The sequence below is a fragment of the Thalia democratica genome, chromosome 3, assembly GCF_965202585.1.
Source record: "Thalia democratica chromosome 3, ktThaDemo2.hap1.1, whole genome shotgun sequence".
NCBI lineage: Eukaryota > Metazoa > Chordata > Thaliacea > Salpida > Salpidae > Thalia > Thalia democratica.
Genome location: NC_139167.1, coordinates 77,010,525 through 77,082,613, shown reverse-complemented (window position 1 = coordinate 77,082,613; position 72,089 = coordinate 77,010,525). Strand labels below are relative to the sequence as shown.

The following is a 72,089-nucleotide window of genomic DNA, read 5'->3' as shown; positions in this document are numbered from 1 at the left end:
GCTGATTGCATTTCAAGACACCTATTATAATTATTTTTTTTGTCTTACTCTTATTTCATATCTAGTAAAGCCAACTATACAGCTCAGATCAACAAGGAAATAGGGAAACTTAATATACAGACATTTTATAACGCTTAAATGAACAACAAAAACCAGTATTCAAATTTTTATAGTATTTTACATGGCATAGGGTATAAAATAGGTGTAGGGAACCCGATCCGGTCAAGATCCGGTCCGCCATCTTGTAAATATTGCCTGATAAAAAAAAATAAAGCTTACACTTAGTGTGCTAAAACTAAAAAAAAAAATTAAATAAAAGTAAATTTTTGGTACAAAAAAGTAACAATAGCTACAATGAAAAAAAAAAGTCATATAGTAATATTTTTTAGTCCGAATAAATGGATAGTTGAAAAAAAATTTGTCATTTATAAAAATTAAAGTACTAAAGAACGCCAAAGACTAAAGTTTTGAACATTTAGCCGACTAACTAAAACGTTGTCATGCCAACTATATTGGGCTACATTTTTCTTGGTTATAATTTTGGTAGATAAAAACTGTCTGACTTATTTAATTAGCAACTAAAAATTCCAGGCAAATTTTTCTAAATCTAACTTAAATAACTCTTTCTTATGTAGTTCTTATCTAACTACATAACTTTTTAGTTAACTTTTTCATTTAAATTTAAAACCATTTGTATTTGTGCTTTTTAGACAATTTTTTGTTAAAATTATCAAATGTTTAACAAATTTTAATTTTTTTACCAATTTTTAAGCTTTCTTGATGCACAAACTATAAATTTGCAGGCATGTTCTTCAAAACATAAATTAAATAAACGTAATCTATTTCGGATTAAGTTGTTTTTAAAATCTTTCAATTAGATAATCACAGAAGCTTATTAACTTATAGCCTACATAAAATAAAAATCAAAGGTCGACTATTTATAAAACTTATAAAAGCTAATTGTAAAGAAGGAAACTAAAAGTTTATTTCTTGTGAATTCAAAATTATTACTTTTAAGATTACTTTAAGAGCTTAAGTTACATTTAAGTTTAACTTTAAACGTAAACAAGCTTCTACTTAAGCAAAGTATTTAGTAAATATTTAAGCTTTATTATTTTTCTTTTTTTGTACTTTTTACATAGTTAGTACAGGCTTCAGTTCAGGTAACCAGCCTGAAAATGCTCCTTTATCTCCTGAGTCCTGTCTGCAACCACAATCATTATGCATAAGTTAATTTATTATAAGTTTAATCATGTGTTTCTTGGCTTTGATACGTTTTGGATTGTCCTGGACATGACATTAAACTGTTTTGGTGTATGACTCGATAACCGAAAAGTTTTTTCGTGCACCTGGTCCTTAGATCAAACTTTTTGAGAGTTTTTTTGTCGTTTAATAAATAAAATATAAACAATAACAACAAAGCTACAACTTAAATGTAAAGTATATCTTTGAAAACATTCACAAACTTGAACCGAAAAGTTAGTGAAAACAACAAAGCTTAAATCGACAAACTAAATTAAGTGTTTAGAATTTACTGAAACTAAACGACACACAAAACAAAAAATACAACGGTTTTTGATAACCGTCTAAAAGTTGAATTCACAACCACTTGTAACAAGTTTATTTTAAACAATAAAAAAACTATTTTTTTAGTCCTTAGATACTTTATAAAAATACATTAATTTTTTTTTTACTTAAAATTCGCTTAATGTTGATGATGTTATTAAAAAAATACATGTAGTTTCCAGAGCCTTTCTAGAGTGACATTTTTATTACTTTATTTAGATTATTATTGAAATAAACAAGAACTGTTTTACATAAGTTCTAAATAATCGTTTGCACATTTATCTGTCTGTTGACAATGTTTATTTCATAATTTCTTGGACTAACTCAAAAACGGTACATAAGAAAAAGTGCAAAATATAAAAATCTAAATTAAATTTATAATTTTTAAAATTAAGAAAAATTCAAGCTATTTATTTTTTACGTAATGTCCATCGGTTATGATTAAGTGTATAGTTTTTTATTATTCTAAGAACAGCGTTTTTTAAGGTTTTTTACTTATTTTCTTTGAAAAAAAGTTTTAATACCATCAAGTATTACATAAAAAACAAAAATATTTTTTTACATAAAACATGTAAAAATCACTAGATTCTAAACAGACTAGGTAGTAAGAGAGTTATTGTAGAAGATTTTGATGGTGCTTCATCTTGTTATAATTAAAATAGCTATTTTTTTAATTATTAAACACCGGGACTAAAGATAACTTCTATGTAAACATTTGCGTTGGCTTAAACTTATCGTTTAACTGAAGTCAGAAGTTATAAGATATCATGAGTGAATACCTGCTTTATTAAGCTAGGAATAGGCTATTCCCATCAATGGCTACTAAAGCTTTTGCGTGAACTCTGTCATTCTGATAGTTAACAAAAGCTCTAACTATGGTTGAATTTAGTAAAACTAAAAACCATCTTTTATCTGCTGTACTAGTTTTCAAGTTGTTTAGAAGAATACATATATGTCCATTCTTTTGGCTTTTAAACGGGTGTAAGGTATTAGTTCTTTTCTATTTTGTGAAGAAGCAGGTTAAATTATTTTTTGCTGATCATTCTTGTCATCTAATCTAAGTCACATAAATATGTTTCTCGCAAATTTTTGAAGAATCCTTCTTTTTAGGAAAATAAATATTAGATTTAATATTTGTTGAGTTTTTATTTTAACTTCTATGGCGGTATATTGATGTATTAAGCTAGTTAATATTTTAACTGCATATTAGACAACCTTCGTAAGCTTATTTTGTCTTTCCGCGCAACAAAGTTCAAATGTTGCCACATTATTCTCATTTAACATTAAAAGAAATGTTTTTGAAGTTTTAAAAACTTATAGTTAAATACACTAAATGCTTTTTTACTTGAAATAGTATTATATTTATTAATAGTAATTAGTTTTAAACTAAAAAAAATGTCCAAAAATCTTTGCTTAAACCCATTCAACAAACAAACAAAAATAGATAATTTATGCTGTCACAACTTAATTTAATTATTCTAACTTAAAACTGATAATGTTTAAGTTATTTCAAACAGTTTGACTTTAAAATTTATCACTAAGTCAAATTAACTTTCCTAAAACTGAAATGTTGCCGCATTTAACAAGTCTATACTAAGGCTTTATATGTTTTTAAAACATGATCAATCTTAAACTAGCGTTAAAAAAGCAGCACAAAAATGATACTGCTTAAAAAGATAAAAACCAAGAAAAGTTAGTTAAAAACACGTGATAAGTTTATAAAAGAGGCGACGCTGATACTTTTGATAGGGGGTTAGGAAAGTTAATATATTTAAAAAAGTAACTTTTTGAAAACAAACTTAGTCAACAAACACATTTAAAATTATAATATTGATATGCAACAGGTTTACAAAAACAGTTTTTTTGAGTTTTCAAACTATCAGTTTTTCTACCTCTACTTGTTATGTATTTACAATAGTTAAATAGAGAGTTACAGTTTTAATCAAAAGTCCGGTCTTATTGGCAAAATATAGCCAAGCTATATTTAGTTATTTTGATGCTACTAAAAACAAACAATAAGACTTTTTCAAAATTAAATATTTATAACTAAAATTTAACTAAAAACCAAAAAAAAGACTTTGCCAAAACTCATGTAACAGTTTTGGCACAATGTTTTGGTTCAAACTCGAGAGAATTTTAAGAAACTAAAAATGATAGCTACAACAAAAATTTTTTTCAATGTTGCACTGTAGAATTAATTTAAACTTTTCTGATGGTATGTTGTTTTAACTTCTGATTCTGTTGTTTTTTCGGTTGAACCTTTTGTTAGTTGGGTCCTAAAAAAGTCGCTTGTGTCTTAATTTTGTAAAACAATTAATTTTTTTTTTAAATTAAAAAGTAGTAGATGTAAATTAAAAGTTAGAATTTAAATGTTATAAAAAAGTTAAAATAACTACAGGGTTGCATCAAATATACTGACAAACAGGGTACTCAGTGTAACAGTATAACAAACTGCTGTTGATAACTATCTAAATTTAACGGAAAGTTTTGAGCTAAAGGACTTTTCATCATCGCGTTTAAGAGAAAGCTCGCAAGGTCACGTGTTTTACTGATGAAATTTAAAGCAAAAGCTCAAAGAACGTCAAGCGAGGAATGCTATTGATATGATTCAGGGAAATTTCCGAGATGGAAACCTTCAGCAAGGGAGTAGAAATGTTGACGAAGACAAGGAGAATTGTGATCCACTGTTTAGAAGAATAGTACAGAAAGAATAAGAAAATTTCCATCAAAATGGGGAAATTCCAAGAGTTAGAACTTATATTCAGGAACACAAGTTATCATAGGGAACTAAATAATTATGCCTTTCTCTGATTGTTTTTATTTAAGCAGTGTATAAATTTCAAACCACTTAATCATGTTCTATGAAAATATTTCAATACTTCATTAATGTTTCTGTCTTAAAATAATGTTTTTTTATATCCATACATTTGCTTTACACAAATAGTAAATTACACAATGATGTCGATATTTATTTACATTAAGTCAGAGATTTGAAATCTGGCCTAAAGATTTTGTCAACTTTTTATATATATTTTAAATTTAAAGATGTTATATAGTTGTTGTCTCTTAATTACTGATATTTCCGAACTAAACACATGCCTATGTGCATTGTGAAATTCAGTTACAAAATATTTTCAACTAAAGTTAATAAAGTCAAAAATAATGTAATAAATCTTAATGTGGTTTTATCAATTATAACTTTGCCAATTTCTTACTTTTTAATTTCTAACTTCCAGCCTTTTCAACTATATTTTGTTTCTAAAATCATAATTTTTATTCTTTAAGATGTTTTCACTTCATGAATTGGTAAAATAAAAAGCGAAAAAACTTTTATTAGAAATACCAAACTAATGAATGTTGTAGAAATTCAACTACAGTAACTAGTAAATAGTTTACTTCGTTTTCTTAAAGTTTTATAACATATTGTTTTTTCTCAATTTGTTTTATGGTACCATAGTAAAAAATATTAAAATTAAAATGTAACTTTTATGTGATTAACTTTTTATGTGGTAATTTTCTCAAGTTTGAAACACAATTCTAAAAAAAAATGGTCATTTTAAGTGAAAAAATTTATGAATTTAACACAAGGAGATTTAACTGAAATAGAATAAACTTTATTAACATTTTAAATGGAAAGTTAGTAGTCAGAAGTGTAAAATTTTGATTCAATCTAAGTTATAAATTTATGTATATTATTGAGTTAATGCCAGTTAGAGCCAATCCATCAAAAGAGATTTTGCTTAAATAAAAAATTCAAAAAAATTTAATATTTAAGTCATAGAATACAGAAAGAAAATAAATTAAAAATTACCATAGGAGGTATGTTTGGTTAATTTAATGTTATTTTGAAAAAATGTTTCAAAGTTTTTATTTAATTTACAGTTTTTTTTTTTTTAAATCAGATAGTTTTTTGATATTTTTTCTTTCTCTATTCTGTGTTTTGATATATAAGTTTTACTTGCCTTATTTTAAACTTGTATCAAGTATTTTAGAGAGCTACCACTTAAAGTATGATTAACTTACGTTGTAATCTTAAATATGTTTGAATATAGTCTTAAACCAAATTAAACTTAGTATATAGAAAGATTAGCATATACATAATCACTTATCCAGACATGTTGGGAAACATTTTTCTGTAAACATGTCCGGATAAGTTCTAAAAATTTTATTATAAAATAACATATCTGCTGTTTATTATGCAATGCAGCTTCTTTTTTTCTTATTTTAAACTTTTTAAAATGGCGTACTAAATCGACGTGCCTATGCTAAACTGCTCATAATCATGAGCTAAATTGCAGAATTTATAAAATCACTTAAAGCTTTCTTACAGCATGAAAGCTTAAATATTTGTATTATACAAAATGTTTGAGTTTAATATTGTAAACTTAAAAAAAATTTCTCGACTGTAACTGTACGGATGAGTGAATAACCACTGTACTAATATTTTGAATTTTTTAAAATAAACAAGCCCCTACTCTCTTGTTCATCTTGGATTATGCCCATTGTACGTAGTAAACCCACTTCTTTAAAATTCATACTTTAGTAAACGCGTTTTTACAATTATGTAAAAAAAACTCTGATTGTTTTGTTTTAACCTTCTTTTGTTACAAAACTAACTTTTTTAAGAGAACCATTACAATATACAACACTGTAAAAACGTTCACAATTTATTTACATATATTTAAGTATGAAATAACAACAAATATTTTTGAAAACAATTTATTCGCTTTTTAATTTTACTAAACAAGGAGATTAAAAATCTTTTTTTAAATTTAACACAATTATTTTTACATAATTAGCCATACTAGACAAAGTTTGCAATTAAAACTCATTAAGCTAAATAAGAGATAAATATTACTTTAAACCTATACTTCTAAAATAAAAATCAATAAAACATAATGCACGTTAATAAGCAAAACTGTTCAAGGGAAATTAAAATTAATAAAACAAGTTATAAAACAACTTAAAAATGTCTTGTTTAAAAATCATCACTTGTAACATGTTTGTGTTTATAAAGTCTATTTCTTAAGTAACAGTATTAATTAAAAAACACAAAAAAGTGATAACTAATGAGGACATCATGGTTTACATCTAATGTATTGTAATAAATACTTCAAGTTAACTTAGATTTAGTTAAATTTCAGTTTTAACATTTTTGATTTAAAACAAAATTATAATTTTTCAGAAAGTCAAGATTATATATCAAAGCAATATTGTCATTTTTTATTTGAAAGCAATTACTTTGGTGTTTAAAAGTCTAGTTTGATTAAAATAAAATAAAAATGATAAATTTTAGGCAGATAGTTCGTAATATAAACCTAGTCTTTAAAAAAAATATTTTTAGCTTACTTTAATAATTTGTTAAGTGCTTTTTCTCATTGTTTTAGTCAGTTTACTTTTTTCATATAGATTTACCTACGACAAAACTTAGTTAGTTTTTTTACTGTCTAATATCTATTTTCGTTTCTTTTACAATATTTAAGTTTAAAATAAGTAAAAAGGCGGTTAATACTTGGTGCTTATTGTTTAATGTTTGAGCACTTTGAAACTTTTCTTACAAAAGACTCAATCTAATTTATAACCCTTTAATAGTTTGTCAAATGATGTCCGAAGTTTTGTTCGAACTTTATGAAAATATTACAATTGTTAAATTAGATATTAAACTTATTTAATACTAAGTTGTTTTAGTAGAGACATCTATTTTAGTTATTCATTTTTTATTTATTTTTAGTTTATTATACAGTTTTTAAAACTCCAATAACGGCAAAAAAGGTTTTGTTTTACATTTTTTAAGTTTTAGTTAAAAAGGTATATCTTTAACTTAAGTTGCATACTTATACTACAAGTTTATTTACAGCTTAACACTTAAGTAGAATTTTTAATACACTGATATAAGATTTATGCATAAAAAAGTTTCACAAAAAGTCTTTTAGTATAACGAATACGTAGACGAAAACATTAGCAAAAGTCTACAGAACCGAAGCCTGGACTTTCATATGCTGTGAGACAAGCTCAAACTTACAATGTTTGAACAGACCAATTAGATCATCAGACCGAAATCTTTTGGTAGACTGAGATCAATCAATATTATTTTAGGAACTTATAACTTTAATTACTTAAAAAATATAACAAAACACATTTCATTTTTTTTTAATTTATTTGAGATCTTTCGTTCTAAGTATTATCAAAAATTATATCTTACTAAATTAAACAGAATTGATTTAGGAATATACTGTAGCTTAAAGTTTTAAAATATATAATTGCGTAATGATCGAATGAAAAAACTAACTAAAGCTTATACTGTAGAACTTTCTTGTACTATTTAGACTAAAATCATAAAAAATAAACCCGGAATAAAAATAAAAATAAAACTACACTTTAAAAAACAAAATTTTACCGGAAACTAGTTACTTCAAAATTATTTTAAACAAGGATTTATAAAGTCTAGTTTGGTATACGAACTTTTTATGCTTACATAAACTGGGCCTTAAAGTTTGAATGCATAAGGCTTCCAGAATATGCAGTTGAAAAGAGTTCTCTGCTCTAACTAAGACTGAAAAGTTCTCTCTTTTTTATAAATTTTTGCACTTTCATGATTGTCTAACAAATGTTGCCCAATCGCTGAGAATATAATATTTCTATTCTGTCAAAAACCCTTGTGCAACTATTTAGTTAAAACACTTATATACTTGTTTTTTATTTAAATGCTGTACTTGCTAGCTTATTGTAAATTTTTTATTTTTTTACATTTAGTCAAGTTAATAGTGTTTATTGTTAATAATTTTTTTCGCAGTGGTTTACGAAAAACATTAACTAAATCTATTTTACTTCAAACAAATTTAATAGTTTTCATGAATGCTTGTAAACTATAAACTATAGTAAATGTTAAGTGTTTCAGTTGTTTAAATTAAATGCTTAAATTAAAAAAATTATATTTATTAAGTATTGAATCACTTCTGGTTTATTGTTTTTTAAAAATATAATTTTTCGAAAATTTCTAAAAAACAGCTAGTTAGTTTTAATTGTTAGTTGTTAAAACATTAAATGGATTACATGCAATTTAGAAAAAAATTGGCCAGCATTAAAAATTGATATATTGTTAGTTGTCTACAAATCCTGATCTAAAAACCAATTCGCAGATAAGATTGAAGAATTTTGTTAGTAATTTTTTTGGTTCATTATTTTTATTCTCTTCTTACTCCTACAAAGCGTAAAAGTTTTGGTATTAAGACTAAACACTGGTAATAACCGTAATACGTCATAATAGTATAAGATCACAAAAACTATAAGTTTGTAAAAGTGAGAAATGACAATTTCTAGATAAATGAATATATTTAAAATCGTGAAAATGTCACAAATCTATTTGTTTATCTAGAAATTTCTATTTTTCACTTTTACAAACTTTAAGTTTTTGTAAATTGTTCTTATACTATTATGACGTATTACGGTTATTGCCAGTGTGAAGTCTTAATATCGAACTTTTTACGCTTTGTAGGAGACCAGCGTGAATTTAGCTTGAATGGATTTTTTTGTTATGTATTTTTTTAACCAAATTTTAAAACCAACTATTTCCAATATCTTTAATGCAACCTTTTTATATTACTTCATATTTAGTAAACTAAAGCCGCTACAAAAAGTTGTTTAAATAATCTAACTATTTTGAACAACATAACTTTCTTAGTGTTAAGTGGGCAGTTCAAAAGTTATTGAGTAAACAAGCAAATTCTTTAAAATAGTAGTCTTCAGCTTTTAACACAAAGAACTGTTTTTAATAGATATAAAATCGAGTTTTCAAAACTTAAGTTAGCTACTTTAATTGAAATATTGTTAGCTTTTGAAAAGTTAAACTAACATAATTATCAGCTTACTATTAAACATTTATGAATGACTTTCTACAGTTTTTTAAGTAAATTGACCAGTATTTGTCAAATTTACTATAATCTTACTAGTTTTTTGGACTATTTTAAAATCTTAAAACTTTGAAAGCTTTTATATATTTATCTATATGCTTAATTAAAGTATTCTCTCAGTGAAACTTGTTTGGCGCCGTTTTGAGTTTTTTACTTTACTGTTTAAATTGTTTGACAAACATAAATATCAACTTTGTTTAAAAAAAAATTGTTTAGATTAATTTCAAACTAGTTTCAATTAGTTTGAGCAACTAATATTTTTACAGAATTTAGTAAAAAACTAAGTATAAGTTTCAGCTAATATCATAAATGTTTTTGTCAATCAGAATTACGGTTTTAAGCTAAAAAATAAGTAGAAATAGACCAAAAAACTATCTAACCAAATTGAAATAAATTCAAACTGTTGACTAAAACTTCTTAAAAAGCATATCCATACTATATAAATCTAAATTTATGTATGAATAAAACATCTGAATATATACAACAACAAACGAAAAAACACTTTTGCAAAACTATTGCTAAATTATTAGATGTAAACATAAATTAGTACGTTTTAATACTTAAAAAACAACCATATTTCAAACATTAACAAAGTTAAATTTAAGGTAGTATTTAAAAAAGGTAGTATGAATATTAGCTTTTTTAAAAGGAACGATGTTCAAACTAAATAAAATATAAGTAAGAAAAAATAACACTGTTTTGCTTTTGTGCAAGTTGAATAACAGAAAATTTTGAAATTATAAGTAATTAAGTGGTTTTAAAATTATTCATAAATGTAAAAAAACGAATTAAAATACGGAACTACTGCTTCACTTAATAAGAAATTAGACCACATAAACATTAATAATTGTTTTTACAGCATGTCTTTTAAACTCAAATTAAAAAAATCATTTAAAGTGTACCTATTAAAAAAACTACGGGTAAAATAAAAGTTTAAAACCGTAACAACAGTAACTGAAACCAATATAACTATAAACAAGTAATACAGTCCATCACTGCCTTTTTTATTTTCTTTTTTTTTTCTTCCTTCGTCGTTTCGAGTCGGTTGGTCTTTATTTGTTGCTATTTCTTCCGTTGTCACTCCTTGTAGTATTGTACCTTAATCGAGCAAAAAACGTGATGTTTAGTTTGTTTTTAATGAATGTCAGTTGCACATACGATTTTGTTATACTCAATAGTTAAGAAAAAGTATATTGCAGGTTCAGAGTTTGTGCCTTTTAGCATTTAAAAAAAAGTTTAAACTGCTACATATTAGTTTTAAAAGTTTGAAATATTAGGTATTAATTTAAGCTTACTGTGGAAATAGTGTAAAAAGTATACTTTAAATTTATTATTGATTGCATTTTCCGGATTAAAAAAGAGATTTCATTATAATAGATTTATACCCAGCTATGCACTAATAAAAAGCACTGTTATACATTCAATTGACATTATAAAGATAACAACATAGAACGAATTCTAATTGATTATTAAAAAGTTAAAAACTTGATATGCTTAAAAAAGTTAACGATAAAATGGCCTCTACTGAGGTTTATCCCAATATAACAATGAGCATAAAATAAAAAATAACTTTATATTTTAACCATACAACGTATTCACCATCTTGACTTTCGTTTTCTTTGTTGTTATTGTGGCTTTTTGGAAATGCCTTTTCGTAATAGCTCTTACTCACGCAAGTGTACATCTTTTCAAAGTGGTTTTTATTTACCATTTCGACATTAAACATGTGTTGACGGGTCTCAACACAGTAGTCTTCATGGCAACCATTTCTGTATTCCCCCATACCTTTTTCTCTGCACAATTTTTCATCTGTGTTTTTTTTTTGAATTTAGGTTTCTTGACTGCTAAGAGCTATGTATATACAAAACAAACTTTTTTGGTTACATGACAACTCAAACTCCGAAAATTCAAATTCCGACAATTCAAATTCTTAAAAAAAATGCTTAAAAGACTATATCTCAAAAAATGTAATAAATTAAAAAATAATAGATACATATCTAGATGTTATTAAAATCTACAAACATTTTTTTCTTTATTGCAAAATCTTAAATACTTTTGAGGTGTTTTAAAGTTAAGAAAAATAACTATGTTTTTTATTTTTTTTAAGCCATATCTCAATAAGTATTTATTGTTCTGCAAAAAGAAAAAAAATGACTTTTAGATATTAATAGAACCTACATATGTATTTTTTATATTTGACAACTATATATAATTCTTTAGTTGTGGCCCTTTTAAATTTTTTTAAAGAATTTAAATTGTCCGAAGTCGTGCACCCCAGTTTTTTATTAGTAGTTGTTGCACGTAATAACATACTTCGATAATACTTAAAAAAACTTTTCATATAGATTATAGAACTAAAAAACCTTTATAAGTTTCAAACTTATTTGTTTTGGTACAGTAACCTGCAAGCTAGGTACGCACATTAAACACATGGCAAAAGAGCGAACCCAACTAGCAGTGCGTACCTAAGAAATTATATTCTTCAATAACTTACATTAAGATAATACAATAACATCTTAAAAACCACTAAAGCTTACAAATGATTAAAGATAAAGTATCCTGAAGCAAAAATTTTTCACCAGTAGAGCAAAATGTATTTGTTGAAAGTATATGAAGTCTTATATACTTGTATAATGCATGTATTAAAATATAAGTGTTAATTTATGTATATTCATATTCGACTAAGAAGTTTTTTAATCTACCTGGCATCTTTTAGTACCTTTATTTTACTTATAAAGACTTATGAAAACAATAATTATGAATTTATTAATTTGTTTTATACAAAAAAGCAAGTCTAAATATAGAATTTTTTTTCTGCCAACTTATTTTCATTTTAGTCTGTTGTCATGGTAAAAAACACAGCGGTAAAGGACAAAATAATGTGGTGCTCATAGTAGACTGTGGTTTTTATGGTCAACAATGTCAGTAATAAATTTAAGAAAGAGTGGTTAAAATTTTGTATATTTTGACATTGCTTTTTGCATTAAAGTAGCAGTCATGGGATATGTAAATGTCATTTTTTTAATTTATTATTTCCGTTTATCTAAATTTTTATGAATTTTTAAGTTTTTTTCATTCCTTTATTTTAACAACAGGGTATTCAAGTTTAAATTGTACTGTTCGTTATTTAAAAAAAAAAAAAAACTGTAATTTGTTTAACTAAATATTTAGATTTGATTTTATTAGTTTATTGAACGACAAAAGTGATTGTGAATTAAGCCTAACCTAAGACCTAGTGCACGAAGAACCTTACGGTTATCGGATATACGATTTTAGTGTTCATAACTTATTTTCTGGTTGCTTTAGTTTTAACTTATTTTAATTTCATACAGTAGAATCTATTTGTTCATTACTTTTAGATTGTTTTTATTATAAAGTAGAAAAAAACTGCATTTTGAACACAGGTTTTTTAGCTAAAAAAGTGGGTGCCGTACGTACGTGGGAAAAGCATACCATAAGTGGCATAAGGTTACTGTAATTTTAGAAATTAAAACAACATAAAATATAAAAGATCAAACTTTAAAACTGTGATTACAGAAAAGTTACAAAAATCTAAAACTCACAATTATAAACGGGACAAAATGATAAACTTTATAAAACTTTTTTTTTACGATGATTTTAGTTTACAATAAATGTGCTTAAAGCAAAGAATATACTTTATTAGGTAAAGTGAAACACTCTGACTAATTTATTTTATAGTATAAAATTAATAATAATATATAAGGTAAGTCCATAAAAAGGACAATCTAAAACTATATAGCATTCATAACTTTATTAAGACTTTAATTTACATAGTTTTAAGCATAAAGAATTGTTTGTTAATAAGTCCTTTATCAAATTTGCTTAATTATTAAATAAGCTTTATAATTAAGACAGATCTGTGTTGTTCTAATATTTCATCATTCATTATTATAATTAGGTTTAGTCGAAAAATATAAAAATTACATTAAAACATATGTATTGATAACCTAAAGCGTGTTTTACTGACAAGTACAGTAGTTTTTAATATGTTCAATTTAATATCAAACAGCTATAAAAACTTGTAGCTTACAAGTTAACATTTTTCTTCTAAAAATATAAACATTGATTTTAATTGTATAATTAAGTTTCAAGTTAACAAATTTAAGCAATAAACTATCAGTTTTGCATTAGCTTTAAAAAAGGTTTTAAATGTTCTTATCAGTGGTTGGTTCAGTGATTTTATAAATAACATTTTGTTTAAACAAAAACCTTGCAGCATCTGACGAATGGTAAGATTCTGGGCCATGGTGCCTTCCGGCCAACCATAGTCTCGAACTTCCAGACAAATTTGATTTTCTTTTATTCCCTCACATTTGACTGTTTTAATTTAGTTAAAAAAGCATAAATGTTTATTAAAGTACTTATTAAATTAAGCGTTATTGTAAACACATTTAACTTAGAGCATAAAAGTTATGATCTTTTTTTTTGAACGATTAAAAAAAACGTTTAAAAAGTTTGTCCAAAGACTTGGTATACGGAAAAACCTTTTAGTTATCGAGTTGTCCACCGCAAATACAGTTTTGAGTCTCGTCGAGGACATTATGTTTATAAAGGAAAAAGTGTTTTAGCTGATTTATGTGTTGAGTAAAACGTAGTATGAGGAACGGATAACAAAACTATGAAAAAAATCCATGCATCTAATACTAAGTTAATAACAACTACTTGTAAAAAAAAACAACAACATCGGCAAAAGTCTGCAGAGCAGAACCCTGGACTTTCGTATGCCGTGAGACAAACTCAAGCTTAACATAACGGTTGATCATACCAATTCAATCGTTTTTGTTGATTGAATATTATTCAAGCGTACCAGATGTCTTACCTAGTGGAAAATGTATTAAAAGTTGCACCGAGACAATGCTGACGTCACTGATCAATACCAGTAGATTAAAGACTGCACGTTTTTAAGTTGTGACTGACTGATGACTCCTAAGAAGGACGAAACCGGTCTCAGTCTACCGAAGCTTGTGGTCTGATAATTGAATTGGTATAATCAACCCTTATGTAATACAACTACTTAATTTTCATTATTAATTTGGAAGATATACTATAATTTTCCTGAGGCTTCAACAGGTAACTTTTTTTAATGTGGAAATAAGACAAAACACAAAACCTAAAAAAATACAAATATGCTATAATTCCAATTATTAGTAATATTATTAAGTGCATATATAAAACTTCTTTTGTTTAAGATTAGTAGTTTAAAACATGTTCGAAGTATTTGAGAAAGCACAGTACAAAGTTTTACGCCTAATTAAAACGTGTTTTTTTATGTATTTTCTTTTATTTCCTATCTTTAAAAATAAAGTACTCAAGCAAGTTTGTTTAAAGTTTAGCTTAAGTTTTATTAGTTTTAAGTTTTTAAGCTCGACAGTGTGACTAACCTCTTGGTTTCTCAACTAACTGCAGGCAAACCTCCAAGGTTTTTCCATTTCTTCTAATTTCTAAGCAGTTCGCAATGTCTGGACAGCTCTCGTTCAAAGGGTCGGACTTGCAAGCCGCCACTGAAATATTAAAGATACAGGTGAGTTTAAGGTTTAGCAAAACTGTATGAAAGTAACTCACAACCGCCGTCTTCGCAGAGAACCCCTGAAAAACTGTTGCATGCTATGAGCACAAACGCTAAACTTTGATGAAGCTTCATTAGTTAAGTCTCTTTATCTATCTTTAAGAAGTTTAAATATCTTTAAGAAGTTTTAATAAATTACTACTAGCAACATTCATAACGCAAAGCATGTGGTGTTTATTATAATTTAATTTGATCTATATTGAAAATATAACGATAATTGTTAGCAAGCTTTATTTTAAATACTTTTTAACAGCTAAATCTACATAACTTCTTCGACAAGTAACTTATTATCTATCTGCAAGTAACAACACATATGTTGAATAACTAAATTTTTTTTGCAAGTAGAAAATAGGCTGTATTCATTTACTATAAAAGTTATTTAAAAAAAAAAGAAAACAAAACAAGAAAAGTTTAATTTTTATATTTGTTACTTAAAATGTAAATTTTTTAAGTTTTAAAACAATTTAACTTGACAATAAAACACTTTTTTTTAGGAGTAACAGAGAAATAACAATCTAACGTCTGAATTAAACAGTTTAGTAATTGTCTCTAAAACTTTTATGTTTTACTTTTTAATGTATTAAGTTTAACTTTTTAATATTTTTTTACTAATTAGAATTGTTAGATCTTGAAATGTCGAAAGTTTGAATTATTTTGCAACCAGTGAGGATTCCTAAGGCTTATTGTTGAAAACTTATGTTTAATAAAGTTTATTTAATTGCAAAAATCAGACTATTATTGATTATATATATTTTATTAAATATCAGGGTACTTCTTAGCACATTTTTTTTCTTTTACGATTTTTTTGTTATTCACTAAATATCTAAGCTTGATTAATATTATTATTTCATTTTTTAAACTCAGGAAGTAGTTTTAATAAGAAACTAAATTTAAATATGATTTTTAAACATAAACTCAGTTGAATGGGTGTCAACATTTAGTTTTTTTTTTCATCCAACACTTCATTAGAATATGATTACAAGTCTTGTAGCATATTAACATTAGTACAGAAGATAATTACATGTTGAAATATTAATCTTATTCACAAACATCTTTGTTTCACTTTAAAATGCATGAGAAATGATCTTAAGAAGACAAAATTAGTTCACTTTATAAAAAACAAGAAAGTAAATATATAAACGTATTAAACCACAAATTGGGATACACTGTTAAAACTATTTTATTATGTTTGTTTCAATTTGAAAACCTAAGTATTACGTAATACATAGAAACATATAAAACTAGCGTTTGATACTATATGAAAATGAAAACAAGTTTGTTTATATTCTAATAAAGTACATGAATTTTAAGTAAGTTAGTTAATAGCAAATATTAGTACTATAATAAAAGTTTGTTCATTAAATGTCATTCAGCGGACACTTTTTCACCTAAAATAATCTTCAGAGCTTTAAAAAACGTTTTATATTTATGGACAAAAAATAAACAAAAGATTAATGCGCGTCACATCGACTAAAAAAAATTATAAAAAATGGATAGTAACCTTGACCAAAAAAAAAGGCAAATTAGAACAATTATCTATCAATTTTATTTTAATCTTCAAAGTCGAAGAATTATTGTAATATACAAACTTAAATATCCAATTTAGCCAATTTTTCTTTTCTTTAAAGCTCTCACGTACAGCAGAAACAAAACAAAAAGAATTTCGCAAAAAAAAAAATTGAATACTTTTTATAAACAATTGGTAAAACTTTAAAAAAAAATTTAAATGTTTTTATGAAACTATGAAAAACTAATGTAAAAATATATTTTTTTGCTATTTTTCAAAGTTTTCAATTCTTAAAGTGAATTATTTAGTTCTAGAAACATCGTAGCTTGTTTACCGCAAAAACTCTTCACTTGGAATCGCGCTTATTTCTATATTCTTTCGGTATAGGCTTAATTTTTTGATTTTATTTAATGGTTTGGTTAAATAAGTAAAAAAAGTAGTTACTTAACTAAACAAAAACACAAATGATATATATATATATATATATATATAAATAGCAAAGTTTTTGACAGAAAGACACTAAAAAGTGTCCTGTTCCTTATGCAAAACATGAGACAACTAATAATGACACACAAATAATGGCACACCTAATGTTTACCATAAGTAGTTTGTTATAGAAATTTATGCTAACAACTTAATATTGGTTTTTGATCAAATTGGCAACAGTTGAATACTGGTTTGCTTTGGTGGCAGTGATCACATCATTAAATTGTTGATATGTTTTATTTTTGTTAAAGCGTCGTAATACTTGCAAAAGAATTTAAGTTTTAGTAATTTCCTACTTTTTGTAGCTTTGACTGTTAAGATTTTTAAATAATGTCACCATAAGTCGTTTTTGATTTAAAAACCTTTTTCAGTATAATCAAACGTTAATTGAGAAAGGGCCAGGGACAGTCACATATGACGCAACTAACTTTCGAAAAATCTTTATAGCTGTAAAAAAGAAGATTAAGACTAAGTTTTTTCTAATTTCCAAACCAATTTTCTTCACAAGCAAGTTGCTAAAAATGTTATTAAATTTAAAGAAAACTACCACTACTGTTGTTTTAAAATGTTCTTTCAGTGTCAATAAATAATCAAGTTTCGTAATTTCTAAAAAACAAAAAAAATCATTATAAAAGTTGTAATAAAATTAAAACAACTTTGTTATTTTTTACTTCTTTGAACAAAAAAAATCTATATTGAATAGATATGACAATCCAAATATATTTTTTTTACTATAAAACAAAATTAACTAAATTTATTTAATTTTAACTTTTTGTTATATAAATTATTAAAATTAATAAAAACATAATTACAAAAGTATTCCAAAAACACTTTTAGTAATATATTGTAAACTACTTAATGTGAGCCAAACTAGCTTTATTAGTTGCAGTATTTTAAAAGTTTTGTGCTTATGTTAAATGAAAAGCTAAATATATAGAAATATACGAAAAATATGTTTTATATATTTAGCTTCGTTAAATCTTTAATATTGTTTTTCACATTAAAAACAAAACTTCGTTATAGTATAACCAAAAGTGGAAATAATTGTGAAAAGCTTCGAGTCAAGCAGAATATACCATGAGGGATAGTTTTTAACCATTACTGTATTCATTGGCATAAAATTTGTCAGAAATTATTTTGAACTAGTTTTGTATTTTTTGTTACTTATTTTAAAAAATCCTAAGCTGTAAATTTTAAAATTAAATAGAACACGCTTGTTAAAAAAGTAATAATGAATTTTCATTCAAATTGGCAAAGTTTTCTTTCATATCTTTTTATAAATGCATTATTACTAAAACAAAGTTGGATAGTAATAAATCTTAAGTTACAAGCAAGATTATTTTTAATTTTTTCGAACATTTTTTAAGTCAAAAAATGATTTTAATAAGAAGAATTAGCTTAAGATAAAGTACTTTTAATCTAGTTAACTTACTTATCCAAGGAGATAACTATTTATTTAAAACTTTTTTCTTTAGCTTATAGACAATGGTAAAGATTAAATACACCTTAACAATAAATACTTAAAATGGTTAAAGTACTAACTGTTATAACAAAGTAGTATAAAAGAAATTTAACTAAACTTATTGATTTTTAAATTTTTGTTTTATGAGTATTTATAATCAATAAAAAATATAATTACAAAAGTATTTTGAAAATACTTTTAGCAATATATTAAAAACTACTTAATGTAAGCCTAATTAGCTTTATAAGTTGCAATATTTTTAAAGTTTTGTGCTTATATTAAATTGCAACTTTTACAAAAAATACAAAAAATGTTTTTTTATATTTTCATTTTCGTTACATTATTAATATTGATTTTTATCATAATATAAAAAAAAGTTCGTTATAGTATAACCAAGTATAGAAATAATTGAGAAAAGCTTCGAGTCAAGCAGAATGTACATTCAGGGATAGTTTTTAACCATATCTATTTTCATTGGCATAAAATTTGTCAGAAATTATTTTGAACAAGTTTTGTATTTTTAGTTACTTACTTTTAAAAAATCCCAAGCTGTAAATTTTAAAATCAAATAAAACACGCTTGTTTGAACAGTAATAATGAATTTTCATTCAAATTGGCAAAGTTTTCTTTCATATCGTTTTTTAAATGCATTATTTCTAAAACAAAGTTGGATAGTAGTAAATTTTAAGTTACAAGCAAAATTATTTTTAATTTTTTCGAACAGTCTTTGAGCCAAAAAATAATTTAAGCTAATAACAAGGATTAGCTTAAGATAAAGTACTTTTAATCTGTTTCACTTAGTTATCCACAAAGATAACTATTAAATTAAAACTTATATTTTTAGCTTATGGACAATGGTAAAGATTAAATACACCTGAACAATAAGTACTTAAAATAGTTTAAATACTAACTGTTATAATAAAGTAGCAAAATTTTTGTAAATATTGTACAAATATTAAAACATTTCGGTAGTTGTTTACGTATAAATATTTAAATGCAGTTAATGATTAGAAATAAATTAACAAAAATAAACTTCATCAATTTGAATATATGATTCATAACTTAAGCATCTGCTAAAATTAAAAAAATTAACAAACATTTAGTACTCATAATTTTAAGTAACACCTTAGTTTTGATGACAATGCTGTTTCTGGCTTCGCCACATATGTTCCAGCATCATGTTTTTTTACCAAGTTTAAGTTTGTTAGACAGCTACTCGACGGTATATCGCTTATTAGTAGTGATGTACCGGACCCACAATTTCGGGTCCGGCCGGAACCGGATCCGGACTTTTTTTTCAAATTAGAATCCGGCCGGAACCGGACCCGGACTTTTTTTTCAAATTAGAATCCGGCCGGAACCGGATCCGGACTTTTTTTTTCAAATTAGAGTCCGGCCGGATCCGGATATCAGACAAAAATGGCAATATCCGGCCGGACCCGGATAGTGAGTACGGTACATCATTAGTATAAACTAGCCTAAGTCACAATGAGGTTTTTAAAAACTAAAAAAAATAACTTTAATCTAATAATAAGTAGAACAGCTAGCCACAAGGTTTACAAATTTAGGTGTTATTTACAATTAAAAATCTGAAATCAAGTTCATGAACAAAATACACTAGAAAATTACAAAATATTGAAAACTGGATCAGCTCAAACTCATTCAAAATCTAAAAGAAAACTAGCCTGAGTTTTTACAAAAAACTAAACTAGCCTGAGGCAGTCCAAGATTTTCTAAAATTCCCAAAAATTTTCAAACTAGCAGGGTTGCCACTGTTTAAGTCAATAAAAGTAGCTAGAGTGATTATAAACAAGCCTGAGTCAGAATGAGGTTTTTAAAATTACTTTTATCTAATAATCAGATAACAGCTAACAAAGGTTGACAATGTGGTAGTAAAGTTGTGGACTGATTGTGGTACACTTAACTTTTTAGTAGTACCCATCATAATTAAATCCTACCGTATATAATTAATATCTAACAAATACTAAATTCAAACTGAGACTACTTTCTATAATCAGACACGACAGTTTTGATTGATGAATCTTTTACATAAAACACAACAAGAAATACTAGCATATACAAAATTATTAATTACTTTGGTAACACTTTAAAAACTGGAAACTATTTAAATCTATTTCAAAAGACTTAAAACAATATACTAAAAATTAAATAAAACTTTTAGTAAACAAGAAACTGTAAAATTTTTCATAAACTATTAAACTATAAACCTGGCTTAAATATTTAAACAATTAAACACCAGTTGAAATATTCACTTTTAAAACAAAACACTACATACAATAAGCATTCACAAAAACGTTCAAGATATTTTGTTGCTTTAAGTTGCTCACCAAACTAACTAACTGCTTACATATAAACTGCCTGTCATGTTCTGATGTTTTGTTGCATCAGTATTTAGTTTGAGACATTTCGTCATATGATTCTCATTGGCTCGTACATTCAACCGTATTAACTCTAAATATTTTCTGAGCTCAACTTTAAACAACAAATAATGCAAGTATTCATTCCAAAGTTTTCAATTTTACAACATTTGTAAAGAGTTGCATTTCTAAAATATTTATTTCATAGTTTAAATGTAAACAAGTGTAAATTAGTCACGTGTACAAAATGAGCCAATCGGGGTAGGTGTTTAATCTTAAGTGACGAAAATGACTCTTATTAATCACAGGGTTTGTTTTAAAAAAAATATTTTTCAATATGCTCTTTTTTACTAACTAGATCCGGGTCCGGCCGGATCTCTGTTAGGATCCGGCCGGACCCGGATCCGGACTTTTTTTTCAAATTAGAATCCGGCCGGAACCGGACCCGGACTTTTTTTTCAAATTAGAATCCGGCCGGAACCGGATCCGGACTTTTTTTTCAAATTAGAGTCCGGCCGGATCCGGATATCAGACAAAAACGGCAATATCCGGCCGGACCCGGACCCGGATAGTGAGTCCGGTACATCACTACTTATTAGTGACTTATGTATTTAACGTGATGCATATTACGAGGAACGAACAACACATTGATAAAAATTCAAGCAAAAATTACTCTTTGTTTCAAACAGTTTGAAGAATTGGAAGTTATACATTAGATATAATCACAGCTGTTATGCTTCAAGCTTCTGTAAAACCAGCGGTCATAAACGGTTTAGATTTTTACATTTAGACTGCTATGAGTATGCGATTGACATTATATTTAAGTAAAAAGAAAAACAAATAAAACTAAAACAACATAATTTATAAAGAATCTACTATGAAAAAATTCATATGCGGAAATTGTTTTTAGTTTTGTTTTGTTTAATACTAAACCAACTTTTTTATTTCTTTTTTTCTTCTTTCGTTATAAATTAGTTTGTTTTATTCAAAACAAACACTCTAAGATACTTGCACGGATTTAAAAAAATGGTTATTTTTGTAGCAGAATATTTGAGATAATTAAACTAAAATTTAATTTAAAAAAAATTTAATTTGTTCTCGTTGTGAAAAGTTATACAACTCACTACTGCACACCTGTTTAGCTTAAAGTTTTTAATTATAAATTGTTAAAAAAAAACTCTAAGTCTAAATTAATATCAAATGTTATTTACAATATCTGTTATGAATTAATCTCATCAAGTAATTTTTAAACAGTTCTTTAGAAAATAAGACTATTAGGTCAATATTATTTAGTTATAACATTTATTTTGTTGTATGTAATGCAAAGTTTTAAATTATGCTTTACACCTTAAAACTAGAAAATATTTCCAGACCTTGTAGACTTTAAAATAGGTAGTACAAACTAAAACAACTGTTAAGTATTTTAAAACAAAACAAAACTGCTTGTTTTGTGGTACTTGTTTATATCAATGTGTTATAAAAATCATTCAAAGTGTTAAAATAATAATTACATGAAAAAAAAAAATTACCAAAACTTACTAAATATATAAACAGAAGTTATTTTACTCTAAAGGCTACACTACTACTAACATGCTATATTTAGTTAACTTTAAAGTAACTAAGTAATTTTAACAGAATTTAAATGCCAGCATAGTTGCTGCTATTCACAAAGCTGATTTTTTTTGCAAACTGGCTCATTTCAAAAACTGCACTGTTCATTATAAATAAACGTAAATGATATCATATTAAACCCTTATAACTACACATATTTTTTAATTTGTGATATAGTTTATTTTTATATGAAATGCCAAACTAAAAAGATCATGAGCTGTAAAAAAAAGTAAAAATGACTATAGATGAAAATAAATATGGTAAAGATTAAGTTAAGCATTATATTCAACTTAATTTAGCTTTAAAGTCAAAAATACAAATTATTATTGACGGTTTTCCAATCTTCTTTTTAACCACCTGTAATTTATTAGTTTATTAAAGGTACTAATTAGACTTTAAATAAATAATTTAAGCGTTGGTTTTGGAAAAGCAATATAAATAAAAGTTATCAAAACTAAAAAAAGTTAAGTACATAAACTTCTAATAGAAGCAAGTCAAATTCTAATTGGTGATAATTTTAAACTTTTATTATTCTAACTCGATAAAATCAAACTCAATAATATCAAACTCCATAATATTAGACTTGATCTTTTTAAACTCAATCGTATCAAATTTAGTTATTTTAAACTCAATCATGTTAAACTCAACTACATTAAAATTGATCATAACAACCCAGTTATTTAAATTAAATACTTTCAAACTTTTTAACTTTATATGGATATATAGAAACATATGTTCTTAAATAAAGAAAAATGACCTTTGTTAATTAAGTTCTTGTGCATAAAAGATAAAAATAAAGAAAAAAAAAAGTTTAAGATTTTCAAGCTAGAAATGATCAAATTGGTATGACGTGTTCAATATCCGAGTTTCATATGTTCTAGTTTATTACGGTCGAGTTTAATACATTCAATTTAAAATGATCGCGAGTTAAAATTGTTGTGTAAACCACTTGACATGTATAACAAAAAAGGTTAAGCAGCAAAGCAACTGTTGTGTTGCATTTAAATTCTTTAGTATTTTAAAATAAGTTTTTAAAAGTATACGGAAAACAACTAACAAGATAAAACAATAAAGGCCAATTATGGTAGAAACGACGCCAATCACAGAGAATGAAATTACCACCACGACCCATGGAGATATAGCTGTAAAAATTAAAATGAAATGTTTACTGTTAAGTTGCACAATTTGCATAGACAGATATAAAGTTTAGTATATTGTTCTTTTTTGCATTTAAGTAGTTTTGGTATATGCATGCATGTTTAGTTTTAATGGTTTTACTTTTATGTGTTATAAATTAAACATTAAAACACAACTTAAGTTTAAAACTTTTAGTTTAATAGAATAAAAAAAATTAAAATTAACTGTTTTATTTTGATTAATTGTTTAGTGTTTATGTTTGGAGAAGAATAGCTCGAGGTAGTGTGTACACATCTAACTTTAGTTATTTTACTTTTAGTTTCGATATGTAAGTCGTCTACAAAAAGTTATAAACTTTATAAAAATATTCATAAAACGATAAAATATACTAACAATTACTATCTTAAACATTACATAACTATGTAGTTAGTATATAAAATTAGAATGATAATATACTACACTAATATGATTTATAACATCACGCTTAACTAATTGGTAGGCATAAGGTTTTTTTTCGTGTTACAAAGTCAGCTATGTTGCAAAACCTATTTAAATTCCTTAAAACTGCTTATAAGTTTGCAAAACACAAACAAACTTTAAATTATAAAAATTTTAAAGACATTATCAAAATTAATTTCAAAGCACGCGAAACACGAACCGTCTTGGCTCGCCGTTGAAATGGTCACCTCGTCTTTCACAGCGCTGATTGGTTTCGTGGGTGACTGGGTTGTTGATAGCGCACTAGAAAGACTCTCCAAATTGTTGACCGTCATGCACCAAAACTTTCGTACGTAGGCTTTTTTGATGTCGAATATTAACAGTCCACAGGCGGCCGTGTTTGCGCACCGACCGCAGTTCAATTCTGTAATTGAAGACAGTTAATTGAAGACAGTTTAGTGGCTTTAAAAAAATCTCGTTTAGAAATTTTGCGTCGCTGTGATTTTATCAAATAAAGATTTAGTTTTTACTTTTAATAAGTTTTTTGTAATTTGGCAAACTGATAAAAAATAGCAGTTTTTAAAGTAAATATAATATAAAATTCTTTTTTGAGCGTTCAAATTTGTAAGACTAACTTTGCTGTTTATTAATTTCAGTAAGTATCACAATAATCTTACTAAAACAAATTAAAATTATGATAAACATTTCAAAAGTAGTTGTATCTACTACTAAGAAAAATCAAGCTTTTTAAAAAACGTTAGCTTTTCGTTGAGTAAAACATAGAATGAAATATTGTACTACTTTTAGTGAATGCCAAAGAACAGTTTAGTAAACAAAAGCTTAGCAACAATTTGTATAGTAACAACAGAATGATTTTCATTTAAGCAAAAATCATCAGTAAACAAGATTTATTTAAAAAATTTTTACACCTTCTTATCTGTTTGATAATCAAAAGATAATATTCAAAAGTTTATGTAAAAACTTTGCTACTTTAAATCTTTTAATTATACTTTTGTAAAAATCTAAATTTTTTTTTAAAAAGCTATGTGCGCACAAACATATAAACTCAATTAAACTTTCGCGTGCGCGAGTAGATTGTAGCTACTGATAAGTTAAAAAAAAAACTCCTTAATTTCTCACCGTCAGTTTTTGCTGCATTAATTGGCTTGGTTAACACAGCGTGATAATTACTGAAATCCAAACTCCACAGGAAGCAGTATTCGAACTCTTCCAGCTGTTCCGCGCTTGAGTTGCATCGCGACGCTGTGCAAATCAAAACAAAAGTTACACTAAGCTACTAGACGTTCGACTGAAAGAAACTAAAAAAACATAAACTTAATAGATCAATGTTAAAAAAGTATAGATTGTATTACGACAAAGTTTTGTTTAACAGTTTAAAATGTTTACCGTCGATGTTTATTTGCCCGTAAACGCAATTGTGGCTTCTATCATTTAAATCATTGCACGCATTTACCCAGCCTGTGAACATGTTTTATTTGAAACTTTATTGCACTTAAACCAACATTTTTAAACGTATCTGATTAAAAAAAACAAAAAAAAAAACTAAAATTTGTTTTAAGCCTTTAGTCGTTTGATTAAAACTTTGCTTAGTTTGGTATCATATTGACTATATTTTAATTTTTCAGCCACAATATTTTTTTCGGCTACAATTTTTAATTATTTTATAACTAACTACGTTTTGGTTTTAAGTTTTCAGCGTTAATAATTTAAACTGTGTATGGCATTGTACTAGTTATGTATTATCTACTATAAAAATAATAAATGAAATTACGTTTTGTTGATGTGCGATGGCTTTTTCCAATGCTTTGCTCTGCCGTCTGAAAAAATAGTTTATGTTGGCTTTAGTTGTAACCAAAAAAGTGTAAAACCTAAAGACTATAAACAAGCGTTTGTTATTGTACTTTGTTAAACTATGTGTTTCATATAACGCAATAGGGAAAATTTAAGTAAAAAAAAATGAAATTGATATACTTGCTTAAGCTATTATTTTGTATATTGTTGTGCAACTCTCAAAGTTGTAAACTACTTTGGATACAACTATAGTAAAGAGAAATATAGTATAACAGTTTACTACACTTAATAAAGCGTGTTAAAGCTTGTTTTCGTTCTCTCTATCAACACTAACGGCTAAAAGCGTCTTGCTATGAGAGTATCAACTAGAATATTGCAATAAAAAACTACAAAAGATTAAAAGGATCAAGTAAATGCAGGCTTTTAATTATAAAATTTAAAATAAAAAATTTAAAGGGTTTTAAGTTAATTCATATATCAAGTTCGACCTTTGGTTTTATTTTTTTATACTTTGAGTGTTTAATAAAAACAAAACTTTACTAAATTAGCTATATTGATTTACACAAAAAATAAGTTTACCTGGAATGAGACACAAGTAGCAATACAGAGACAAGCAGCCAAAACGAAGAATCTCATCTTATTTAAAAACTGCAAAAAAATGTTTTAAAAACAGCAGTCTGTAGTTTATGTTCAGGTTGTAGCAATTTCATGTAAAATTATTGATCTTAAAACACGTATAAATTATAGTAGTTCATATAGCTAATTGTTCAAAATAATCACAAAAGTTGAATAAATAAACTTATCATTTAGTGCTGAAACAAAATGTTTTGTCAAGTGTTATGTTTTTTTCATATATTTAAAATAAATTTGGGACTTTTCTTAATAACGGTTTAGACATCAACAGAATTAATATACACGTGGCATTTCCTTCAATTATTCGTATTGTATAACATTGTATTAATTAATATAAACAAAAAGCAACAACACTATTTAATTTCATTGGAAATTTCTTAATTTTAATCTTAAATTTTTTTTAAAAGTTAAGTTTTTATATTCATTTAAGAAAACGCATTATAACATATTTTCAATAAGGTATGTGTAGAAACAAAATGCTTTTAAAAATTTACAGTAGTTTAATAAATGTTTTTTTTCCCAACATTTAAAAAGTTTGAGTCTTTATAAAACTATATTAATTGATTAAAACAACAAATTTTATTTTTTAAAGGTTTTTCTTAATATTTAAAGCTATATAATAAAGGATAATATTTTATTTTGATATTTTTCGGTAAGTAACAAACAATACTTAAAACTTTCGTTGTAGTTCAAATTAATTCTAAGATTCTAGCTTTAGTAAATCAACTCAAATAAACCAAAAAAGTAAAACAACTAAAAATATAAATATACCTAAGTCATCGTTAAGAACAAAATTAAGCATTTGTTTAACAATTTATCTTGAAAGTTCGCTAAGCTTAAAAAAATCAATAACTTTGATTTCATTTTTAAACTAATACTCTTTTAAATTAAAGTTCGACAATTTCTTTGGGTCAATAATTTTTAATTAGTCGTTGTTTAGCAGTTTAGTACTTTAAAAAAGGTAATTTTAATGCCAAAAGTTATTGTTTATTTAACACTAGCAGTCATACATTTAAGTTAGTATCAATTGGATAGTTTTTCCCTTGTAACACATTTATTTAGCCATAAAATTATTGTTTAATTAAACAAATAGTTCTACGTTAAATACATTCGTGGCCAGTTGTATTTTTTAAGCAAAGATAAGGAGATAAAAATCAAGCTTTCTTGATAAAGCAAATCTTAAATTTTAAAACTTTCTAATATAGTTCAAAAAGGCTGAGCAAATAAAAATATATGTGAAATTTTGTTCTTTTTTGTTTTAAACTTCTCTAAAAGTATCAGAAATTATAAACTTAAGAAAAAAATAAAATTATTATGTATATATTTTTTACTAACGAAAATAAAAGTTTTATTTAACTGTTTACTTCTATGATAGTTGAAATGTTTTTTATAAGTGTTCTTTTAATTTACATGTACTCGTTACTTTTTAATTCACATATCAAAGTTACAAGTCGAGTTTATTTTACTTTAAAATTTATGCTAAAACATTTTTTCTTACCAGTTTAAACCTGAAATGAAACTTTCAAATTTATTAAAGAAAATAATTTAAATTAGTTTAAAGAAAACTGTTAATAAGTGAATCGCGGTAAAAAGACGGAACGTTCAGTTAAAATTGCATTTCAAAGTGATCGCAATCTAACTTTCATTATTGTTTTCATTTAAAAATAGTTTTGTGATAATTAATACTAATAATATAATAATTAGGTTTTATTATAAAATATATAAAAAAACCGCACTAGCTGTAAAACCATTTTTAAAGACTTCGTTGTTAATTTATCTGACAAAATATGTATCCTTTTTAAACTATCGGTGTTTATAATTCAGATTTATACTATTTTATTATACTGTTTATGAAAGTTAAATTGTTATTAATAGATAATTTTTTAGTCATCATTTTATAAAGATTGCGTACTAGAATAGTAAAAGCTAGGCTAAACGTATTGAAATTTTATCATACCTGATTTTTATTTTTATTTATTTAACGTTCATTACAAGTGGTGTTTTTTTTATTTAGGAGCGGGTAACTTTTGCCTTTTGCCCAAAGAGACTTTTGCACAAGGGACTCTTTTGCACGAAGCGTCACTATTTAACGAGGTTAGGGTCAGACTTTGAGATAGGAACATGGTTTACGTTAGGGTCAGTGTGAAGATTAGCGTGAGGGTTAGAGCCAACATGAATACGTGCAAGTTGATGCATAGTGCATAAATGACTGCTTATGCTCATAGTGACGACTCTTACAAAAGTGAGGCCATGCAAAAATGACCACTCGTGCAAAAACGACGCCGTACAAAAGTCACATCCAGTTTCTTATTCATTTGTAAAGTATTCGTACATTAATGTTGTGAAAAAATAATTGTGTTCGAAATTAAAAAAAAAATTGTATACAACGTTAAACAAAAAAAATTGAAACGTTTGTATTTTCACATATTAATTTATCAAACGTTGTTACTTGAATTAGTACTTGTTAGTTTTACAAGTACATTTGAAAGTAACAAATACATGTAAATCTAAAGATAACTAAAAATAAATATTAAAAAGCATTTAAATTTAGTTATATTTGTCTATTTTTTCAATCAGTTTTGAATATGGGTATGGTATAAGTAGTTTTATATTTTACTATCTAAAACTAAGATTTTTACCTGAAACTATTAATAAAGATATATAGCTGTTAACATTTTTCACTTTCAAGTAATTACCCTCATTTACCCTCAAATGAACTCGTAATTAATGTTTAAATAAAACTTAAAATCAAATAAAAGAAATTCGACACTTTAACCAATCTTTTGTATAGAATTATAAACTCATTGAACTCAAATAATAAACAATCAGTTTTAACTAAAACTTTCTAAATTAGTTACATAAAATAAAAATGCGTGACATTTACTATAGAAAGTACAATTAATAAAAACTTAAAAGATACTAAAATTATTCAAACAAATAGTTTTTTTAATCTTATAAATTTTCACGGCGTTTTATTCTTTACGTTGTGTTTGTTGTACTAATGGTATGAAAATTGAATTATGTTATAACTCAAAAATTGAAACGTTAGTGGTTCAAAATAGATTAAAAACTTTAAAACTAAATTCAAATGAACTTTTCCGTTTAGACATTTTTATTGTCGAACACTTTATAAGACTGGAATTTCCTTATATTATTATTAATAATAAAAATAGTGTATAAGCATTAATGAAATTTATTTATAAAACTTTGTCAATTTAAAAAGGCAAAAACTGAGACTTATCCAAAACAGGATCAAAAGATTTTAAATATTAAAAAAGTTATTTTTGAAAAGTTTAGTAGAGTTCTCAAAAACAGTGAAAAAAACTATCTTTTATTCATCAATAGTGGTTTTTTTTGTTGAACAAAAACATCAATGTAATTAAAGTTTCTAAGATAAAATTACGTTTTATGTAAAAAAATTATGCTTAAACATATAGTTATTTTTTTTTAATGATTTTTTAGATGAAATTTGATTTGATACTTTTAACAAAAAAAAAACACTTATAATCAAAGTGTGTTAGGTGAACATAAGCTGTAATTTTTTGTTACCATAAAACTAAACAATCTTAAAACCAATAATAAAAATATTTTCAAGCAGAAAAATAAAACTCAACTGAAATTATAAAAAAACTAAATCAATAACTATTGGTCTGTCAAAAAATTTTAGAACCACAAAAAATAAAAAAAGTTTTACTACTTATAATTGTTCATAACATTTGTAAAAATATTGCGAAAAAAGTAAAGAAACAGTAAAATGTATAAAATAATTATCTTGAGATAAGATAAACTAAAAAATGGTTTAAAAGAAAGTTATCAGCTGAATTAAACTATAAGTACGTGACCAACTTTTTATTATGGCTGTATTCAATTTTATTATTGTCTTTAATTGATAACTTCATGTTATATTACAGTATATAACTTTAAAATATATACAATAAACTTAAACGTTTTTACTCAGCAAAATTTAACCTTTTTAAATTTTAAGCATAAATACAGACTAATAGTTAATTTTGAACAATCCAAACAAACACTTTGCAGAACTAAACTCTACTTCATTATTTTTAGAATTTCATAAAGTAGTTGTGATTTAAAACTTATGTTTAAAAGTAACGGGTACTTGTAAAAAAACACCGGTGTTTCAAAAATTGTTCGAATGCAGTTGTACAAGTTTAATGCTTTAATTGTTGACGTTCTTAAAATAGTAAGTTTAGTATTAGTATTTTTCCAGATTTTTAAAACTTTTATCAACTTAAGTCTAAAATTTCCTTAAGTTTTTTTCAAGTACGTAAATAAATTCAAACAGTTTAAGAATAATTAAACGTGTAACTTTAGTTTGAAACGCGTTAAAATCTTCACAAAAAGAAAAGGAAAATTATCTCATTTTTGATGACAAATATAAATGTCAAAACAATATGATTTTATTTATTTTAGCTATAACAGTTCAATGTTCTGCAATTTAAAATTAAAACACATGAAAAACAGTGCAAAAAAGTATTCCTAAATTCCTAAAGGTTTAAATTTTTAAAGTTATAGTACGTATAATAAAAATCGTTATCTAAAGTCTTTTATAATACTTTATAAAATCTTTTTATAAAACACATATATTTTACAACGAGAAGCTTAGCTACATTTTTATAAGATCAACTAACACTGTTAACCATCTAAAATATTAGGGTTTAAAATCTAATTTATGATAATAGTACATTTTAACGATATCAATTTTATGTAAACACGTTTTATATTAAAACTGTTGAAAAAGCACCAATTTTTTAAACATCGATTTCTATTAACATCACTCTAGTCATATAATTTTCCTTAGGTTAAGACCCGGGTTTTGTTTTTATTGAAAACTTTCTGTAAAACGTATCTAAAAATAAAGTTATATTTATTAAAGTGATCTACTTTTTATACCAATGGAGTTTAAATCGAAGTTTTGCCCAGTTACTTTGCAGTTAAAGAACCATTTAAATTAAAATTAGTTTGAAAGTCTTAATTTAAAGATACGTGTTAAGTATAAAAGTAGGTTACATCTTTTTACTTTACTTATGTCCATTTTTCGCAATTGTAAGAAGTAAAATTAAAGTCAACTTCAAGAAAATTTAATAACTTAATATAAAAATTTTTTATCTATAAAAAAACTATTTATACTTTTTTAACCTATTTAATTTCACAGCTGAAAAAACAAACATTTTTAAACTAAAAATTGTGCTTAGTGCGTTTTTTATCTTACTTTAATTACTCTAACCACAACATACCAGATAAAACTTATAAAAGTGAAAACAAGCTATAAGAAATACCCATTTAGTATTTGTAAGTCACCAAACTAAAAGCCATTAATTTAAGTATTAATTTAACATATTCAAGCAGCTAAACGTTCAGCGATACAAATTTTACATAAATGTTTACAATAAAGTTAATAAACACATACTAAAAGTATTTGTTTAAGAAAATTGTATTTAGCTCCCACGATAAAATAAATAACAATATCACGTTAAACACAACGGACTTTAGCATTAAAATAAAACATTTTAAGTTGACTTAAAAAAGATTTTTTTTTAAATTTTTTTGAACATATTTATGTAGAAAAGCTTTATTCTACCGAAAACATAGATATTTATTAAAACAGCAATAGTTGTTAACATAGTAGTTGTTATTAAGTATTCAGTCCTATAACATATCTTTTAAGCAATGCTAACAAAATAGTAATAACATTTTGAATTCAAGCTATGTTTTTTTACATAGTTTATAACTTGGAAAATTAAAAGTAGTTTAAAAAAGAAGCTTTTTAGCCTAATACTTTGTAAAACTTTTATGTATCAAAGAAAATTATGACAAATAAAAATGTCTTTTGAGTTTATAGATTTCACAAACACTTATCGTCAAACTTCTACTGAAATTATTTTCTGGTTTTTAAATAGGTTCTTTCTTTCATCATTCAAGCTTAGACTGTTATAAGGTTTTCTAAATAGTTGAATAAACTTGTACCCTTGTACCTATTTTTAATATGTTCAAGGCAGATCTTTTCACGATATTTTTTTAAGTGGATTAAGTTATTCAGAGCAATTAGATAGTAAAAGCAGAATGGCTGTTCTGATATTATTACCAATAAGTAGGTGATGATTCTTATAGCTACCTTACATAATATATTCTTGGGTTTGAAATAAAAAACAAAAACAGCGTCTTAACCACAATTTACGAGAGGTATGAGACTTACACTAGACTTTAGATAGATAAATATTTTTACAAGTAAGAATGGTGGAATTCCTCATCTAAGGCTTTTAATGTGTTTTATTTCTTTTTTTTTAGACTTTAGGCTATTTTTAATTGCAGATGTTTTTTAAAAACTTATAAAAATGTTAGTTAAATGTTTTCTGTTTATAGTTGCTTAACCCAATTTTTTAATTAGTTTTGACAGTAAATTATTTGCATATTTGTTGGTTGTGTGAAAAAAATTAAAAAACGGTCTATGTTTATAACATTACTGTTATTATTATTGGTTATTATTACTATTAATATCATTATTATTACTATCATTAGTAGAATTAAAAGTTACAATAAAGAAAACTTACAATTAAAATCTTGATTTATTAATAATTTTTTAGTCTTCGCTCTTTTATTTTTTAGTTTATGTTACCACTAACCCTCGGTCGGCAACTTTAAAAAAAAAATTTTTGTCAACTAGTTTTACATTTTTTTTAGTTATTAATTGTTTTTTATTATAACTTTACTACCACTGTTACCCCTAACCCTTACCATCGGTCAGTGGCTTTTTTTTTCCTTTTTTTAATTAGTTTACTATCATTTATCTATCTTGAATAAGTTTTAAATAACAACTTTTACTAGTTTTTTTTTTTACTTTTACTGTTATCCCTAACCCTTACCCTCGGTCGTGAACTAGTTTTATTGACCGTGCAAAAATATCTTCGTGCAAAACTGTTTTCATGCAATATTGTAACTTCGTGCAAATTTATCTTTGTGCGGTTTTTGTACACTCATTCAATTTGTCCCCTCGTGCAAAGATATACTCGTTTGAATTTGGACCGTTCCCAGATTAACACTCTATTAACAATATGTACTGCTTATTTAATGATTAGTTTTTAAAGTTTAAAAATATACACTTTCTTAACTTTTTTATTCCTTATGTATTTTATAAAACAAAAATATTATTTATTATTGTTAGTTAAGAATTGTTATACTATTAGTTTACTGTTTCTTTATTGTTAATAATTTATTACTTTTTAAAAAAAAACTGTTCATTTTATAACCATTATAATAAGATAGGTTTAGCTTAAAGGTTTGTTTACAAAATATTAGTATTTGTTTTTTTAATCAAATACAGTTTTTATACTACCATGGTGCACAGACATCACTGAGCACATTTTAGATCTTTATTCTTATAATTAATAATTAAAACTGGTTCACACTATGCTTTTTGCGGACCTGCTATGTATATTTGGTATTCTAAAAATTCGTCTAACTTTAGAATATCTAAGATACGTAGTTAAAGTAAACAACTTTATCGAAGAAACTAAATGCTTAAAGGATAAAGTTCAAGCTTCTACTTTGTTTTTTCCTGCTTTATATTATGTATTATATTTTTCCAATTATTCCAGTGACTCTTCTCTTGCTACGCCCTTGGTATCTTGTAATACCAGGGGCGTAAAAATAATCAATAACTTGATCTGTCATGCGACCATTAAAAACAACACTATTAAAAGAGTACGGCAAAAATTAGTAATATTATAATAAATCATATTAAACGTAAAAAGTTTATTTTTGTTCCAACTCTGACAAATAAGTAGTCTCAGCTAGAAATCATTAAGCTTGCCTGTTTTTCATCTTAAAAATAAGACAACCTAAAGTTGTTCTTAGTTTAAAAAAACGTTCAAGCTAGCTTTAAAGTGTAGCAACACTCTTTTGATATTTAAAGCTAGTTTATAAAAAAAAACCCAAAGTTATCAATTGTAGTTTTCGTAAATATAGAAGTTATAAAAACTACGATAACTTTAAAACTATTTAGTTCATGAATTATTATAGTTTGATACTTTTAGTTTACTTGGATAAAAAGTAACAAGTAACTTAAATTTCTATAGTGTTATTACTAGTGTGCTGTGCACTTCTATACTACTTGTGAAATAGACTATTTAATTTTTTCAGTAGATTTGTTATTAATAAAATATAGAAATGAAAATAAATGGATTACTCACTGAACTTACATTAACACAGGGGTCGGCAATCTATAGTGACTCGCGGGCTGCACTGTTTAGAAAAGAGTTTTTGAGGGCCGAACTTATTTAAATTAGGTAGCTGCAAAATTGAACGAGGGCACAAAATTGCACAAAGATACTTTGGCACTAAGACACTCTTGCACGAGCAGACAATTTTGTACGGAGATATTTTTGCACGAGTTGAATTTTTTTTCTTAAAGATTTTTTTTTGTCGATCACTTTTACCCCTTACCCTTACCTTCGGTCGGTAACTTTTTTTTTTTATTAACTAAATTTTAATTCTTTTATTATTTTGTTTTTTATTTAATTTTACTACTATTGTTATCCTTTACCCTTACCCTCGGTCGGTAGATTTTTTTTTGATTAATCAATTTTTATTTAATCACTTTTTTGATATAATAGTTTCATTTATAACTTTTTTTTTTATTTTTCCTATCACTGTTACCCCTTACCCTTACCCTAGGTCAGTAACTTTTTTTTATATTTTTTTTTTATCAATTTATCATTTAGGTTTTTTTTCATTTTTTTATGTAAAGTCTACTTGTTTTTTTACTCTTTTGCAAAATTGTCTTCGTGCAATTTTGACCCGTTTCCTTTTAACATAGGTTTAATAATAACTTTAAAGCTATTTATTTAACCAAAAAAAAAGCAATAATAAAGCACTAGTAAAAAGTATTTGTTAAACTAAGAGCCTTATTCTAAATTTTAATTACAAAACCTAATCTAATCTAATGTTTTAAAAAGGTATGTTTTAGCTAAAAAGTACCTCGCAGGCCGCAGTTTGCCGACTCCCGTATCAACATATATACACAAAAAAAAAAAACAAGTTTGAAATCATTATAATACAAAATATTAAGTAAAAAAGATTTTTATTAAATTTTACTCAGTTTACCATTCTAAGCTGTGACACTTTGTTTACTTGGGTTTACTATGGAGTTATTAAAATAAATTTTAATATAATACATTTTCATTAAAATAATAAATCTGATCGAAAGTGCTAATTAGTTTAGCTAATTAATGAACAATTTAACTTATTTCTTTAATTGTTTTTTTCAAAGTTAGTTTCTACAAAACTACTAAATGATAGGTGTTTAGTCATACTATACTATTTACCAATTTAACTATCACGGTAACCAGATTACAACGTTTTTATAATTTTAAGCTAAATTATTAAAGTTATCGTGTACTTTTGTATGAGCTAGAATCATAGTAAATTTATTATTTTATTAGTTGAATAACAGTATTTTATTGTTTTGTCATTTTACTACAGCCATTCAAAAAAAAAAAAAAAAATCGACTTTTTACTTGTCTCTTTTTACCTCAACGTCACTAAATGTTATTTAAACTAGTTAATTACTTAACTACGGTAGTTATTAATAAAAATCTCTACAAAATACATTATAAGAGGTTATTTATTGTAAATATTTACGAATGTTTCACAACTTGTAAAATAATTCAAATCAACGTCTAAAACACCGCGAACACATTTTAAAACCTTCTACCGCCAATCATCCTGGCACGTTGTGGTTTTGCACGTTTCTGAGGTTTTGAAAGTTTCTGAGGTTTCTGAGGTTTTGTTTCAGGAAACATCTTGTTAGGCACTCTTGTCCATAACAGTTTCGGAAAATTGCAAATTGATCCAAGACACTTGAAAAGACATCCAAAAACACTTGTGTTTTTCACCTTTTCTTTTGGATTTTTGACTTTTTTCTCTTTGTTTTTTTTATTCTTTATGAATGTTACTTTAGGATGTTTACTACCCCAAAATCCCTTTTTCTTCGCCATTTTTTAACTTAAAATATTTTGGTACTGAAAATGTTTTACAATTATATAAATTGTAAAACTTATTATATCAATAATTTGAAATTCTAAGAACTATGATTCACTAAATTATGTGAAACATGATGCTGAAATCTTTAATTACTATATTTACGACTAATTCGATTGTTGTTGTAATGTTTAATATTGGAAAACAAAAACTTTATTTAACTACACATTAGAATAAATCTTTTTAACATCTGACAATAAAACAAAGTTCTTTTACACTTAAATAGATGCTTATAAATACACAATTAACCAAACTAAACGTTTCTATAATCAAGTGTTATAAATCAAACTAATTTCAAGCAAAATGGATTATTGAAAACGATAGAGCTTTCGACAAAACAACTGTCGTGCAATTAATTTTTAAACATTAAAACAAAATATGTCAATGAAGTTTTACATAATGTTTTAATAAAATTGTTCATATGGTAGCTACAAGATTGTCAAGTCAAATTAATTTATTTCATGAAACTTTGATAATGTCGACAATATAATAAAAAGTAAAACTAAAAAATAATTCTTACCCAAAACAAACATTATAAATGCAAATAAATAAATATTTAATCAATTTTCTTCTTACTAATCTACTATAAGTAACTTAGTACTATTGAAATTAATACTTCTCGAAATTCATCGGAGAAAGCTTGTAGTCAATCCAAAACTCAGTAACTAAATAGTTGCTACTTTTATTTTTTAAACGTTAAAAAAGAAAAGTTTAAATATAAAGTCAGATTATCAAGTATTTTCAGTGTTAAATATTACTTAAACTTATTTGTGTGAATTTTTTTGTAAATTTTAATTCTTGTTTTTATGCTATCATAATAAACTGTTAAAAAATAAGATCCAAACAAAAAACTTGATCGGGTAGATCACTAATGGTGACGTCATAATGTTTGTTAACGGCAGACATGTTAGAAGTGATAATACTCGCAGTTGTTACCCGTTTCAGTGGAAAAAAGCCCCGACTTAATAGAAAACAATTTAATAAGTTTGTTTAGACTTGTAAAATAATTATATAGCTTTTGATTCAGTAGTTTTTATAGTCAACCAAATTAGAGTCTTGTTTATTTTTACAAAGTTTTCCTTATTTTACTAACAATGTTTTGTTGTGATCAAATTTACTTTGGGGCGCTACCTTAAATTAAGGCAGATTGGCTTATTTTGTTAGAACGTTTTTAGCGTTTAACTTTTAATGGTTCTCCTAATTTTACCTGACTCATTTGGTTAGTTTAGTTTTTGATACAGTAAGTGATAAAATTAAAATTTCTAAAATATTCTTAAAGAAATGTTTTAATTAAGCTAATTTACTAGTAAAACAAAGTTCTGCGAAAAGAAATAAAACAAACAAACAGAAACTAAATCTAAAATTTATAAAAGTTCATACAAAATGTTCTTATAAGAGCCTTATCTGATACAGAATAATAAATGTGATGTTCTCTGCTAACATAATTATAGCTAACTGAGCAAAAAGTAAAAATTATTTAGTTTTTTTTATAGTTATTTACTAAACAATCATCTTACATTTCTTGCGGTAATTTAAAAACAACAAAATGTTTATATTTTGTTAACGTTAAATCACTATTTTTTTGTTTTAAGATTTCAATAAATTACACTAACTTAATCATTGTATATTTTTATACTAATCATTAAAGCATATTTATAAAAAAAAGAAAAATAGATGCAGTTTGAACTGTTAGCAACTAATGTTTCTTATACTTTAATTATAGACTGGTATTAGCCTAAAATTAGAATTTGTCTGTAGGCATATCTATACTTTTATAGAATAAGTATTTTGTATTTTTTTAGAAAAACTATTGTTTGTATAACTTTTATTTTTAAAATTTAATCCAAAACACTTAACTACTTCCTTATCATAGATTTTATATATTTTTAATTATGTAGATCATTATAGTAATTAAAATAGATTTAAAGAAAAAAATAATTGTTCTACTCACTAGATATTTCAGAACTAAAACCTTTAGGAGTAACAAACTTTTTAAAAATAAAGTTTAATATGTTAAGTAGACATAGTTACTTAAGCATTTGTTGTGCATGTAAAACTTTGAAGAATTGAAAATAAACTTTATTTGAGCAAAGTGGCAAATAATTTTTGGATCTTTTTCAATTTAATAGGATTTTTTTAGCTGGTTTATGCCTAACTAAATCTCGCTACCTGAGCTGAGTTTATAACTTGAATAATAGTATATAACTTTCTAAGCGGTGTCGTTGAATTAAACAAACTGTGTAGGTTTTATTTTTATTGTTGTTTGTGTGTAGTAACAAAGTAAATTTTTGAATAAACAGTTTTTAAAACAGAGCTTAGTTTTCATATTCTTAAACGTCATATAACATACAAGCTTTGTTCAAATTTCTACCTTTATGCCAACTGTATTATAAACAGTAAATTTGGCTGCCAACTAACTAAACCTGAAGTCAGCAAACTGCAGTCCGCAAACCAAATATGGCTTTCAAAGTAAAAGTTACTTGTTTAATATAGAAATATTAGACTCTGAGTTATATAATTATTCTTTACTATTGCTGTTATTGTTTATTTTATCACCTTTCTTGTATAAAATGTGTACTACGTACTACAATCATTTTAAAACTAGTTCAACCCACGGAAAACTTTTAATAAGAGTGCAGCAAATGACGTAATAAAGGCTGCCGAATCCTGAACTAAACTATTGTTAGCTTTAAAAGCATTAAACAAAAAATTGGTTTATACATTTTTAAGTTCTACAACCGAAAAACATTCAGCAATAAATTCTATCTAATAATTGCGAACTTTTTCATTTACTTAAAGTAGTATAAACTTAAACATCGTACTTTAATTATAACTGAATAACATTGTAAGTTGATGTAGTATTTATGTAAATTATGTTTTTAAAAATTTCGAATAAAGTTAAGGGAATCATTTTACAAAACACTAAAATACATTTTTAAGACTGGTTTTTAACTGCACAAACTTTAAAGTGCTCAGACACAAAACATTATTTACTATTCGCTTTTTAACTCAAACTGTGCAAAGAAAATGAAAATAGAAACTAGTCAGTAATAAAACTTACCATGTTTTCAAATAGTTAAATCTACTTGATCAAAATAAGTTGACTTAAAGATTAAAAAAATACACATTATTAAAATGAAGCAACGCATAAAATTTCTTTTTAAGTTTAGTTTATTTAAGTAACTATCAGTTTGAAGATTCCTTTTTTTTTTTTTTGATAAATTATCCAAACACCAAAGAAAATTTAAAAAAAAACAATAAAATGACAGAATTGTTATGGTGTACGCTATACAATACCTAACCAAGTGTAAGTTTGTTTTTAAAGCAAAATCGTTGCAATTGAAACTTAACTAAATCTAAACTAACTTGAACTAATTATTGCAGCGATCATTTGTAAACTAAAATGTATTTAAGTGTTATTACTTTTTGCAGAGCTTTAGAATTTTAGAAATATACTATATATAAACAGTACGCTTAATATGTGTATTAAATTACTATCAACACTAATTTTAAAATATGTTCAATTGTTAGTTTAATTAACTTAAATTATCTTAATACAACTTATAGTGGTTTGCTTAAATTACATTCTTTTTTTTTTTGTTATTATTATTATAAAAAAACTGTTTTCTAAATACTACTTATCAAATTTCTATTTTTTAATTAGCTCTATAGGCTTTAGGTAGAATTCTTTATCTATTATCCCTTAAAATATAAAAAACTTTATTTATTATTATGATAAAGTTTCAAATTATGTAAATAGTTTATAATCTCATTGTTGAGTTAAAAAAAAAAGTAAAGTTAAGGAACTATTCTAAAGTGTTCTAACATTTGAAAATATGTATTATAATCACATACTCATAATTTTCTACTTATATAAATATAATAACTTATGTATTGATGTTGAACAGTATTGTAAAATATTTTTAATTTCATGGCTCTCTTCAAATTGAATATTGAACTGGGATGGTTTGATCTTGCTTCAGTCTTTGCACTCTTTATTTTCATATTCTTCGAAAATGCAAGCAGTCTCCTGGACACTATCAAGCAACATATAAATGAATAAGAAAGCAACGACAAAACAGACAAGTCCGTGCCCAGTACCAAGCCACAAACTAGTCAGGAAGAAAACGTCGACAAAATAAGCAAGTCCGTGTCCGGTACCAAGCCACAAACCAGTCAAGACGAAAACGTCGACAAAGTAAGCAAGTCCGTGTCCGGTACCAAGCCACAAACCAATCAAGACGAAAACGTCGACAAAACAAGCAAGTCCGTGTCCGGTACCAAGCCACAAACCAGTCAAGACGAAAACGTCGACAAAATAAGCAAGTCCGTGTCCGGTACCAAGCCACAAACCAATCAAGACGAAAACGTCGACAAAATAAGCAAGTCCGTGTCCGGTACCAAGCCACAAACCAATCAAGACGAAAACGTCGACAAAACAAGCAAGTCCGTGTCCGGTACCAAGCCACAAAGCAATCAAGACGAAAACGTCGACAAAATAAGCAAGTCCGTGTCCGGTACCAAGCCACAAAGCAATCAAGACGAAAACGTCGACAAAACAAGCGAGCCCGTGTCCGGTACCAAGCCACAAACCAGTCAAGACGAAGAAACAGGCAGTCTCCTGGACAAAATAAACCCAAAATTCAGTGAACAAGATTGTGATGCTCTATCACGTCGCTTTGAAAGCATAGGCAGGTGCTTTTCCGATGCCTACGGTGAATTGTATGGCAAACACTTTACTAATGATGACCTACTTTTAAAGTTAAAAGATCTATGTGAAAAAGTTCTGTCCAATTTCATTCAAGATAATGACGCCGAAAGGTATTCTAATTTGTTCGTAGATGACTTGCGTAATAGCCAACTGTTTCAGATAATTTCAGAATGGGACGCAGCGTATTATTACCAAAAAAACAAAGTTATAGAATGTCTCCAATATTTGGGCAAAGCATGCGGGAAGATTAACAAGGTGTTTTCGTGTCTAGCCAAGGCAAACTCGTCTTCAATTGAGGGGATTTTGATGTATTTGGATGAAGCTGTCGATTCGCTGACAATTTCACAAGAGACTTCGTTCTTCGAAGCTTACCAGTTCAGTTTGTATGAACTCATTGAAAGTTTGAAAGCTTTGCAAGCAGTTGTTAAAAGAAAAGACAAAGAAGTTTAGATTTTTTCTTAGTGTTAATGAATTATGCTTGACTACTTGTTGTGTTATTTTATAAATGTTCGTGTAAAACGTTTTGCTTAATTGATATACATTTTTCTGTGATAACGTCCCTTTTGCTATGTAGTGTGATGTTAATAAATGACATTAATTTACTCCTTGTACATTATTTTATTTAATATTAATGAATATAAATAAAGGATATACCAAGAAAAGTTGTAAAACAGGCAATAATTTGATCCATCTAGCATTTCTTATACCTCAATTATTTCTATTTAGACCAAAATATGAATTAAAAGGTAATTATTTTACTAACCAGAATTTACTCCTTAAAAATGAAACGTTTTCGGAACTTATGAATTATTTGAGCTTTTCAACTGATAGCTGTATAGTTTTTAAAGTACTTATTAAGTATTAAAACCGTTTTTATCAAAAAATTATTATTTGACCAACAAACTAATTTCTTTAGCTTCTTAATGTATAAAAAACTCCAGTTATTTATGCGCTTAATTTTTAGTTTAAAGTTAAGCTTTATTAAAGTTTGAAGTGACTGTTTTTTTTTTTGCAAATTTTAACAAAAAAACTAACAAATTTTAAGAGGTGTTGTTCAATTAAATACACTATTTAAACTTTTTATTCTTTTAAATAAGCAAATTTTCGCTGCAATACTTTTACATGCCGGTAAAGAGGTTTAAAACTATAAAATTTAACCTCGGACCTTAGTTTATGTGTTGTAAATAATCAAATTCTCTTAAATACTTATAGAGTCTATTTGTAAAACATTTAGTAGTACTTGTTAGTTATGGATAAATAAATTTTATCAAAATTTAAATTGAAATAATATAACTACAAAAAAACAAGGAGAAGTTTATCGTAAATGAACTATTTATGAACACAAATCAACTATATAGGTCAAAAAGGCTAATTAAATAACCGTTATAAACAAAATATTTTTTTACAGTGTGCTTTATATCAGTGCTTCTGAAATGGGGTTCCGCGGAATCCTAGGGTTCCGCGACGCCTCTCAGGGGTTCCGCGAAGCCTTTCGAAATTTAAAAAAGAAATTTGAGGAAAAAAAAATATAAATCATAAAACTTCAAAAAAAATGGAACACATAAAATGGAAAACACATATAATTAAAGCATTCATTGATCTGCTTAGTCTTAGTAAAGCGTGCAGTAAAATTTCTTTTACCATTCACCACCACTTATCTTTGCGAGTCCGGCTTTTCGCATGTAACAAACATTAAAACGAAGCAAATAAACTGTATGCTGACTCCAACCTTATCTGCCTGTCTCCGTCTCAGTCTATCCAAAATCCAGCCGCGCATTGACATGCTTGTTGCTAAGAGACAAGTTCAAGTTTCGCACTAAATGTTTTTTATTTATTTTTCGTTAGGCATCTTACCCGTTTATTACAGTAGTCTGTGAATTCAATTAGCGTCATGTTCATTTCGTTATTGTTTGTAGCTCTCATTTTGTTTTTATTATGCAAGGAAAGATTTTTATGACGTAGCGATTAATCATGTTTGTTTTAGTTTATTTATTTTAGAATCATAAAATATCTATTGCCTCTGTCGCACTTTGAGTTTGACTCGACTTAATACTATTACAATTGGTATGATTTCTAACAATTATATAGTTTTGCTAAAAAGTTCGTTTTTCTCTGAAATTATTTTGTTTTTTGCAGGAAATATTATATTAAACATTTTATGTAAAATTAAATTAGGGGTTCCGCGGAAAAGTTGAACTTTGGAAAAGGGTTCCGCCATTAAAAAAAGGTTCAGAAGCACTGCTTTATATAATATACATTTGTAAAACAACCTATTTTTTTAATAGAAACTAAAAGTATAAAAACAGTAAATTTTATTTAAATCTTAATGATTAAATTATTCTGGCAAAAAATTAGTTTAGAGAATACAGCAGTAATGTGAATTTATACTAAAATATTTATTTTTATATACTTTTTCATAAGAAAAATATAATAGTTAATAGATGACTTGACACTGTTTAGTTAAGATTTTTTTTTGGTTTTTATTTAATAAAGTACAAAAGATTTCTTGTAGAATATTTCTTGTTTATATTTTCAATATTGGCTATTTTAAAGCAAAGTAGAATAATATACTAAAAATTTCGAAATAAATTGATTATAATATCTTATTCTTTATTTTGATGTAATTATAAAGCTGTCGGTATAAAAAAGAAACTGTTTGTAATGCTTAATTACAAATTATATAGTTTTATTCAGTTTGAATAATTGAAAGAGCTTTGATGCTTAAAGTAAATAAACAGTTGGAAATGAAAATATACTTAAGGTCATTTAGGCTGAAAAAAGCTCAAACAAAAGCTTAATTAACTTAAAAATGCTTTTTTTTATTCATATGTTTATACTTTTATCCCTAACCCACATGGCCATAACATTAAAAAATTTGAAAACTAGAATAAAAAATCAATAAAAAATCTTTTCTGCAGACTCATCAATTTTTTCAGCTTAGAATGACCTTAAAATTTAATAGCTGAAAGCTTAAAACTTTTAGTATTACTAAGAACTATCACTTAAAAGTTCGTTTACTGAATGAGTTTTTAAATCTGTGAATTACTTAAGAATACAGCTTAAAAGCTAAAAAAATATTATGTTGTTGCATGAATTTTTTTGATAACCATTTTATAAATGCTTAGTATGAAATTAAGGAAAAATTAAGTTTTAATATATAAAGCCTTAATTAGGTAAAACATACATTACATTACAAAGGACTATAGATTGCTAAATTTCTGCACACCCTTTGCAAACACACCAAATCATAAAAACTACAGTTTCTCTAGTTGACTTTTCATGATTTTTAGCTGATAACTTTTATATAAATTCGTTAATTTATGATTGTTTTTTTTTATACTAACATTTAAAGTTCTCAACTTGGATCTACTGGAGAAATTACAATTTTATTAAATAATGAGTTTATTCTTTTTTACTCAGTTGATAATGTTGTTAGAGTTAATATTCAATATTATTAAAGATTTTTTCATTAAAAATAACATATTAACATAAATTAAATAAGGAGACATTAAGATCTAGCTTGCTTAGTTTTACTAAAAATATTCTTAAACATAGCCTAAAACGAAATCAATGAAACTTAATTGAAAAAATTAGCTACATAATATTTTTACAAGATTTATGGTAGGTAAGTAAATATAGTTACAAACCAAAATTGAGATTTATCTTAAACAATACTGATTTACTGCCTGTACATGGTTTTTTTTCTAGCTATATAGAATTTCGTAAACCTAAAATATTTGCTTAAAAGATCAAACTTGACCTCTAAGCTAAGATTTACCGACTGTTGGGAATTACGTGCACAACTTGCTACAAGTTTAAAACTTCAAGTTTTATGAACCGCAAAACAGAGAAAATTTCTACTAAAAAGAATACTCACATGTTAAACAAATGTAGTAAAATATAGATAAAAAACTAACTATGTGAGTTAACTATTAATATTATACAAAAATGTTATAACTTATTAAATTTTTATTTAGGTTATCAAAAAACTTTTGTTACTTTAAAGAAAGCAAAAAATTAAGTTTTTTATAAATCATTATATAAAAGAAAACAAAAACTAACAGTTTTATATAGTTATATTGATTTTTACTTGCTCCTCCTTTTTGAATTTTATAATTTTAGTATGTCTTCGTCCCTGAAGTTCAAAATTAATTTCTTTACACCTCCATTATAGTTAAAAACAATAAATTCCCCTGTAGTAACTTTGGTATGATTAAAAACAAAACAAACACTTAATGTATATCTGATGTACAATAGTGAAACTTTAGTACAAATATGCCATGTGACTTAAATACCTTGACCATTTGTAACTTTGTTTGATGCTTATTACAACTGCTATAAAGCTTTATGAATATTTGTTAAGTATTTTATTATTTGTATTTGTTATTTTTTAAGGTAAAGAAACATAAGTTGTTACTCATTACTCCACAAAAAATAGGTAGTTACATTGGATGATGTTGCACAAACATCAAGCTGAAATTATATTATATTCAATGTATTTTTGACTACAATTTTAGACTGAAAATTTATATTTTCTAAATCTTTTATTAAATTATTGAATTACAACATTGAATTATTCTTATTTACCATAAACTAATAAAACTTGAGGGCATAGGAGGGTAAACACTTTTTTCACAATTTGATTTTTTTTTAGAGTTTTAACTAAGCTACAAAATGCTTTTTACAGATTTTAAAGTTTCAAAATTATTTTTGAGATAAAGAAGGTCAATGTTAGAGGCAATAATAAGTTCCTTATTGGAGGCACAAAACAAAATGGTATAAAAAGACTATTTTACTAAAAATCTGTTTGTTCTTATGTTTTTGGAGATAAATAACTCAAACTTTTAGGAAATGTTCCTTGCACTATTTAATAACTTTTTTTCTAATTTAAAAATATTTAATAATAAAAAAATATACAAACTAGACCTTTTTTTTTTGTTTCTTTTACATAAAACTTTTATTTCTAATTCTTTTTGAATTTGGTCTGACAAAATTTTCAAAATATTTCACAGAACATTTTCATAAAAGTTTGAGGTAGTTATCTCAAAAACCTAGGAGAAAATAGATTTTTAGTGATTATTAGTTATTTGCTGTTTTAGTTTGCACCTCTCATAAGGAACCTTTTGTTTCTCTGACTTTGACCAGTAATATTTCAAAATTATTTTGAGTTTTTAAAGTATCTAAAAAGCAACTTGTAGCTTAGTTAAAACTCTATAAAACAAGATAAAATGTGAAAGAAAGAACCCCCCTATGCCCTTAAATATATAATTGTTTTTGCACTACAATATAAAAGGATTATTTTATAAATACACAAATTTATATTGATTAAAATATTGTAAAATAAGATCAATAATTTATTTTAGTTGATAATAAATAAAATAATTTTTACTATATGTTTTTATAGCTTGTTTAAAACCAAGTAACATATTAGGCTAAAACATTGATTTTTAGCCTAAAGTTATGGCTAAAAAATACATCAAATGTAATATAATTTCAGGTTAATAATGGTGGGACATCATCTAAGATAATTACCAAAAATATCTTGTGAAGGTCAAGCTAAACACCATACTAAATTGTAATCTATATAAATTTAGTTATAATAAATAATTTACATTTAAGTATTGAAAAATAAATTATTGTTTGTTTAAAATGTGTTTAAATTTATGTTTTTTATGGGAATTTTGGAAAACAATTTTTTCACTTTGAATAAGATTTTTAATAAAAAAAACGAATAAGCTAATTGTTTAAAAAACCTGAAAGATAAAAAACAATCCTATGAGAAAGTTTTGAAGAATAAGTGACAACCCTGAGTAAAATTAAAAAAGTCATAAATTAAAAAATATAAAAGTTGAACAGTAACAAAATTAATTCATTTTGTTATCACATTAAACAAAATTTCTGCAAAGTTTAAGTTGTTTATACAAAGAAATCTCAAAATTTATTTTTTATGCTTAGAAAAATGGAACCTAAGAGAAATCAAGTTTAACAAATTTGAAACAAATAAATAAGTTTTTACTAAAACTATGTATAATAAAGTTTAGTAAATTTATTTACTTTATGTAATTTAAGCTAATTTCTGATCACTCAGACTTCATTTTTGCCATAAAGAGTTGCAACAGAATAAGTTCTTTATACTTATTTTGATCACATCTTAGTTTATTTTAAAACTCATCAATGTAAAAACAAGCAGGTTAAAAGAGCAAAGTTTCAAGGTGACCACTAAACCTGGAATCCTGGAAAAACCCTTGAATTTTAAACAGTTTTTACATGTAAAGTAATGTAAATTCAATTTGACACAAAATTCTATCATAAAAATAAAATATTTTGTCATCATAATTTTTTTGTTTAAATAAAGTAGCCTTACAGTATTTTTTTAATGTTATTATACAAGTTAACAAAGTTTAAAATAGTTAAAAGAACCGGAATATGTGTACTTCTAAAAACCTAGAATAAATTCAGAAAACCTCAAATTTTAATATTTTCTTATAAACCAGTGGGCCCCCTGAAAATTTTGTTAGACATATATAAAATTGCTAACTATTATTTCATTAACTTTATATTAAAATCAAACTTGATTACAGAGAATTTAAATTTGTTGATATAAATTAATGTTTCTTTTAAGTTGATATCTGAAAATAAGAAATCTCTATTTAGCATTCGATTAGACTGTTTTTCTCAATTTCTTTAAACCATATCTTTTAATTCTATTTTAACATAACTAACTTATAAAAGCAAGCTAACTTTGTTTCATGGCACATATTAACACTGAAATCAATCTCTTAATCTTTATTATAACTACAATTAAATAAAAGCTAAGTAAATTATTTCTTAGAAATATTTAAACATAAACTACAAAACCCTATATTAAAACTTCAGTTTAACATGTCAAGGTAAGGAAACTTTGTATCCACCAGTTTTATTCATATAAATAGTAAAGCAAACTCTCTTTTCTTTACACAGCGAATTTTTATCAACAAATAAAAAAATAACTCACTATATTATCAGTTTAATAAAACAATGTCAATACAAGCAAATTTAGCTTTCAATGTAGTTTTTAAACCTTGAGTCATAAAACCCTGTTTTCAGATCATAACTAACATGTCAAAGCAAGCCAACTTCATACAAACAAACGCTGACTCATCCTGCTTCTTGTGCGCATCTGATGACGGGTTGCGGGTTTACAACACCGACCCATTAAGAGAAATGATGAGGCTGGAAGCTGAAGTAGTCGGGAGTCTGTCAAAAGCTTTCATGCTTCACAGGACCAACTTGATTGCCATGCTCAGTGGTGGGAACAGACCCAAGTGGGGTCCACACCAGGTTTGTTTCATGTATTTTAATAGAATATTTTACCCTTTTTTGTTATTGGAAGTGGTTTGTTTTGTAAAAAAATAAATTTTTTCTGACTCATTATGTTTGTAAGCTGTAAATATAACACTGATAGATACATTTTATGGCTGTGATATGAAAATGATAGCAATGTTTATAATTGTTCAAGTAGTTGTGATTTATTGTAAAATAGTTGATTTGTTTTGATATGATTATACTTGAGCCATGCATTTAATTTTATCTATACCTAGTTTTTAAAACTCTTTGCTAGTGCTTTGTAGTGAAAAAAATCAGACTCATCAGGCATGTATGTAGATTATAAAAAAAAACAGTTTTTTTTTTGCAAAATAGAGCTGATATGGTTATTGTATAATAACTATGAATTAAAAACTAGTTTTTATAAGTGTTATCATTTTTAAATGACTTTGGTTGATAGCTTAATTTCTTGAACCTTTTAATTTTATTCATCAGTTGCTAATACTTATAATTTGTGCTGTTGTAATTCTACAAATTAATAGTTTTTTTGTTTTTATTAAAAGGAAATGTAATTTTATGAAGTTTTATGGTTATTTCATTTCTATTTAAAAAATACTATAATTGGAATATTATTTTAATATACAATATTGTTTATTTTTGTAATGTTGTTTTGATTAAAATGCTAGATTTGACAAAATTTGTTTAAAGAAACCATATAAATGAAGTTGTTTTAAAAAAAAGTCTTGTTTGGTACTTGATTTACAAAAAAAATTAAGACTTTTATTAAGACATAACAAACTAAGACTGTTGTTGAGACAAATTTCGGTATTTGCAAGAAAACTCAAATATTTTATTTTGTTTTTAGTTAATGGTTTTTCCTGACCTACTTAGGGAATTTTACATGGCATGTTTTTCTCAAATGTTTATATTACTTTTACAAGAAAGCTTTAAGTATGGAATAAAATATTTTTTTACATAACTTTAAAATTTCACAACCTTTTTATTGTCAGATTTTGGAACAACTTTTTGTGCCAAGACTTAAATATTTTAGAAAATTTATTAGTTTAGTGGCGCTCATAAAATCAATTTAAAATGTAATTAGATAAAAAAAAAAAAAGAAAATATCTTGAAATCTCTCAGTGATGAAGTTAGAAAACTTGTATTTTATTTAAATTGAGTTTTCAAAAGTTTCAAAGCTCTTGTTTTTAATAGATAAATATTTTTTGTATCCTAAACATTGCTTTTCTTTATTTAATTTGTAAAAATTATTTGGTGGCTGCAGTAAAATTCTAGCAAGTGACACTAACTTGTGAAAAACAAACAAGATCTTTCTTTTGGCTTTTTTATGTTGTAAAATCTATAAGGTGACAACTTGAAATAAAAAAACTTTCTTATTTTGTATAAAATTGTATAATCATCTATTATAGGGATTCCCAAAGTTGACCCAAGGGAGGCCATGAGATCATAATAATACTTACACTAGATATTCGGGAGTTGCAGACGAAGAGCAAAAAAAAGGTCTTAAGTGTTACATGTGTTTTAATAGAAAATTTTACCTTATGCCACTTAAGTTTTTTATTATTGTTAGTGGTTTGTTTAAAAAAAAAGTTTTCTGGCTCATCATGTTTGTAAGCTGTAAATATAACACTGATAGATACATTTTATGGATGTGATATGAAAATGATAGAAATGTTTATATTTGTGAAATTTGTTGTGGTTTATTGTGAAACAATTAGCTTGATTGTACTTAAGCCATGCATTTAATTTTATCTATACTTAGTTTTTAAAACTCTATGTAGTGTTTTGTGGTGAAAAAAATCAGACTCATTAAAATTATATGTAGGTTATAAAAATAAAACAGTATTTTTTTTTTGCAAAATAGAGCTGATATGGTTATTGTATAATAACTATGAATTAAGTACTAGTTTTTATAAATGTTAACATTTGTAAATGACTTTGGTTGATAGCTTATTTATTGAACCTTTTAATTTTCTTCATCATTTGCTAATACTTATAATTTGTGCTGTTGTAATTCTACAAACTTTAAAGGTTTTTTTGTTTTTATTGAAAGGAAAGGTAGTTTTATGAAGTTTTATAGTTATTTTATTTCTGTTTAAAAAATACTATAAATGGAATATTATTTTAATATATAATACTTGTTTATTTTTGTACTGTTTTTTTAATTAAAATGCTAGATTTGACAAAATTTGCTTAAAGAAACCATATAAATGAAGTTGTTTTAAAAAAAGTCTTGTTTGGTACTTGATTTCCAAAAAAATTTAAGACTTTTATTAAGACATTACAAACTAAGACTGTTGTTGAGACAAGTTTTGGTATTTGCAAGAAAACTCAAATATTTTATTTTGTTTTTAGTTAATAGCTTTCCTGACCTACTTAGGGAATTTTACATGTCATGTTTTTCTCAATTGTTTATATTACTTTTACAAGAAAGCTTTAAGTATGGAATAAAAATTTTTTTTACATAACTTTAAAATTTCACAACTTTTTTATTTTCAGATTTTGGAACAACTTTTTGTGCCAAGACTTTAATATATTTAAAAATTTAGTAGTTTATCAACGCTCATAAAATCAACTTTTAGGTAATTTAATAAAAATTCTTAAAGTGATTAGTTTTAAAATTAGAAAACTTGTTTTTTATTTAAGTTGTTGGTTCGAAAGTTTCTAAGTTCTTGTCTTTTATAAATAATATTTTTTACATCCTAAACATTATTTTTCTTTAGTTAAGGTGTAAAAATTATATGGTCGCTGTAGTAAAAATCTAATAATTGAGACCAATTTGTAGAAAATAAGCAACATTTTTCTTTTGGCTTTTTTATGTTGCGAAATCTATAAGGTGAAAAATTTGTTTAGGAAACTTTTTTATTTTGTATAAGTTTTGTATTATCATCTATTATAATATAACTTTCTTACAAACTTTGAATTTTTATTTTTTTTATGTTCTTTACTTTTTACCAATTTGTGGAAAGCAAGATCTTTCTTTTGGCTTTTTTTATGTTGCATAATCTTTAAGGTGAACCTTTTGTATAAAACACTTTTTTATTTTGTAAAAGTTTTGTTTTATCTTTTATAATGACATAACTTTCTTACAAACTTTGAATTTTTGTTTTTTTAAAGTTCATACTTTTTAAAACTTAATATTTAGTTGAGCATATTTATGATGAAAATTTTTATGAGTTCATATTCTGTTGATTTTTATATCTTTGCTTGATTTGTATTTTATTTTTATTGTAAATAACTAGTTTAGTGGTGATCCATTAATTTTACTATTATTTAACTGCTAAAATTAAGAAACTAATAATTAAAAAAGTGCCAATAATATGTATAACAGTTGTAGTAAAGCAGTTGTAGTTTAATATAAAATCGCTTGCCATTGTAAATCGTTTGTACAATTTAGAATTTAGATGTTTTATTAATTGTTTTAACTGTGTAATTTATAATTTTTATTTAATCAACTAATCTGTCATTAATTGATGAATAATCCAATATATTGAAATTTTAATTACACAACCTTTATAGTATAGAATTTTTAGATTATATTAATTTGATAAAAAGTCTCACTTCAACTTAACCTTTAAAGTAGTATAAAAGTTAGTTTTTCAAATGCTTATATATTTTGTAACTCATTTTATTTTTTTAAATAAGTTGTTAATTAAAATGTATGTAAGTTATGTTTGAATTTTTGTTTGTTTGTTTGTTATAATTTGTATCTTTTTTCGGTAAAAGGCCATAAGGAGTTATAATAATTTTTTTAATTTGTTAATTTTTTTTTATTTTTTTGAAAATAATTTACCAGTTGTTTTTACAATAATTTTAAATTCTACAACTTTGTTATAGTGTCTTTTGAGATATAAGGGATCAAAAAAGAGGGTGTATAAGTTTTTAATGTAAGACCCAAAATCAAATGACAAAAATATAGTATTTTACTAAAATTCTTTTAATTTTTACAATTTTAGTGCCGTTGTTTTTGATTATTAATGTTTAATTTTTATAAACTACTAAAAGCTTGTAGGAAACAAATATTTATATATCTTACTAATTTATTATTAAAACTAAAATAAACAAAAATCAAATTATAAAAACTTATCATTAACTATATAATTAATTAATCAAAAAACTGCTTATTTAAAGTTTAAGTAATATTTAAAAGAATATATTCTAAAAACTTGATCAAATTGCTTCAAAAATAAAGGAGTATAAAGATTGTTAGTAACTTTTTCAAAATTTTGAGAAAATAGGAAATTAATTATTTTTATATTATTGTATAAGAAACAAATTGAAAAACTGATTATATCTCAAAGAATAGTTGAACTTTTATATATATCTAAGGTATTTTATAGTATTAACTTAGAAAAGCAAAGTTTAGTTTTAAAAATAATTTGGACTCTCACCCTATGGCCTTAAGTTCATAATAGCTATTTACATTGATTTCTATTATATTCGGCAGCTTTGTATAAAATTATTCAAAGTTATATAAAACTTTATATGCAAGTTTAACAATTAAAATTATCTTTAATAAAGCTAAAGAGCTATTCTGTTTATATTATTCAAAAATATTATTAACTACCTTCATAACAAGTTAGACAAAATAGTTCTGAAAACTAACTTTTAACTTTAATCTTTGTTGGAAAGTATATAAATATAAATTTTTTATAAGTTCATTAAGGATTTAGGGGGGTAAACACCTTTTTTTTGAAATTTGATTATATTATATTTAATTTTTACTAAGCTACAAAATGCGTTTTACAGATTTGAAAAATTTAAAATGATTTTTGAGATATAGCCGGTCAAAGTCAGAGGCAACAATATGATTCTTACAGGAGGCGCAAACTAAAATGGCAAATAACTAGAAATCACTAAAAATATATCTTCTCCTACGTTTTTTGAGATAATAACCTCAAATTTTAAGGAAATATCACTTGATATATTTAGAAAATTCTTTTGGAAGGAATTAAAAAAAAAATTAAATAATTAAAATTTTAAACAAATAAAAAAAAAACTGTTTTTTTTTGTTTTTTGTTAAAAACTTATTAATTTATTATTTTTTAAAGTTTTGTTTTGACAGAATTTTCTAAATATATCAAGTGATATTTCCTTAAAATTTGATGTTATTATCTCAAAAAACGTAGGAGAAGATAGATTTTTAGTGATTTCTAGTTATTTGCCATTTTAGTTTGCGCCTCCTGTAAGGACCCTATTGTTGCCTCTAACTTTGACCGGCTATATCTCAAAAATATTTTGAATTTTTTAAATCTTTAAAACGCATTTTGTAGCTTAGTAAAAACTATATAAAATAAGATCAAATTTCAAAAAAGGTGTTTATCCCCCCTATAACCTTAACTATATTAAGATACTTTTACAAATAAAATTAGTTAAATAAAATTTAAGGTTTGTAACCTTATGATTGTAATCAAAAAAAGAATTCTTAGATTAAATTGATATTGGTGTGGTTTGTTCTTTTATAAAGTTTAATAATTTAGTTTTTATAAGTTTACCTAGTTTTTTGAATCAAATTTTTAAACACTTGGGATGTAACTTTTATAAATTTAAAAAACTAAAAATAAAATCGATTTGATTTTCTTTTAAGCATCACATAAATAATTATTTTCAAGCTTATTAGAACAATTTTTAAACTACCATAATATGTTAAGAATATGAACAAAACAAAATAGATAAACAACATGTTAAGTGTGCAGGGGGGGTCCAACATTTATTTTACTTAAAATAAAATTTGATTATATATGAAAGCTTGAAGTACAAACTACAAGCCAGTTTTTATAGAATTAAAAAATCTTATTTAACTTATAAGATATTGTAATTTTTATAAAAAGTTTCAGATACAAACGTATGCACCACAAATTTTTCGAATTCAATTTTCTCTGAAGTTTAAAAGACCACTAAAAATCTATCTTTTCCTTCATTTTTTTAGCTAGAGACCTCAAACTTTCAGGAAACGTTCCTTTTATAGTTTAAAAGACTTTGAATGTTGCTGTTTGTAAAATATTTAAAAATAAAGATTTTAGATTAATAAAAAAATAATAGAAGTTTTTTTTTTATAAAAATATTAATTCAAAAAATATAAAAAAATCCTGCATTCAATCTCTATAAAAATTTGAAGAAGATTGCTTAAAAACTGAAGGAGGAGATAGATTTTTAAGGAAGTGGTCTTTTTTTTTGCGTTTTTAGTTTGCGCCTTCCATTAGGAACCTATTGAGGTCACCGACTTTGATCGCTCATATCTAAAAAGTTAATTTTATTTTTCAAAAAAATCAAAATGTCTGCCAGCTCAGATAAAACTCTATAAAATAAGATCAATTTGTAAAATTAAAGGTGGACCCCCATATGCCCTTAAATGTTAGTTAAAACTAAAATGTCACTTATAATACTGTGTACAAAGTTAAATATTAAAGAAAATGTTAAACTAATCATAAAGAAAATAAATACTAAAAATTTCACAGATAATGATTTGGGACGATCACGTGGGTGACTTCGTGTGCCAGCTCACGTTCAACAATGACGTCACAAACGTCAAGCTGTCACGTGACAAACTGGTTGCCACGACGACGAGGAGCGTGTACGTGTTCGATTTTCCCAGCAACCCGTGCACCAAGTTGTACGAATGTCGGACTTCCCCCAATCCGAAAGGTTTGTTGTACTACTTATTGAAATTAACTGAGTTTTAGCTAAACTAAAATAAAATCACTAGAAATGTTTAATTTTCTCAAAAATTGCTGTTGATACTTCTGTAATATGAAATAAAGATATTTTTATTTTATTAAATAGATAACATTCTAAAGATAATACTATTGAGTAAAAAAAAATAACGTAATCCGACGTCCCTTAATCTAAAAGGTTGGTGGAAATAATAATTAAATGATAACATTTATTTTCTTGTTTCTTGCTGCTTAGTTAAGTCATTATTCTTTAGAACATCTTGATTAGTTTAACTTTATAAATTTTTAGAAGAAACCAGGTTAAAGTTATCGATTTTTTTATGTTTATACGTGGTGTTTAAAAAATTTTACAAATTTATAAAACTTTTGAAAGAGTACGTATGTTATGATAAATATCTTTGTCTTATACAGAAATTTAACAGAACTTTGTAGTAATACTTTAGCTTTGATCATTTGAACCATAAAAGTTTTATATAAAAATATTATTCTTCATCATGTAATAAAAATAATTTAGTTGAAGATTTTTATAGGCTTCGTTAGATAGACATACTTCCTAGCTATAATAAAGTTTTTTAACTAACATCTTACTTTTATTAAACATTTTTAAAAACCTACATTCCAATAGGAGTAATTGACCTGGTACAACTGGGTAGCAGAACTTACATGTGCACACTTGCCAATCAAACGGGCTACATACAGATAATGGACGTTTCTCAACTGAAACCTGACAGTTCCAGGGCTCCACTCAGCATAAAGGCACATCAGAGCCAGGTTTGTATTTTTCGTTGTATATACATTGTAAAAATATGTAAAGATTTAAAAACTTTAACTAAACTTTAAAGCATAATTTACTGTTTAAAAGTCTCAAAACTTTTAAATTGTTAAATTTAGAAAAATTTGAATTGTTTGAAATGATCAAAACAAATGCAGTATCTTTTAATTAAATTAAAAACTTCTTTGTCAAGTAAAATATGTATATTTTCTTTGACAGTTTTGATTACTAATTAAATAATGTTTTCAAAGTTTTTACAAAGGGTAGTGTAGTTTATAATGATGAAATACCAAGCTAAAATTTATTAGTACTTTGTTAAGTAATGGTTCAACTTTGTTTTAATTATTTCCTTTTTTATTTCCAAGCCACCTTAGGGTCAGGTTTTTTTTTAGATTGTTTAATTTATTAAGCTTTTTTTTCAAGCTATTTTTGTTTGTCAAGGTAAATTAAAGTAAGGTGTTAACGTTTTGAATTTTAATATCAGCTGAAAATGAAAAAAAACTTGACACATTTGAGTATGTTTAAAAACATGTCGCCAAATTTTATGAATAATTATAATACACTCACTAAAGTGGTTGTTAAAGTTTCTACTATTAAAAAACTAATGACTATCACTAGAATCATCTTTTTATACAATTCTCCTCGTAAGATAATAGTTTTATTTGCTTATTAACTTGCACTTTAAAACAACTGAAAACTTTTTAAATCAAGCAGCAACAAAGCTTTTTGAAAAAATAAAATGAATATAATCTGTGTAGACATCAATGTACATATTTAAATAGGTACTATACGCAGAGATGTATTACTCATTAAAATTTGATTTAGCTAGTTAAAACAGTAATAAAATCAGGGTTGCCAAAAAACCTGGAATCCTCGAGTAACCTGCATTTTGACAATTTAGTCTAAAAAACCTGGAATTTGAGAAATTTTGAAAAAAAACCTGAAGTTTTGAACAACTATCACATGTTAAGTAATAAAATTTTGATTTGACACAATTTATCATCATTAAAAAAAAAAACATATTAAGTAGCTTTACATTATCGTTTCAATATTTTTATACTATTTAACGCCAGTTTTTTTCCTTAAATATAATTTAAACTAAAAATAGACCCAAAAGTGTACTATAAAACTTGGAGGAAATTTTGAAAACCTGGAGAAAATTTGGCAACTCTGCTTGTATAGATAAAACTTTTTATTAATAAGTTTTGTTTTATGTTAATAAGTCAGATTGTATGTGTATTATAGATTGTTTAATATTATTTAGGTTCTTTTTTATGCTGAAGCTATAATTCATACGGGTTTAAACGATTAATTAAAAGAACTTCGAATTATAAATTAGATTCAAGTTAGAAATATTTCATAAGTTTAACATAAAAGTTGTTTCTACAATTGTTTATGTGTTACAACTTCCAAGCACCAACTTAACAATAACAAGAAAAATATTATGCTTTACTTGCTTACAACAACAGGTAGTAGCAGGAAAGATGTATCACTCCTTACAACTAGTAATAGTTTAGCACAAAACTTATTTTTACAATTGTGTATGTATTGCAACTTTCTAGCACCAACTTAGTCATAATTTATTCACAACAACAGGTGGTAGCAGCGAAGATGTCGCACTCGTTACAGCTTGTAGCAACGGCGTCGCAACAAGGAACTTTAGTCAGAGTGTTCGATGTTGGCAGGAAGGTGCTGGTGCACGAGGTGAGGAGGGGACTGGATCAGGCCCACATCAGCTCCATGAGCTTCAGCAGGGACTCCTCCAAACTGCTCGTTGCCAGCGATAAGGTTGCGAAATAATACTGATATTCTAACAATTTTTTTATTTGTTTTTGTTAAAGTAACTTTTACAGTGTACAGTACATATGAAACGTGGTGTGTTTATAAAAGTTTCTAGTTAACCATTTTGTTACTAATAAAACTCTTCTAAGTCCATTTTCTTAAGTGAACTAAAAAAACTTCTTATTTATTTTTAGTAGGGACTTGTCTAAATTGCTCGTTGCCAGCGATAAGGTATGTATAGTATGGTATTTTTGTTTGTTTTTGTTATTATTGTGTACAGTGTACAGTACCTATGAAAAGTTCTATGTACATAAAAGTATCTATCACTTATTTTGTAACCAATAAAACTCTTCTTAGTTTATTTAGTTTCAGCAGGGACTCCTCCAAGCTGCTCGTTGCCACAATAAGGTATTTTGTAGTATGATATTACAATGGTATTTGTTTTTGTACAGTACATATGAAAAGTTGTGTGTTTACAAAAGTTTCTAGTTAATCATTTTGTTACTAATACTCTTCTTAGTTAGTTTTAGTTAGGGACTCGTCTAAATTGCTCGTTGCCAGTGATAAGGCTGGGAATAATACTGATATTCAAATAACTTTTTTATACAGTTACATATACGTTGTACAGAGTATATATAAAGTGCTGTGTTCATAAAAGTATCTATCAATTATTTTGTAACTTATAAAACTTCACATAAGTTCTTTGTTAATCAGCAAGGATTCTTCTAAACTGCTTGTTGCTAATGATTCGGTTTTTGAGATATTTGTCAAATTTTTAGTTTTGCACCTAGCATAATATACTTTTATTTAGTTTTCTTTTTTACATTTTTTTTATTTTTTTTTTACCCTTTTTAAGTTAATATTTTTCATTAAGTTTAACAAAATATTTGTATAAAGTTGTTTTATATTTATATTGCTAACAAGAGTATATTTATTAAAGAATTCAATCAAAAATTAAATACTCTACATCAAGATCTTGTTTTCACAATGGAAACATGTACATCAGGTAAACTTCCTTTTCTTGACATAAGTGTTAAGCTGGAAGAGAACAAATTTACTACCTCAATTTACAAGAAACCATCAAACACAGATGTTCTATTAAATTTTCACTCTTGTACCCCGAAATCATGGAACAAAACTTGATTAGACAATTGTTCATCAGAAACAAAAGATTAGTGTCAGAATGTAATGAAACTAACATTTCATTTTAATATTTTAAAGCTCGTGCATAAATATGTTATTTTTTGTAACAATAAAAGCTTTTCCAAAACATTTTAAATTATTCTCAAAACAAGCTTTTCCAAATTTATTTAAAAGCGGATGTTGTAAACTGTTTTACGCAGATTTCGTGACGTGCTTCCAGTTTTGAAAAAACAAAGATTTTTTATTGTTAGGAGTTACATTTTTTTTAGTGCTTATAAAACGGAATTTGACTTTCATTTACTCGCAGTAGCAGTAGCAGTTTCGGCAGAGCATTCGGCAGTTATCAGTGTGCTTTAAGTTAAAATGCATTTTAAACACGTTAGATTTAAGAACTAATGTTTTTTAATGTGTGTTTGACTTTAATTCTCGTATAGAGTGATGTAATTGTATCTTTGTGTTGTTTAGTTTATGTAAATAAAATATAAGTGTTGTTTTGATTGTTGTACTAATCTACTTTACTAATCATATTACCCCCCTTAATAAAATCTGTATCGAGACAAGAAGAACTACAGAACCTAGAAACAAATAGAATAAAGAATCTTCTTTTGAGAAACGGTTATCCGATTAACTTCATAAACAATGAAATAGAAAAACTTCAAAAATTAGAAGATGAGCCACAAATTCCTAAACAACAGTATTTAACAGTTCGTTATATAAAAAAGGTTTCAGAAAAATTCAGCAAAAATATAACAAAAAATTTGGAAACAATTGGAATCAACATCAAAGTAGCTTTCAGAACATCTAAAGTTGGAAACTATTTTTCACTGAAAGAAAAGATCAACAAACTCTACAGAAATTGCATCGTTTATAAGTTTCAATGTCCAGGTGACCTGGATACCCAATATATTGGAGAAACGGAGCGACAACTGTTCGTCAGAATTAAAGAACATACAAAACCTACAAATAGCGCAGTTTTTTCACATATAGAACAATGTAGAATCTGTCAGAATCATAATGATATTTTTAATTGTTTTGAGGTAATTAAATTTTGTAAAAATAGAAATATTTTACTTGCAGTAGAGGCTATTATGATTAAAAAACTTAAACCTAAACTTAATCAACATCTAGGTCCTGATAAAGGATCTAGAATTACAATTAACATTTTTAAATAGTCCATTTTTTCTAATTATCTATTTGAGTTTTTATGATTAATTTGATTAGTTTTATATTGATTGCTTCTTTAGTTTACTCGTATTGTGTTTGATTAATTAGTTTTTGTGAGTATTTATTTTGTTTTGACAAGGAAATTAGTTAAATTTTGAAAGCATTGCTCAATAAACCGTTTAAATGAAAAAAGTTTTGTTATTAGCAATTAATTGGTACATAAAATTTATTAAAGAAGTTTTAGGATAGACCATTCAAATTTACCTACACACTAAACTAGCGATAACATTAGAGTATTTTGAATGTAACTGTTACAAATGTTTATGCTTATGAAAGTTGTAAAAAATAATAGTCTAAGATTTTTATTGATAGTAAAGTAGAAAATTCTTGAAAGTTTTCAGACAAAAGTTATTTAATGTATGAAATGTAAGTTGATTAGAAAGTTTGATAATAGTACTGTGTGAAACAAATTCTTTATTTTTGTTCTTAATTTATAAAACTTTATAGAAACTTGTTATATGTATCATAATAATTGAAAATATTTTCATGATACAAAATAATTGTTATTGTTATTTTTTTATAGGAAACTGTGCATTTGTTCGAAATAGGGAGGTCAAAAGCAACAAAATCTGGTAAGTTGACTATTATATGTTATTATAATTAAATTGCTGTAGTGCTTAGCTTTTTGATAGTTCTGTTTGAAAGCATTAAATTAAAGTAAATAGTATTACACGAAAATCAAAAATTCAAATTTTAGTTAGTTAATGAGAGAAATTGTTGCATAACAACAATGTAGTATTATCAGAGACTATATATAATCAAAAGATCAAAATTGCGTTTTAACAAAATAAAATTCTTTTGTTACAAAATTATAATAAATTTATTTCATCTTACCAGGCCGGGTAGGAGCTAGCAGGTTGTTAAAAGACGGAGTCAGAAGTGAATTAACATTCAAAGTGCACGGTGACACTTGTGCACAGGTATTAATATTTTATTATTTTTGATTTCCTCAGAGTCTTTTAAATTTTAAAAAGTACTTTTTACCATTAAGTTGTACACATATATTGTAAATGTACTATTTTTAAGATGTATAGAACTTTTTTTAAATAATATTTTAAAATTAAGTATGTAAATTCTAAGTATTTTACATTCTTGATCTGTTTTTGTTTCTCAACTTCGCTTATTTTTCACGCCTTGCTTCATGCCCTACTTTTGCTAACTTAACCAGTGGTCTAAATTCTGATTCATACATTTCATACAAAAATACCATTTAATGTTACTAAACTAGAATAATGTACTTGTAAACACATAATTTGAACTAACTTTCAGCAATGACTAACTTTGTATTTCGAAAACGTTTTAAGTGTTGATAAGTCAAACTTAATTTCTATTTCTTTACTAGAATGAAGTCCAATAAAAACAAATTATAAAACGGCGAGATTTATAAAACCTCCTTCGCTTTGAATTAATTTAAATTTATTTTACGATTATTTTCAATTCTTATTAAGTAAACTAATAGTTTAAAACATAAACCCTACTTATCAAAAAAAAATTCAAAGCACTTACTTATAAAACAATAAAGTACACTTTTAAATAACCTCTTACAACACTTGCAACCTTAATGTTTTAGAGTAAATATTTGCTGTAGGACCAGTTTTATTTAAAAAAACTTAACTTTTTAACTTTACAACCAAACCAAAGAGACATTTAATTTAAAACTTGTATGATACAAACAGAATAAATTCAAAGGACTTACTCATAAATAATACAATGCACTTTTAAATAACCTCCTACAGCCTTTGCAATCTTAATGTTTTAAAGTAGATATTTGCTGTGGACCGATTTGCTTTAAAAAAAAACTCAACTTTTTAAGTTTACAACCAAAGAGACATCTAAACTCAAAACTTCTATAATACAAACAGGTGTTTTTCACGGCAAGTAATTTGGTAACTGCTATTTGCAACGACGGCATATACTTTCAATACCAGTTCAAGCCACTAGTTCAACTTATTTCGAAAGAAAACTACCTTGAGTTGCTCGATGAAAGCGATTTTTAATCTTTATTAGTTTTATTGGACGAAAAAAATAAATGATTATAGATACATATTTTTAATTTCTTTCAGCTTATTAAAAGTACCTTCAAAAAAGTACACGTTTGAAAGTAAATTTTATAAATAAGTAGTATAGATTATTTATCTGTGATAATGTTTAAAAAAAATAATACTAATTTACTTAAGACTTTAAGTTTCTATTGATTTTAATTATAGTTTTATTATATATAACATAAAAAGTTAAAATCTTTTAACTAAATAGTTTTGAATTTAAATCTTTACAATTATGTATCAAGTATCCATATCTAAAATAGTTCTAGTTTATATACTTATACTTGTTTAATTCTTGCCTTTTAAAAATAAGTATGTGTCATTGATTTAAATATGTAAATGTTTGTACTTACGTTTGTGCTATATGTACAATTTTTTGATTCAAATTTATTTAGTTTTACTTTTTTTTGCGTTTTAAATGTACAAAAATTATCCTTGTATATTAAAAGTGTTGTAAACATTAAAAAGTTCTAAGATTTAGTTACTCAGTTAAAAACGTTGACATTGTTAAATGTTTTTACCAAAAAAGTTTCATTATTTTTTCAGTGTTATTTGTTATCGAACAAATCTTCTGTAAATTTATATTGTGTACTTAAAAACTTTTTTTTTCTGCTGCTTAGTTTTGTTTCTACATTTAAAAGCGTGTTTTAAAAAAGATTTTTTTATTCATTCAATTTAATTTCTCCTCTATAAAAATTTTACTTTTATAACAAGTTTTTAATTTTCTCAACTTTACTGCTTTTATAAATTTAAAACGACTGTTTTTATTAATATAACATCTTAGTGCAATTTATAAACAACAGTACAATCACAAGACACTCAAACAATAAAAACTTCTTTATTCAAAACAATAAACACTTTTTTTCATTATTCTTGCTGCCTTATGCTTAATTAACTTCATGTTTGTTTGTTAAATTTTTAATGTGTTTTTTCTATTAAATTTTGTTCACGGTTGATGTGGTATTTGCAAGTTAGAAATCTGTTATTTATATAATTTTTTTGTTATAAAAACTGAAAAACGTTCTTTTTCAATCACTGTAGTCTAAGAATGCTGAGTATTTTACATATACTACCAGAAAGTTCCTAATTAGGTAGGTAACATTTAATTTAATAGGTGAAAAGAAAGATTTACTAGTAGTTTTTTTAAATATCACTTCAAAACCTTAAGCAGAAATTATTAACATTATTTCTTTGATATAGAATATTTTCATAGAAAATCTTGCCACAAAGCCTGGAAAAACCTGGAATCTGACAATTTAGGTTAAAAAAACTAGTTAAACATAATTTGATAATTTTTTTAAAAATCCTGGAAAAACCTGGAATTTCAAACAGTTTTTACATTTTAAGTAAAAAAAATTCGATTTGACACGAAATATCTGTCATATAGATGAAAAAATAGGCATGAAAATCTTTCTTATTAAAAAGCACATTTTAAGTAGCTAAAGAGAATATTATATTTATATTTTTAGTTGTTATACTACTTGACACAGTTTTCAATCTTAACTTAAAACTAAAAATAGACCCAAAAACCTGGAAGAAATTAATAAAATCTGAAAGAAATTTTTCAAATAAGTGGTAACCCTGATATAATCTTCAAAATTTATCTTGTAAATTTCTTACAACTTGAGGTAGTGACTTTTAAGGTTCAAATAATTAACTGGTCAAATTTGAAATAAAAAGTATTTTTTCGATCTCCGTATTAAAAAATTCTTTTAAAATTAAAAAACACCTGTATAAGCAAAATTAAAACGATATATTGATTAAGTAACAACATTGGCTTACCCACAATTCTATCAAGATCGTATTTATTTCAATTCTTCAAAAAATTATTAAGGTTGTTTTGTACAAGTAGTTTTTATTGACAGATATATGCCGTTGGCCGTACTTAACCCATAATTTCTGATTAACTATTATTCAACTGTTGTTATCAAAAGACTCCAACTTTTAAAAGATTATCTACATTTACTAGCTTCTAATGCCCAGCTCCTAAATAGCCAAACCTACGTTTGAAATATAAAATGTAACGCACTTGATGAAAGTTTACATTCAATCCGTGAAATTATCTGTTAGTAAAAACTTACAAAAGTTTAATTAAACCTCAATGATGAACTACCCCGGCTGTTATAAAAAAAGGTGAAAATCTCTTACTTACTTTAAAAAAAGCATTGTTTTAAAATACCAGTTTACACTATTCAGTTTTCAAAATCAGGGTGATTTTGAAAATTTATACTAATAAAATTACACATAACTGTTGTTGAACAAAAACAAAACAGTGGTATAAACGTATACAAGGCTGTTTTAGTTTATTTAAATATACCCATTTAATAAATTTCTGATTTAAAAAGGCAGGTAGTTTTGAATAAAAAAACTTATAGTTAACTTCGTTTTTTAACAGCAGTCCTGTTTTAACAACATTACTTCCTCTTATACTTATTAATATGACGTCACAAAGATAAAAACTCGTTTATGTGTTGAACTCACAGTGGCTAATTGTCATCTATTATTTAAAACATTATAACCTAAAGCAGATATTTTTTAGATAATGTGTTGCTAGTAAGAGTTAATATAATACTAATGTAAAGTTTGTAGATTTAAATTAGAAAAAACTTAAATTTTTTTTTTTTTATTTTTGCGATATATTAAAAGGTAGAGTTGTCACAACTTACAAAATTTCAACAATTTTTTAAGATATTAAACACAACAATGACATGGATTTAAAGGTGTATTACTATTGTTCAAATAAATATTAAGTAAACTCTGCGTTGCCACACAGTCAGGAAAAACAGAAAAAGACAAAGGTCAGAAAAAAATAGGTGTTTTTGAAAAAAAATCAGGAACTTTTAAACTGATACGGCTGTTTATTTCAAGTACATCGATCACACACAGATGGTGCAATGGAAGTTAATGATTTAATCCAGCAAAAGATCTGTTGTTTAACTTGCGTAAAAATAAGATTTAAAACTTTACACAATTTCAAGTTTTTGGGTTTATATATTTGAATCGATTTGATTAACTATTTAAGTATAAAAAAACAAGAATTTATTTCCAGCTCAATCTGTGGCAACCCAGAAATTTATAAAAAAAAGGGGCATTATCTAATTAAAGGTACAATACTTATTCAAATTTAACCTACTGGGCGAATTTATAAACAGTTTTAAAAAAACCTTGTTTTACACTTATCATGTGTTGTTATGCACTTTGTATCAGCCTTTTTAATTTTTGTTTCTTACACTTAGTTGTTTTGTAAAAAATAATCAATTGAATTTCTTGGTAGAAGTATTTTTTAGCTAATGTTTTTATCACTAAAAAATGAATTTTAAATTCTGGTAAGGTTTTTGATTTGTAATATAAAAAAATAAAGTATTATAAAAGAAACTTATGTAACTATAATTTCTTTTATAATAAGAAGTTTAGATCTTTTAAGTTCATTTATAACAATAAATTTATATAATTTTAAGTTATTAGCAACTTGGCAGAAAAACAAACTTTTATTAAAAAAAGTTAACAAAAGAAAATTAAGATTTTTATATAATACTATAGTTTTTTTAAACTAGTTTTTGTTAGTTTTTTCTTTCTTATTTCCTACTAGAGCTCCACAACTTTTAATATAGATTCTACCCATTTTCTGAGCCAAAAAAAAAACTGTTTAGTTTTTTCAGATCACTTTCAAACATATTGTTGTTTTTCTTACTCACTAATGTAAGCTACACCAGAACAGTAAATAATTTTTTTTATTTCTCAACGTATTTATTATGAACTTTGCATGATTGCTATATACCTTTCGGTTTTTATTATTATCTTAAAAAACAATATTCACTTTAATGTTAGCCTGAACACTATGAAGTTTTCTAAACTAAATATTAATAGCTTGATATTGCGTTTGCATTACAATGCAAATTTCGAATAATATGCGCTTTATATAAAGTAATATTTATATAAGAGCATTCAAAGACTGATCATTTTTGAACATTAAAAATAAAAAAATCTTTATATACTGTTTATCAAACGTTTTAGTTTAAATAAGAAGTAAAGTATTTAACAAACTTTAAAAACTATTAAATGTTGCAGTAACAGCTTAATATGTTGCTTTTTTGAACATTTTGATTTGAAACTGAAGTTATAATAAAAACAAACTAATTAGAGAGTAGTGTATCTTTCTAACTAAACTTGAGTCTTGTTGAGTAATTTTATGTTATGTTTTTATTAGTACATGTTGCCTGTTTTTAAACTCTCTCAATTTCTTTTTCTGATATAAAGTTTTCAGAAACTATTGAAAAAAATCGAGTAAGTTGCAAAATGCTTTGAAATTTTTATTTAAGTTCCTTCCTTAAATTTGTAAATAATTTTACCATTAAAACTACATTAAACTAACTTTCACGCGAAATACTTTAATAAACTTAACCAATAAATATACGCAAAAGTTTTAAGTATTTCACATTATTGCTAAAATTCAAATCGATTTGTTGAAACGAAAATAACAGTCATCGGGTAGTTAAATTAAATACTAAAATTAATAACTATAGTGTACTTTTATTATTAAAATCCACAAAAAAAGCAACATATGAACGAAATTGAAATATTGTGTTGAAAAATAAACAGTTTTTGTTGTTTTTTTTTCAGTAAACCCCTAACCATAATTTATAACTGATCCAAAAAGATTTCTAGTTGCATATTAATTCTAGTTTTGTTTAAATTTTATGCCCTCGATTAAATAAAGAACTTTGATATTTAAATGTACATAAAAAATATTACAAGCCTTTTAGCTTTTTAAATTATGAAAAACAGTTTAAGCTTTCGTTTTTTGTTTTAGTGGAAAAAAATTGGAGCTTATTTTAACAGTAATTTCTTATCAATAAACTTAAATTTATAACGTAAAACATCTGTAAATTTTTTTGTTTACAAACAATTTTAACTAAAACGTTTTCAATACTCGTATATAATGTTAAAAAAAAAACAAACAAGTATCTATCAACAATCTTGGTTTTAGTCTGTAAAAGCAATAAAATACATATTTTTCAGTAAAAAATAAGTTTTGTGAGCAGATTTGATCTTTTTCAGAAGCCATGGATTATAGTTTTATAACTAATCCTTATCTTGAAAACAGTTATTGGCAAAACAAGTAACTCTAACTTAATATTACGTGCTGTTGTTAAGTTAAGTAGTCTTAGTAATTTATAACAATTCATTTCACTAACTGTTAGAAGTTGTTTATTGTATTTTATGTGTTTCAAAATTTACGATTGCATCAAATACTTTTCAAAATTCTCCCGCGAAATAAATTTTCAACGAATCTAGTCTAAAACGTTTTCAAGATGACTCCTTGTTTAAAGCTAACTACGTTAAAAACATTGGTTTAGCGCCCTATATATAACAAATGTAGTTTCAATGCAAAACTTAAAAACTCGATAAAGATCAAATGTCGTGTATAGGAAATGTCAAATGATAAAAAGATAATTCGGTGACGAACTACCAAAAAGAAATATATACAACATACATGAATTATAAGATTTCCATTCAGATAGTGAATCAGATAGTTAATATTTGATTTCGAAAAAGACGGTAAAAAATGAGTGTAAATACTTTTTATGTTTAGTTTTCTACCAACATCTAAGTCTAAAAATAGATAAAAGAATTCTGCTTAAAAAAGTAGCGAATTCTACAGTTTGGCCGGATATGATATGGTACGAGCATAAAAAATAATATTTTTAGTGGTTTCTAAAAAGAAATATTTAAAAAAACTTTTTTTTTCTATTTTAAAGATTTTTTTCAACTTTGTACCAGAAGTTTCTCTTAAGTTAAAAATAGTTTATAAATTGCGACTATCTTTAGTGAAACATATTTTTTTGTTTCTTAAGTTAAAAATAAGGTTTCTAATTAAATTAGAAGGTTAGGTTAGAGAAATATAAAATTTATATAAACTAGATTTCTAATTAAACTTGTTTAGTATATGATGAATCAAACAATATTTTTGTTATCGTTTTCAATAAAAACCAGAAACAATGAATAGTTACAAAGCTCAAAATTCTTTCTGTAAAAGTATTAGTAAAATTTATTTTAAATAATTTGCATTTTAAAACTTTCTAAAACTTTGACAACTATCTTATTAAGTGAAAGTTTATCAAATAATTAAGCAAAACACTATAATAGCGTTTTGAATACAAAAGATTTGAAATAATAGCTATTAAACAAAAACTAAAGTTATAATTTTAACAAGTAAAAGCTTTGAAGTTTTTGTTAAACTGACAAAACAATTACATAACATATTTTTTAAAACAACACTACTATCTCGTTTACATTTTTTTGCCCACTTTATATATATATATATATATACACGCGTACAAATTACTCGACAGACTGCAAGTTCAAGTGCAAAGAACAGTTCTTTTTATTGTTTTAAAAATGAACGAGCTGCGAGAACAACTTGACCAGCTTGCTAAGAGAGATGACGTCACTGTTGGACTAGGTGACGTCATAAAAGACTCAATTTCACCGTTTAATCAGGTAAAGATGAAAAACCTGAAACCTGATGAAGCAGCAGTGCAGGATATAGATGGTCAAACGAAATATGACGTCATAAACAGCAGCGACGCAGCAACATACAGCAACCAGAATGTAAAGTTTTCAAAAGTAAATCCATCAGTTTCAGTTCAAATGAACTCGGTTTTGTATGATCATGACGCAATAGTGCCGGAAATTTTTGACGAAGAAGATTTATCCGAAGTGACTTTAGATACGTCTGTTGACGAATCTTCTTCAGACGAATCAACTTCTGATTCCGAGAGCGAACCTTCTTCTGAATATTCTTTCGATGAGGATGAAAGCAGGTCGCTATCAGACTCTGATGGATCTGACAGTGACCTAAGAATACTCTTGTCTAAAAATGGGAGAAAAAAGTCAATGGTGCATTTTACAATCCTCGTAAACAAGAGACATGAATATGAAAATAAAATCAGTCGTCCTGTAGGCAAACGTGTCACCAAATGGGTATCGAAATTTACTAAAGAAAAGAAAAAACAAAATTAGAATTTACGTATCTGAAAATGCAACTAATACTAAAATAAGTACAAGTAATGTTAGAAGCTGAGTATTAATTCTAAGAAACAACTTCTTATTTTGTTTTTAGCTAAATGTTTTTAAAGTAAGTACTTCAATTAATAACAAAAACTTGATTTATCTTTTTTAGTTTGAGATGATTTGGTTATCGGAACAACTGTCATTTCTGTGTTTTTCTGAATACTTAAGTTTAAGCCTCGCATATAATAAATTTACGTATAAAACAATTTTAAAGTAGAATTAAATTAGTCTGAAGTTTGAAAACTTGTTAAAATTTTTTTCTCAAATTAAAGGTATAAGTTAAGTTATTGTTGAACTTAACTGCGAAAAAAAAACTTTAGGAGTCCGATACGTGTAACATTCTTGTAATGAAAATTATTGAATAAGAATTAGTTTCAAATTTTAACAAGATAAAGTTGTTAAGTTCGTTGTAGAAACAAAAATTTAACTGCAAAACCGACTACTTTAAACTTGAAACCAAATCTACTATCTCGTTTGCATTTTTTCGTCACACTTTATATACCACAGCGCGAGCAAAGTTATCGACAGACTGGAAGTTCTCGATTCGAAAAAACAAAAGATGAGCGAGCAGCGGAAACAACTCAGTGATGACGTCACGCTTGCGACGTCATTATCTGATCTGCGTAAGAGCGCTTCAACGTCGTCAATGATAACAAAATGTTTGGAGACGGCTGATGCAAAAATGCCGGACTACGTTAAAGGCACTGATGACGTCACAAACAGCAGCGGTGCAGCGACCTCCGACAAACGGAAACCTTCGAAAGCCAAATCAGACCAACCGAGCTTCGATGACGATGTGTTTGACACTGATGACGCAAAAGTTCCTGATTTCTTTAAGTACTATGAATTTATAAAAATATCATCCGAAATTACTTCAGACTCCGAGTCTTCTTCGGATGATGAAAGCGATGCCTCTACAGATAAGGAGTCTGATGATTCTTCTGCGGGGGAGAAGAGTTCAGGTTCTTCTTCCGAGTCTGATGAAAGTGATTCCGAATTACGATTGAAACTCGCCGGTATCAAAATAGCTGAACCTAAAACTGTGCGTTTCACTGTCATCGTGGAAGAAAGAATGGAGTTTGACGTCACAAATTATCAACAACAAGGCAGAAGCACCACGTGGGTTCCAAAACTGACTGACAAAACTGAGGAAGAACAGAAAGATGTCCTAGAAGTACCCACTGAAACTTTGGAAAAGCATTAATTTTGAAAAATGTTTCATCTTCAAAACGTTTTACATTGTATGCATGCATTATATACAAATGAAAACTCTGTTGTTTTTTATGTTAATTCCGTATAAGTTTACTTTAATAAACATATAAAGGCTACATTTCATTATTTCAAACTACTATAAAACATCTTTTTTCTCTTGAAATTAAAAATTAATAACTTTACAATTTTTTGCTATGCTAAAAGTTTTACGTTATTTAAATTAGTAAATGTATAGTACAGGGTAATTTTTTTTTTACTTGTAAAAGGTATAGTTTATATAAAAAAAAATTATTAGTTTAACATTTATATTATGAATTTAATTAGTTTTAAAATCGATAAGACTTTTAAATGTAGTTGATACAACAGAAATAATAGGTAAACTTTTGATAAAACTTAAATATATTTTTTTATTAATATGAATCTTTTAAGTTACAATTTGAAATAAGAATTAACATTTAAAGTCGCTTTATTAATAGTGTTACCTGTATTTTGTTGTATAATAAATATTGTGTTGCTAAATCTTATGTGTTCCTAATTATTATTGAGTAAATTCTCTACATACTTTTAAATTAAATAACATATATTTAACATCTCTAGAAAGACGTATGGCAAAAACTTTTAAAAATAATATTGCAAAATGTATAAAGAATATTAATATAGATTGGTTGATACACACATAACTTAAAGTGTCAATATTTTTAAGTACCAAAATTTAAAACAAGTTTAAATCATCACAGAATCCGAAAAAAAAAGTTTTAATAATTTTACAACATCAATAACTGTTAAAAAAATAAAAACAGAAAAATAAACACAACTTCTTGAAATTATAAATAGTTTTGTTTTCAAAAACGAAGAATCATATAGTTGATACAAAACGCTAAAAATTTGAATAATTTAAATATATATTGATATTGTTAACTTCTTATACTCTGATTTGAACTTTTTTAGCTAATCTATATATTTATCAAAAAATATTTTGAAACATACAATTATAGGTCGGTTTTGTACTAAAACTTTGATCCACATCTACTAAGTATCAGAAAGTTCTAAGTTTATAAAAAAGTTTATTAAAACAATTACTCTTTCCTATTTATTTTATATGCTGTTTAATTTATTTAAAAGAACCTAATTTGTTTAAAATTTCATAGATATGTAAAAACTGTCAAAGTGTAAACAGGTAGTATATAAAATCCTTTTTATAAAAATTCTAATCAAAGTTTAGTTTTTTCTTTATTTCAATTATTAACGCAGACTTATAAGCTGGCGCGTCTAGCGACTTTTATCAAAAGTAACTCCAGATTAAATATCGCAAATCTTTTTTGTATTATTACGTCACGATACTTTCGTGATATTCATCATGAGATTATACTTATTAAATTCTCTGTCAGAATCTGCCATTGAATAATTAACATAAACTTGTGCTGATTTTAACAAATCTAGACCTTTTTTATTTTTGACAAATTTCAAGAACGAAGTTAACGACATATACATAATATTTAACATTTTTCTCGTAAAATGTTTTTATATTGTATATCATAAAAGATAAAAT

At 25.6% G+C, this 72,089-nt stretch overlaps 1 protein-coding gene across 1 annotated transcript; it reads left to right on the top strand.

Moving 5' to 3' along the window:
• The first annotated feature begins 48,384 nt into the window (after nt 1–48,384).
• Nucleotides 48,385–62,267, top strand: LOC145831798 (WD repeat domain phosphoinositide-interacting protein 4-like). Its single transcript, XM_082939139.1, has 7 exons — nt 48,385–48,614; nt 55,076–55,262; nt 55,917–56,062; nt 57,660–57,851; nt 60,736–60,784; nt 61,050–61,132; nt 62,075–62,267. The coding sequence occupies exons 1-7, from the start codon at nt 48,393–48,395 to the stop codon at nt 62,207–62,209; spliced, it is 1,014 nt and encodes a 337-aa protein (XP_082795265.1). The 5' UTR covers nt 48,385–48,392; the 3' UTR covers nt 62,210–62,267.
• The last annotated feature ends 9,822 nt before the right edge of the window (nt 62,268–72,089 follow it).

Bases quoted from the DNA above. Each gene is read 5' to 3' on its own strand.
- LOC145831798 (XM_082939139.1), top strand. From the start codon at position 48,393: ATGTCAAAGCAAGCCAACTTCATACAAACAAACGCTGACTCATCCTGC. The intron at 55,263-55,916 runs GTTTGTTGTACT...ACATTCCAATAG, and splicing joins GACTTCCCCCAATCCGAAAG to GAGTAATTGACCTGGTACAA. The intron at 61,133-62,074 runs GTATTAATATTT...TAATACAAACAG, and splicing joins ACGGTGACACTTGTGCACAG to GTGTTTTTCACGGCAAGTAA.